Below are 72,089 nucleotides of genomic sequence, written 5' to 3'. Positions count from 1 at the left end.
TTAGATGAAGACACCTGCGAAGGGTTATACACAACGGAGGAAGGAAGGAGCCACCAGAGGCTAAGGGCTATATTTGAAGCCCCATCAGAGGAGGGACCATGGAAGGGATTCTCCTCGGGCACCCTAGATAGGGCTGGGGAACAACCTCCACACCACTCTACTGAGGTTGACCTGCCCCAAGAATTAAAGGGACGGTTCGGTACCTCTCAGCATAGAGACCCAGACCTATGGGATGCCTTGAGAAAGGTGAAGGTGATCGACGGGAGGAATGTTGGCAGATCATTTGACCCCTCTCTTCCCTACTATGCAATCAGGCGGGGCCTCTTGTACTGGGTCGTGCAACGAAGGGGGGGAAACAGGAATGACTAAATGGTGCCTAGACCTTTCGTGGACACTGTCCTACAGCTAGCCCATTCCCACGTCCTAGGAAGACACCTGGCACGGGACAAAATGATCGAAAGAATCATGCAGAGGTTCTATTGGCCCCGTGACACCCGAGAAGTGGCCAGGTATTGTAGGACGGGTGATCAATGTCAACATATGGCCACACGTGCGTAATCCTTTGATTCCTCTCCCCATTATAGAGACTCCTTTCGAATGCATGGCTATGGACCTCGTGGGACACCTCTCAAAATCCGCCAGAGGACACGAGTACATCCTGGTGGTCGTAGATTACGCTACCAAGTTCCCAGAGGCCAAACCCCTTCGCAAAATGTTGTCTAATGGAATCGCCAAGGAATTCTTCATGCTGTTCTCCTGGGTGGGCTTTCCCAAGGTGATCCTAACTGACCAGGGAACCCTGTTCATGTCCCAGTTGATGAAGGACTTGTGTCGGTTATACCATGTTCAACAGATACGCACAAGCATATTCCACCCGCAGACAAATGGTTTGTGCAAATGTCTGGTGTCCAGAGACAAGAAAAACTGGCACATGCTTCTGCCCCACTTAAAGTTTGCCCTGCATAGAAGTACCCCAGGCATCCACTGGGTTCTCCCCATTCGAACTGAGGGATCCTCGACAGAGCCAAGGAGATCTGGGAGGCACAACCATGCACGTTCCGGTTGACGATAGAACATGTTACCCTGATGAGGGACCGCCTGTCAGCAGTCTGGCCCATAGTAAATGAGTATATGGAGAAGGCGCAACGGACTCAAGGCCGGGCCTACGATAAGTCAGCGACACCCAGGGACTTCACCGTGGGAGAAGGGGAGGCCCTACGAGGTAACGGAAAGGGTCTCACTGGTCAGTTACCTCATCAAGCAACCGGACAGGAGAAAGAAGGTCCAACTCTATCACATCAACGTGCTGAAGAAGTACCATGGGAGCAAGGACAGTGTGGCTTTGATGGCCATGGAGGCAAAGGAAAAAGGAGATGCCCTGCTACAGGCGCGCCGTGGCCAAACTCTCCTGCCGGAGCAGTCGAGATAGCTAGACAAGCTGATTATGCAATTGAGCAGGGTATTCCCTTCTCAGGACAAACATCATATCCACACTGAACCAGGCAAGAAGGTGCATTACGGGATTCCCGAGACCTACCGAGTCATCGTAAAGGATGAGAAAAGGGAGATGCTAAGGATGAGGGTGGTCAAGCCATCTACGAGTGAGTGGTTCAGTCCCATAGTTCTGGTCCCCAAACCCGAAGGTAGTATGAGGCTCTGCAACAACTTTAGGTGTGTAATCGCCATCTCCACGTTCAACACGTATCCCGTGCCCCACATGGATGAACTCCTGCCTTAGGAAAGGCAAAGTTCATCACCACCCTGGATTTTACGAAGGGATATTTGCGAGTGCTGATGGCTCCGGAGGACCGCCCAAAGACTGCCTTCACCACACCAGAAGGGCTTTTTCAGTATGTGAGGATGCCCTTCGGACTGCATGGGGCTGCGGCAACTTTCCAACGTCGCATGGATGCCATTCTACGGCCCCATCAAGAGTATGTGGTGACGTACATAGACAATGTGGTCATCCACAGCGAGGATTGGGATAGCCACCTCCTGCAACTATGAGCGGTGCTTGTGAGCCTGGAGGGTACAGGGCTGATGGCCAATCCCCCAAAATGGTGCCTGCTGCCTGGGATACACCATGGGGAATGGAAAAATACACCCACAGGCAGAAAAGACCAGGGCCATTTGGGACTGGCCTCGGCCCCAGACGAAGCGGGACGTCCGGGCCTTCTTGGGGATAACGGGATATTATCGCCATTTCATCCCTGGATATGCAACAATTGCCAACCCCCTCACATGCCTCATCAAGAAAAACCTGCCAAACCGTGTAGCGTGGAAGGACAAGACGGAAGACGCCTTGCAGTTGCTACAAGATAGCCTTTGCTCAGATCCCATCCTGCAGGCTCCTGACTCTCCCAAGAGTTAATTGTGCAGGTAGACACCTCAGATACGGTGATCAGAGCCGTCCGAGCTCAGGGTGAAAGCGAAGCTGAGAGTTCTGTTCTCTTTATAAGTAGGAAGCTCAGTGATCGGGAACAGGGATATGCTGCCATTAAGTGGGCCCTCGATTATCTCCGTTACTATCTACTCGGGCGTAGGTTTGCCCTCGTTACTGACCATGCTCCCCTCACGTGGATGGCCAGTAAGAGAAACAATAACAACATAATATCCAGATTTCTTGCTTTACAACTGTTCTCTTTTCATATCATCCACAGGGCTGGATCGAGGAACGGGAATGCGAATGCGCTGTCCCGACGCGACCAAGACAACGCTTCTGGCGCCCAGCCCTCCGGGAGGGAGGTATGTGGAAGGACCACCAGAAGGCAGGCTGCTCCCACGGACAGTAGCCCAGCCCGGCATATGAGTCAAGGTGATCAGAGGCAATTAAGCACAGCTGACGGTACTAATGAGCTATTCTCTTTCCCCTACAAGAGAGAGGAGAGAACCGGCAGAGAAGGGAGAAGAGCGTTTGCTTCTCCAAGGGGGAGGACATATCATTCGGAAGGGAGACGAAGGGGACAAACTACCTCTGGGGAATGTCCACCACGGATCCGGATCACCACTCGAAGGAAACTCTACACGGGCGGATTGTTACGGTGGTGACACACCTGTGATTTGTGTTACAATTTAAATATACTCTTTATGTTCCTTGTTCTTGTAAAGAAGAAGATGTGTGTTTTCCTTTGGAGATAATCCTCAATTGTGTTGGAATGTTTAAGAAGAAAGAAATATCTCAATAGAGAACTTTGTTCAATTATGTTCACCTTAAATGACAGCCATAATGCAGCTAACTCGCCAACGGACAGATGGATTGACTATACATTCGAACCATCAAGCCTTAACAGACATAACAAAAATATATCTAGATTCTATTCCATCTTGATTCAAACAACGTTCCAATATTAAACTAAGGGAGGGCACAGCTAGCTATTAGCTCACGCAAAAAAATATTTTGGGAAAACAGAACATTGCTATTAAATTATAACAGTTTTAGACTGAAGGTTCGCAGAGACAGTTTACCTTTTCAAACCGATTCACGGGCTACAGATGCTAAATTTTTGCTCAAAATCCATCCATTTTCACAAAGCCTACTGACCGCAATTGCAGATCTTCGCTTCCATCACGAGAATGCCCGGACATGTGGAAAGCGCTATGTACCCCAATGGGCCTATGACAACCATTATTAGCCTATATAACATTTACTGTAACATCACTTTTACAAACTGTTATTGTTCAGTGACCCAAGATGCATTACAGTCTACAACAATATTTTGTTAATGGATAAACAGGGAATTACCGTGCGTTTTTTACTGTACAAACTACATACATTTGTTAGTGTGGGTTTTTTCACGCTCAACAGTTTCACGTGTGTATCAAGAATTGTCCACCACCCAAAGAACATCTAGACAACTTGATACATCTGTGGGAAGCATTGCAGTCAACATGAGCCAGCATCCCTGTCGAACGTTTTTTGACATCTTGTCGAGTCCATACTTCAATGAACTGCCTTGGCAAAATAGGGGGGATGCTATTCAACTCAGTATTAGGAAGGTGTTTGTAAGGTTTGGTATACTCTAGCCTATAAACATTCTAAGGAGGCTGTATTATGCTATCATAGGTACTCTACTGTAGTCATGGCTACATTGTTAGAATATTATAAAACTGCACTCTTGTGATTCATCTTCATGAAGCTCAGTTGTCTCAACAGTAGGAGGAGGAATAAAGAGGTGCACTGTAGGTGTAGGTGCTTACACACCTATGATTAAAAAGGCAGCTACTGTACCTGTCATAGACTGTCTAGAATTGGAATGACAGTACTGACAATTATCCAAGGACTTTACCCTGGCAATGCTTTCACACATCTGACATTGTGCACCTGCCACAGAGAGTCAGGTGTTTACCTGAATAACTGTAGAAGTGCTGTCTGTTACCCAGTTAACAAAACCTTGCTTTGTGTGTAGTTTCTAAAAGAAACAAGGTTGTGTTCAGTGTGAGAGATATTATTTTTGCTATCAAAGTTGTGCTGCATGTCCTTGATCAGCCCATGCTGTGGTCTCCCTATGGCTCTAAGGCCAGGCCTTAGTTGCCATGCATTTGAGCTTACAGTATTTTAGCTTACATTCATTCCATAGAGAGAGGATATTCCAATGCTGTTGTATATTTAAATCGGCACTTGGCAAATCAGAGAGGGGCTGAGGAATCAAACATCTTGGTAAGCTGCTTTCATCCCTTAGAACTTGATAGGAGAGTGAATTGAATTACCGTAAAGCTCATTCTGATTCTGTTTATGTGGGGGCGAATTGAAGCTACATTGTTTATCATAGAGCCAAATGTCCTACCCTGTGATTCAGCTAAAGCCGGTTTTGTGATAACAGCTTTGTGTCCATCATGTTTGGAGAGGAAGCCAGAAACCGACGTCTTAAAGGGACCTCTCCTATTTAAGGGATATATTTTTTGCGGAACACATTATGAAACATTGCTCAAAGTTTATGAATTTGAGAGTGGTTACATTTCCTCAGCCCCATCCCTCAGCTTAAGCAGGGTTACACATCTATGATCAAACAGGTAGCTAGCTACCTGTCACAGACTGTCTAGAATTGGAATGAGAGTACTGACAATTATCCCAAGAGTTTGGGATAATTGGAACGTTGTTTGAATCAAGATGGAATAGAATCTAGATATATTTTTGTCTGTTATGGCTTGATGGTTCGAATGTGTAATCAATCCATCTGCCCTTCCCCTGCCATTGCTTGCACACATCTGACACTAGCTGATAGCTATGCACCTGCCACAGAGTGGCAGGTGCAGTAGTGGTGTGTGGGTAAAATCATTGGGGAAGCCAATCCCCCCCCCCTAACAAAAGCCATATTACTATCTATGGCTTGCGACCGTGATATAGCTTTTAGGCCGAGAAAATAGCGGCAGAATCAACCACATGAAGCATATTGCATGTACAGTAACAGAAAGTTACATGACCTACAGCATGGTCAATCAAGATAATGTTTCCGACATTTTCGGACCACTAAACAACTTAATTTAGAACCACAGAGAGTTACCGCAAGTCACAAAGAAAACAGGAGCTGCCTCCACTATTCCAGCACCATTTCACCTTCAACATTTAAACATCAGCAAATCACCTCTGCTTAGTCTAATAAAGTGACAACTAAAAGATACCAAAAACAATTTAGTCCACTCAACGTAAGCTAAATATCATCTGGCTGTCCATGGTTCTGATATCTGTGTGCGTGTGTGTGTGTGTGTGTGTGTGTGTGTGTGCGTGTGTGTGTGTGCGCGTTCGTGCAAGTAGAAAAACACGTTCAGTCCCCCTACTTGTAGAGAAACGCCAATGCCATCCTCCTCTTTTTCATGTTGACGAAACGTCTATCACTCAGTCATACAGTACACGCTTACATTTTTTGTTGTCCAAGGCTACCTGGCTAAAATGCTTGCTCAAATGCCAAACATCCATTCATGGGCAACGTTTGCTAGTTAACATTAGCATTCTACATCTAGCTACATAATGAACTTATATCCACTCAGGCCAGAGGCACAACAATGTATGAATTAATGATTGGATCAGAATCGCTGTTATAATCATTATCCAGTACGGAGAATTAAGTAAAACCAGAAGTCCAAATCCCTATCTCCATCCATGGCTAATTAAGGAATGGGGCAATTATAGCTAGCTAGCTAGACACTGGAGGACAACAACACAAGGAGATGCAACAATTAAAGTTTTTCTGTCAATGACGTACAGTATGCTCTCAATGGGATTTTATAGGAGTGATGCCAAAATCCATGCTAACTTCCCTTGACACTTTTTTTTTTGGTGTGCCAGGACCATTCGCAGTTGTGCTAGCTCAGTTTAGCACAACACTGATTGGCACATTTTGTATACCCTTTTAATCAAGGCAAGCCAAATGCTCGCTGGCTTCCCTTGCCTTCTGTGCTACGGGCGGCAACAATGTCATACTCGTTTGGACCAGAACGCATCAGATAGATGTCCTCCACGTAGAGAGACAGAGGGGGCGCTGTTTTGCTGGTTTGGATGCTTTCTCCCGTGAGATATATTCAGCCTCTTGCAAATTGAAGGAGAATTATGAAACACAGAGAGACGAAAGATACATTATTTGATGTTATTTTAATTTTTTATTGGTCCATTTTTGGGGGGCAAACCTGGCTTCCCTCGGCATCTATGAATACATACTACTGGTCAGATGTTCACCTGAATAACTGTAGAAGTGTTGTCTGTTACCCTGTTACCAAAACCTTGCTTTAGTTTTTAAAATGCTAAAGGGACTCTTAAAGATTGTGTTCAGTGTGAGAGATATTATTTTTGATATCAAAGTTGTGCTGCATGTCCTTGATCAGCCCATGCTGGGGTCTCCCTATGGCTCTAAGGCCAGGCCTTAGTTGCCATACATTTGAGCTTACAGTATTTTAGCTTACATTCATTCCATAGAGAGGATATTCCAATGCTGTTGTGTATTTAAATCGGCACTTGGCAAATCAGAGAGGGGCTGAGGAATCAAACATCTTGGTAAGCTGCTTTCATCCCTTAGAACTTGATAGGAGAGTGAATTGAATTACCGTAAAAGCTCATTCTGATTCTTTTTATGTGGGGGTGAATTGAAGCCACATTGTTTACCATAGGGCCAAATGTCCTACCCTGTGATTCAGCTAAACCCTGTTTTGTGAAAACAGCTTTGTGTTCATCATGTTTGGAGAGGAAGCCAATGTCTAAAAGTGACCGCTCCTCTTTAAGGAATATATTTTGGAGGAACACATTGACATTATGAAATATTTTTTCCCAAGTCTATGAATTTGAGTGGTTACATTTTCCCAGCCCCATTTGTAACACTTGACATTAAGTTGCTGTTATACCTAGTAATGATGTAATAGCAACCGAACTGTAGTAAACTTGAATCCAACTAAGTTTAATTGAAGCCAAACCGTGCAATCTACATTTCCAAATATTACCTCAGTTCTGATTGGTCTATATGAATTAATATGAATTTAACTAAGATGTATCTTGATGTAAAATGATTTATATAATGTAATGTGAAAACTAAGACGGCTGGAAAAAAATGTATTCAACACTCCATAGCATATTGACAGTCTTGCACTGGTGAGCGCATTAAAGTGAGTTCTTATTTCATGCTCCATGGGCACCGCCAAGTCTCTAAACTGCAGCTGGGCTAAACATTGAGACATGGGCCAAAGCGTGCATTCCAACCCAGACCCAGTCCCTCTCTCAGGTTAGAGTGATTTATTTATTTTCTGAGACGGTCTCTTTCTTCTGATCTGCTTCCTTGCATCTCCATTCTACTTCCTGTCAGTTACTGCGGTGAGCAGCAAGTACAGTGTTCCGACCAGACAATAAAGTTCTGAACAATCAACGGTTAGTGTAGTTCATTTTCATGAAGTGCTATACATAATGACATGACAACTACTATAACCTTAGAACTTTAATTAATTACAGAATTATATACTAGCCATTAGGAATATTGTTGAAACAAAAGATAACATTATTAAACAGTTCAAGATATTCTAATAACGGTTCTGTTCCAGATTACTTTTGTTCCCGGTTCTGTTTCCGCTCCTCAAAAAACAGTTTGTTTTTGGTTCTGTTCCCTGAACCGGTTCCAACCTCTGCTACAAACAAAATGTTGTTTAGTATTATGAAGATGTCACCAGTGACCTCAAAATAAATGTTTGCTCTTGTAATTTAGTAGCGAGAAAATAAGTGGGAAACATGAATTTAGCCAATCATTGGAGGTCTGGCCAGTCTTCAAATAGAATGTGGGATCCCGGAGGATAAATGAAAAGTCCTCTGTTTGATGTATTGCATTGTTTTGGCCTGTTTGGCACATCCCACAGCACGTACACAGATATTGTCAAAACGGAGGGTTTCATTTAAAAAGCTAGTGGTTAGGACAGATTTAGGGCAGCTGGGTAGATACACGGTTGCATAGGAAGGTTTGGTGTCACTTGCATGTCAAGGTAACAATATATGTTCTGCATATACAGGCTCTAGATAAAACAGTTGTGATGGTGATGACATTGTAATCAATATTTAAAGACAATATTGTGATTTGAAGTGAGGAAAGTCAGGAAACACATTATAAAATACATTTTGACTATCTGCTTTGGATGAACATCTGCAATATCAATATATCACTGTTTTAGTGTAATTCAAGGTTTAAAATCAATGTAACTTTTGATATATTCTGTTTTAAAGAAGCAGTACAAATGCAATTAGGTATCAGATTCCCATTAAAAAAGTGGGGCAGCAAGATCTTCAGAAGGTACTTGACGCACCTTTTGAAAAGTGTAGTGGACTCTGTGTCCCTCACTCATTACCACACACAACAACTTCTAGCAGTGCCATTAAACTGAAGGAGACAGACTACATTCATTACGGGCCTGTCTCTTTGACAAACAATGATAGCATTTCGAATTCACTGCACTTTAGGAACGTAGGGAAACCTTCTCAAACCTTTTACAGGGCTGTGCGTTTTCTACCAGGAAGTGAATTCAAATAAAATAATAGGATGGGTATGAATACAGGACAGAGAAGGCTTCTTCTGACATTCTTCCCCAATTTTTTTTGTATTGCTTATTTTTGTTATCTAGAAAAGTTTTGTAGAAACGTTTGAGTCTCATTGCTGACTGTGAGGGAATCAAGGGTTAATACTTTTCTCTTTTGTGAAAAATGACAAGGGGTACGTTATGCTCCAACACAACTATTTTCACACCTCTAACGATCTGAGATTTGAAACTTTGTTTTCATGACAACAGACAAACAAGGAGATGCATATTCCAATAAAGCTAATCCACAGAAACTGTGGGAAAAAAGGGACACTGTTTACTGTTTATGTTCTGCTGAAGTGTTTATAGTTGGATGAATTAACAAAAAGACTGAGATGCATGTCTATGTCATTTCCTGTCCACATTATTCCAGGAGTATGCTTGATAGTGACATCTACATTCCTGCTGGGAAAACAAGAAAGACTAAAATAGGATTAGGGTTCTGAACAATATGCAAGGTTCTGAACCAAGGTTATTATAGTAAACTAATACTGAAACTAAAACAAAAACTAATTGTGAAAAACATTTTAGTGAACTGAAAATAAAAATAATCACAATCACGTTTGAAAAACTAAACTGAATGTATTATCTTTGACTCCAAAACTAAGGAACTGTTATGGAGATGACAATGTAATCAATATTTGAAGTCAATATTATGATTTGAAGTGAGGAAAGTCAGGAAACATACAGTATGTAAAGTATTATAAAATACATTTTGACTGTAGGCTTTGGATGAACAACTGTAATATCAATATACCACTGTTTTAGTGTAATTCAAGGTTTAAAATCAATGTAACGTTTGGTATATTCAATCTTAGAGAAGCAGTTGCTGTACGAATGCAATTAAGTATCAGATTCCCATTAAAAGTGTAGCAGCAAGATCTTCATGACGTGCATGACGCACCTTCTGATAAGTGTAGTGGACTCTGTGTCCCTCACTCATTACCACACAAAAAACTTCTAGCAGTGCCATTAAACCAGTGGTGGAAAAATTCTCCAACTGTCATACTTGAGTAAAAGTAAATATACCTTAATAAAAAATGACTAGAGGAAAAGTTCAAAGTCACCCAGTAAAATACTACTTGAGTAAAAGTATAAAAGTAGTTGGTTTTAAATATACTTCAGTGTCAAAAGTAAATGTAATTGCAAAAATATACTTAAGTATTAAAAGTATAAATAGTTTCAAATTCCTTATATTAAGCAAACCAGATGGGACCATTTTCTTGTTTAAAAAATAATAATTTACGGATAGCCATGGGCACACTAACACTCAGACATAATTTACGAACAAAGCATGTATTTAGTGAGTCGGCCAGATAAGAGGCAGTAGGGATGACCAGGGATGTTCTCTTGATACGTGTGTGAATTAGACAATTGTCCTGTCCTGCTACAGTAAGCATTCAAAATCTAACGAGTACTTTTGCGTGTTAGGGAAAATGTATGGAGTAAAAAGTACATCATTTTTTTAGGAATGTAGTGAGGTAATGTAATAGTTGTCAATAAAGTACAAATAACCCCCAAAACGACTTGAGTAGTACTTTCAAGTATTTTTTACTTAAGTACTTCACACCACTGTATTAAACTGAAGGAGACTACATTTAGAAAGGAATGATAAAAAAAAAAACATTTTGTAAACTGAAACAAAATAATTAACAAACCCTTTTGAAAAACGAAAACTATACTTAATAATGTATTTATTTTTGACTCCAAAGCGAATTAAAATAAAAAACAATGAATTATGTTCAGTTTTACTTTATTTTCGTAATGGGCACAAATCCTATGGGATTTTCGATGGGGATTTCAAGCTTTTTTCAAGTGAGGTTTTCAAGCTTCTGAATCTGGTGGGTCACATCGAGATTGACTTTAATTTAAAAGTAGACTCAGCGAGATGATGTTGCTGCAAGCAGCACTGTATATATTGGTCGTGTTCTCCTCCTCAGATGCCGATAACGTGGCATGCAACCATTGGTTGAAGCTTGCAACATCTGAGCAGTTGAATGTGAGCATGATGTGGTTAGCTGATAAGTAAAATACCTATCGAGGTGAGTGTGATACGAGACATTGCTCTCACACAGTCACACAGAGTAAATGCACGGGTGCGCTTCATGCTGCTACAAATGCCACGCTGCTACATAGGTAAGGGACCAAGACAATGTGGAAGTTTAGGCTCGCGCTTCAACTCTCCTGGTTGTTGAGGAAATTGACCCACTACTACTGTTTACTTGGTGCATCTTCGTCATCTCGCTGTGTCTACCTTTAAGCCTACCTAACCTATGATCTGACCTTATACTGCCAAAAAACCACACAAACTATACAACAAATAAACGGCTCCTAGCCTCCCACGCATAGGCTTTTGTTGTGTCTTTGGCTATGACGGATTAAGTGATATGACATGCTGTTCTATAAAATCATTTCTCTGTAGTTATTACCTGATTGAGCTAATCATGTAAATGAAATTAACTAGAAAATCAGGACACCACGAAAGAATGTTTATAGAGCTGTTATCTTCCGAATAAACTCTTAAAGACCTAGTAATCTTTTACATCAATAACGTTAGCAGTCAATATTTAATCTTCACCTTGTTTAGTCTCATCTGAAAGTTGTAAATTCTTGGTTATCTTCACGAACCCTGGCTAACAAGTTGAATGATTTATTTACTAAATACCTAAGTAATCACATAATCTGTAATCAATGCATGATCCATTCTATGTCATAAAGAAAATGTCCCTGGTGGACGGAACAGATACGACGGCTGGTTACACAAAGAGAGGGGGTTGGGTTTGAGTGAAAGAGCGGGAAGACTGAGTAAAAAGGGGAGAAGCTATGCTATCGTAAATACAGTATCTTATGCATTCTAAATTACCACCCATTTGAAAAAGGAGAATGCAATAAATATTTACTCTGAGCTGCGCTACGGTAGATTGGTCGTCAATGGAAGGCCTGTTTGTCCTTTATGGATCTCTGGTCCTCTGAAGAATATCTAGTGGTGAACTGTAGCGTGGTAGAATGGATACTCTGTCCGTCCTCTCCTAGCCCAAATTTAGCGACTGCTGATAACTCAACGGCTAGGAGGTATCACTTTCTGGAGTGAATAAGAGTTCAAAGTTCATACCAAGATGCCATACTTTTAAGCTCATGCTATATTCTGGCTGGTATAGTCGGAATTCATCCTTCCGGGATGTAGGTCGTCACCTTCACATTGAAATTCGATGCTAATTTCGTTAGATTCTTGCTGAGGTTGGCTTAGTTCTGTAGGTGGTCTTTGTCCTTTCAATGTGGGGACCTCAAGTCCACACGTCCGTGGAACAGCTTATTATCTGAACACTTTTAACATAAGACTGTCGCCCTAATGTCCTCGGAACAGAAAGTTACATTCTCGTCAAGGGCTTTATATAGGAGGGGAGAAAGGGGCGTGTTTCATAGTTTATAACCAATGTCTGTTCACATGGGCAGGGCCACGGAGTTGAGTATAGTTCACTCATGAAAACCCAATTCTCTAATTTGGAAGCTAAAATTACATTTAATCTTTTCACAAATAGTTTCATATTTAAACATTTCAATTTCACAACAATTCCATGTGAATCTGATAACTATAATGTGTAGACTATCCAAGATACAGTTTGTCATCCTATCCTTAGTAATACTGTCTCAGATGAGATGACAACTGATCTGTCATCATATTCTTTAAGTACCAACGCATATTTTCAGCTGGTTGGATTACCGGAATATGGTTCCTTTCCCCCCCACCTTTTTATGTTCCCAGACTATATATGTTTAACAAAGGCTTTTCAAGAGTCCTTCTGTAGAGTCAAGAGAGAGGAAAGGGAGAAATGTATTGTTACGATTTTCTTCTGGTGAAAGAGAGGAGGACCAAAATGCAGCGTGGTTATCTTTATACATCTTTAATAAAGATGATAAATGAACAATATACAAAACACAAGCACGGTGAAAACCCGAAACAGCCCTATCTGGTGCAACAAACACAGAGACAGGAACAATCACCCACGAAACACTCAAAGAATATGGCTGCCTAAATATGGTTCCCAATCAAAGACAACGATAAACACCTGCCTCTGATTGAGAACCACTCTAGGCAACCATAGACTTTCCTAGACAACTCCACTAACCACAATCCCATTACCTACAAAAAAAACCTAGACAAAACACACCACATAAATACCCATGTCACACCCTGGCCTGACCAAAATAATAAAGAAAACACAAAATACTACAGGTCACCCACAGGTCAACGTCATGACACTATTTCTGGTCCATAACACTAAAACTAAATAATATAAAAACTAAATAATGTCAACTAAATAAAAACTAGGAAATCAGACCTGAATTTCAAATAAAAATCTTAAATCTTATAGATATAAAAACACTAAATTATAACAACCTTGTTCGGATCTATATACTATCAATGAAAAACAAACAATGTTGGCATTTACATAAACTGGATGTGAATAACTTGCTGTCTAACACTCGCACTGCATATTGTATATCAATAACCACGTCAGAATATGTTTGTCCAGCAGAGAATTGTATCCCACCTGTTTCCTCAGTGGATGTGTAACTGACAGCAATCCTGTTCTCCTAGCTACACACAACATAGCCTCGGAAGCCCAGGCTTCTCATACTGAGTGAACATGATGGGATTTGGAAGGATGGCCACACGAGACTATACACAACCAGGCCTTAACTCTGTAGTGCTTTTCCAATATGAGGAAAGAGGAAAGTAAATCCGATAAATCCAAAACTGGACAGGCATTAATGCTGAGAATATCTTGAGAGCACTAAAGGGAGAATGAGACTGGTTTTCATGGTGCAGACAGGAAGGGAGCTCTAACACCATAAATGGCATCGCTGAGCAGCTTTGAAATATTTAAGGGAGAGAGGTGTATTCATTTATAGAGATGTAAATCGATAGCGCATGTACCTCGCATCCATTTGTTTCTCTACACTTCCCCAGGACAAAGCTGATATTATCAGCCAGGGAAAAACTGAGACTCTTTCTGCTTGTTTCTAAACAAACCCGATGCGTTTTTACACGTTCATGATGAAGCAAGTGCAAAGCATAGGACACCAATAGAGAAAAGGAGATGCATCGAACTGTGTGTGTGTGTGTGTTAGCGCACACGTGTTTATTTGGAAAGGGGTTGTTTGTGTGCCGAATCTGCTTGTGTGTGTAGCATATACACACGTGTGCACATGTATCCACGTGTATCCACGTGCGCAATCACGTTGTGTTTGTCAAAATACCTGTGTTAGCTCCTGAGAACTTCAAATGGAGTTCTAAATTAAATCCATTATGTGAATATGTGAATGAAGCAAACTTGAACAAGGATATGCAGATGATTGTAATCAGGCAATTAGGCCACATAGTGTTTGAAAGCAAATATACACATTTCCAATAGCCCTCATGTCCTTTCTGAATTTCAGAGCGTGGAAATACTTAACAGTATAACAATATTAGCTTGTCTCTCATCTACAGTGCACAGCAGGTGGATTTTTAAATATGCCCCAGTATAAAATGCAGTTGTTCAATATCCCAAGTAAGCAGTGCGCAGGTAAGGTTAGATATGTCCCTCATAAACGCACATTTTCTCTTTAGCTTTATGATTGAAAATGGTCACTGACAGCGACAATTTCAACCTTTCCTTAACCTGCAGACATTGTGATTAAACGTACGGAATATTCCATAGGTAATGATATCTTCGTTTCATATATTTTTTCAATGAGGGCAAAATCTTATCAAGACATGTTCAGGCCACTTGCCCACAGATGGAAACCATCTTTTTCCTATTAAAGGATGGAAACCAATCCAAAGGTAAACAAACCACCATATGCCTTTCCCACTAAAGGCCGCACACCCCCTCGTAGCCTCCAGGTTTGCAATACTAATTACATGTCATTTACACTGAGGTAATCAACTCCTCTTCTGTTATTAATGTTAGGTAGGAGATTGGTACCCAGAGGCTTTTCTGTTTGATCCAGAGCACCATCCAAGCATGTGCTTAAGAAGCCATTAACCTTGCCACCTGTCATCCCACTAGCCACGTTGCTCTGATGTTCATCAGTGCATGTTAACCCTGCCCCTGACACCACTGTGGGCCACTCGTTCTGTCAAATTTGACGTGGACTCGCACACAATTGGTTATGACAATGGAAGGGATTTGTTTAATTTAAATTTCTTTGAAACCATTTTGTGTTGACCTATTCTCTGCTAATGACTCTCCAACAGAGAGGTCTGTATCTTTACCATCTGTGTGTGTTGCACTACAGAGATAAAGGTGAGAACAAAAACGAACAGGACAGAGCTCACAGATTGGAGATTTGGTGTAGATAGGCTGTGGACACATTCAAAGTATTTTAGGCTCACACTAGTCATTGTTTCACTGAATAGGACAGAGGAGTATTATCATACAGTACCAGTCAAAAGTTTGAACATGGCAACTCATTCAAGGTTTTACTTTATTTGTACTATTTTCTACATTGTAGAATAACAGCGAAGACATCGAAACAATGACATAACACATATGGAATCATGTAGTAACCCAACAAGCGTTAAACAAATCAAAATATATTTTAGATTCTTCAAAGTAGCCACCCTTTGCCTTGATGACAGCTTTGCACACTCTTGGCATTCTCTAAATCACCTGGAATGCATTACCAACAGTCTTGAAGGAGTTCCCACATGTGCTGAGCACTTGTTGGCAGCTTTTCCTTCACTCTGCATGTCCAACTCATCCCAACCATCTCAATTGGGTTGAGGTTGGGTGATTGTGGAAGCCAGGTCATCTGATGCAGCACTCCATCACTGTCATTCATGGTCAAATAGCCCTTACAAAGCCTGGAGGTATGTTTTGGGTCATTGTCCGGTTGAAAAACAAATGATAGTCCCATTAAGTGCAACCCAGATGGGATGGTGTATCGCTGCAGAATGCTGTGATAACCATGCTGGGTAAGTGTGCCATAAATTCTAATAATTAACACCCCCACACTATCACACCTCCTCAATAACACCCCCACACCATCACACTGTGTCTTCTTTTCCTGTGGTGGTCCTCATGAGAGCCAGTTTCATCATAATGCTTGATGGTTTTTGTGACTGCACTTGAAGAGTTCTTGAAATTCTCTGCATTGACTGACCTTCGTGTCTTAAAGTAATGGTGGACTGTCATTTCTCTTTATTTATTTGAGCTGTTCTTGCCATAACATGGACTTGATATTTTACCAAATAAGGCTATCTCCTGTATACCCCCCTAATTTGTCACAACACTACTGATTTGCTCAAATGCACTAAGGAAAGAAATTCCACAAATTAACTTTTAACAAGGCACACCTGTTAATTGAAATGCATTCCATGTGACGACCTCATGAAGCTGTTTGAGAGAATGCCAAAGTGTGCAAAGCTGTCATCATGGCAAAGGATGGCTACTTTGAAGAATCTCAACTATAAAATATAATTTAATTTGTTTCAAACCTCTCTGGGATAGGGGGCAGTATTTTCACATCCGGATGAAAAGCGTGCCCAAAGTAAACTGCCTGCTACTCAGGCCCAGAAGCTAGGATATGCATTTAATGAGTAGATATGGATAGGAAACATGCTGGAGTTTCTAAAACTGTTAGCATAATGTCTGAATAATGTCTATAACAGAACTGATTTGGCAGGCGAAACCCCGAGCACAATCCATCCAGGGAAAAACATTTTTGAGGTCACTGTGTATTCCAATAATTTTCTATGGGAAATCTGATTTATTAGGGCCCAGATTGCAGTTCCTATGGCTTCCACTAGATGTCTTTAGAAATTGTTCAATGTTTGTCTTTTGAGAAATGAAGAAGTAGGGCTGTTCTTTGTAAGTGTCACTCTGAAGGGTTTTAGTCTTTTGTTACGAGTGAACTGGAGCGCGCTTCACATTGTTTTTATCCGGTATTAGAAACAGTTTAATCCGTCTTAAATTGTATCATTTATTTACATTTTAGGATTCCTGAGGTTGGATTAGGAACATTGTTTGAAATGTTTGGTCCAAGTTTACAGGTAACTTATTATGTAGTCATGTTGGAACCTGTGTATTTCTGAATCAAACGCTCCAAATAAATGGACATTTTGGGGATACAAAGAAGGAATTTATCGAACAAAACAACCATTCATTATGTCACTGAGACATTTGAGATCTTCAAAGGTAAGGCATTTATTATATGTCTATTTCTGACTTTTGTGTCGCACCTGCCTGGTTGAAATATGTTTTTCATGTGTTTGTATGCGGGGCACTGTCCTCAGATAATCGCATGGTTTGCTTTCACCGTAAAGCCTTTTTGACATCTGACACCGCGGCTGGATTAACAAGAAGTTAAGCTTTATTTTGATGTATTACACTTGTATTTTGGTGAAGGTTGAATACTGAAATTTCTGTAGTTTGAATTTGGTGTGCTACAATTTCACTGGATGTTGTCAAATCAATCCCAATAACGAGATTCGAGTGGGATTCGCACTCAAGGGATCCATAATAGGTTAACACTTTTTTGTCTACTACATGATTCCATATGTGTTATTTCATAGTTTTGATGTCTTCACTATTATTATACAATGTAGAAAATAGTAATAATGAAAAAAAATAACTTGAATTAGTAGGCGTGTCCAAACTTTTGACCGGTACTGTATTTCACCCCTATTGAATCTTGTTTCAGCCAGGAGGCAAGGAAGCAAGGACCATGTTTCTTTACAAACTGAACACCTGCAGATGGCCTCATGAGCATCCTGCAGTAAGTAGTAAAATCTTATACATGTTATATCTGCTTTTGCAGTAGATTAACACTTGTTATATGTTCTTGACATGGACATTCAAGCCAGAAGGCATACGATTAGTGGCAAAGTACCATGGCAGGACACAATTCACATGGGCACTAATGTCTTAGTAGGTTGTCCCACCTTTCAAACCAAAAGTGTTGGGAGTGCTCATACCCTTTTAAGGACTCACATTAGACACAGTGATTCTTGGCATGGACGATTCTGGGCCAAGTTAGTTGAATGATTTACATCCCAAATATCACTCAGTGATTATACTTTATAGGCACTTGTTCAAATAGAGTGTAGCATTTTAACTAGGATTGCCTCCATAGTGACAGATGGTAATGTTAATGACCTCCCAAACATGGCTGCCTTCAAGGGGTTGGGAACCAGTGACATACAGTGTGTAGCTCATAATGGTCGTTGTTTATGACTTGAAGTCATGACAAGCCTTAAGACTGCCTTTCGCTACGAAGTTCTACTAACAACCACTGTCATGTGATTCTTCACTGCAGTTATCGATTTCCCTGCAACCTATCAGCCTCGTCAGGTGTGCAGTCGTCTACTAGATATCTCCCGTTTCCGCCAGTATGAGTCAGGAAAACCAGTGGACAAATCCTCCAGCGGGTTTGTTTTACTTATCTCTCTCCTTAATACTGAACATCCTGAGAAGGGTCTATGCTTGCATCAGCAATGCATTGAATAATGATACATAAAACATATCTCCTTCACAGATGAATCATTTTAATTAAACTTTGCATTCTGCCCACACCATTATTAAGCACGATGTGATAGAATATAACCCTGACCAAGGCTCGCGAGAATCCTAAAATAAACCTAGAAATGTTCCCTCGCCATATTCCACAGCACCTGCTTAACGGAGCGGGCTTGCTTTTAACCTTGCGGATAAAAATAGCTGACAATATGCAGTGTAATTTGTCTGGAGTGTGCGTGAGAATTATACAGCAGTGGAGGGAGAGAGACATATGGAGGGAGAGCGAGATAATGGGAGAGAGAGAGAGGCACGCACCTATGTCCATGGGACCGTAATGAGTGTGGGAGGGGAGCGAGAGGAGGAAAAAGAGCAAAAACAAAACAACCATCCTCTTTGCATTTAGTTCTATTTGCCTTTGAGAGTTATGTCTCATGACAAAAACATCCACTATATTGTCTATGTACTGCCTGTCAGAAGATGGAATCAGATGACATTATACAGTACGTTAGAGTAGCAAACACAATACAAGATGATTGAGTGTGCAGAATACCGCCCTGGTTCTTTGTAATTCAATATCAGATGTGGCTTCTATTTTCTCTCATAGTTCTCATCAGTGGCCCATATTTTCATCTGAGGTGCTTGAACAGAGCGAACCAAGGGGACGGGGAGGAGGGGTGCCTGCAATCCCAGATTGGAATGGGGGCATTGCCTGCAATCCCAGATTGGTTTCTCCTTCCTGTCTCAGTGTTTCAGAGTGGAAGGTAAACAAGCTCCTCTGCTCTGGTGGAGGAGAAGAACCACACAATAATGTATTTCTCGGGAGTGAAAGCCTATCTAGTGAATGATGGCTGGGGCTTACTCTGGTGAAAGGGATACTATTCATCAAGACATTTGGCAACAACAGAACAAATACACTGTGACTCCTCAGAGGTACAGCAGTGTCTAAATCTACAAATTCAATATTTCAGTCTCAGTAAACATGCTACCCTCTCATCAAACGTTGGAAACAGTATACATTTTTAAAAATGGCAGCATCTGCATATTTTTTAAACCTTTATTTAACTAGGGAAGTCAGTTAAGAACAAATTCTTATTTTCAAGGACTGCCTAGGAACAGTGGGTTAACTGCCTTTTTCAGGGGCAGAATGACAGATTTTTACCTTGTCAGTTGGAGGGTTTGATCTTGCAACCTTTCAGTTACTAGTCCAACAGTCTAACCACTAGGCTACATGCCTCCCCATATGCTGAATGTGACCAAAGCAAGTGCTGAGTTCATACTGCTTTGTGGAAAAGCAGCATTGCAAACACAACTTTGAAACAAAACACAGATTCTGATATAGATTGATTAAACTAATAGCTGGTCACATAAAAGTTCCTATTGTTTTCAGTTTCATTTGGTGCTATGTGGCCGATACAAATATCCCACTTGAAAATAATTAACAATTGCTTTGTAGTCTGGCTATATCAAAACAAAATGCTTAGCTCCTGGCATAAAAATTCAAGAGGCTTCCTATACTAACCAATAACAACACCTGGCCCCCATGGCGTTTGAAGTTAGGCAGCTAGAAAACTATTCTTGAAATACCACTCAAAAAGATACAAATCTCTAAGTAGGCAGGGGGTCCAGAAACCAGGGCTAGATGTCAGAGTGGCTATAGTCTTCTCTGCCCCCTGTTATGGCAATGAGACAGACAGGTTTTATTAGGAAAATGGACTCCGTATAAAACAGATTCTTATTCTGGTAAGACCCCCACATGCCCCCCCCCCACCACCACACAACGCCCTGGTCTAACTGTTATTGAGGGTTTATCAGCATGTGTTTTTGGCTGACAGACATCTAACTATGTGCAATAAGAAATATGTCGGAAACATATTGATGTAATGTTACAGCACTGTATGCTTGACTTCGGAAGGCAGTTCACTATTTTATTTGCCTTGGTCAACAAAGCAGACCTGTCTTACTTTGATGACACAATCGTGCATTTGAAACTCCAGAGCCCCAGCGTTGCTTTTTCACGGATGCTAATGTTACACATACTGAGGACACGCGCAGTTTATTCTTTATATTACAAAGTGAACACAAAGAAGCCTCTTTGGCACGTAGATGTTTGAAATCTCAGGATTGTGTTTGACTCCTGTGTTCATCCTCATGAGTATGGGGCTCGTACAAAGAGGTAGGACCTATCGATAGTGATTGCACAAAGGTAAACAATATATCAATTGATGTCTCTGAGTGAGAAAATGGTGGGGCTTATTGCTTTTCACAGTGAAGCGCTGTGATTTCCCCTCGCACCCCAGTAGGTTTTGTGAAATGTTTGATCACCTTAATTTGGCTTTGGAGAGCTGTAAATAAATGGATACTATGTGTGTCAGATTGTCATGGTTTGATGCAGCTTCAGCCACCTACTTTATGTGATCCATCACAAAAAAATATTATAAAACAAACTGTTGCTAAGGAAGACGCTACTTTAATTTATGTTTAGAGTGCCAATGAGTTTTGTTAAGATTACGTTATCACGGGAACTCGGAAATCTCAGTTAATTAATACAATATGTGAATTAATAGAAGCAGACTGCGTGCCGACATCCTTTTTCATATCCAGGGTTATCATCTCAGTCACGGAGCCAGCATGGGTAATCTGTGGCCATGATACGGATGTAGCACGTACTACTGCGCTGCCTCCCTTTCCTCGAGGCTGGATCAGCAGCCACTCTCTTCATTTCTGTCACACATCTTCCCACAGGCCTGTCTGGCCAGAAACTGCTAGCTAACCCTGTCCATTCCCCCTCAAACTCATCTTCCTTTCTCTATGCCTTGCCCCTTTGAGGACAGTTCATGGACAATAAATAAAATAGAAAAAGCTGCTGATGACGCCAATTCATCCATTGACTGTCCCTGCTAGTGAGTTGTACTGTAATACAATAGCAATGTGATAGATGGACAATATCCTATTTTATTGCAATGACTGCTGTGCCTTCAAGATATTCAAACAGTTGGCTTGCTCGTAGACGCTGTGTGTTCAAAATGAAAATATATTATCGGGGCACTCAAACTTTGCACAAATGATCCTGTTACCTGGTGTTTAATCGATTTGCTGGGACTAGTAGTAAATTGCCACAATTTCTGACAAGAAATCTATCTCTGGAACACCAGTGTTGTGCTAAATTACTTTGAAGCCCTTTCGCTCTCTGAACCATTTTGATAGTGATGCACTCTAGTGACAAACAAACATTATATAAATCATGGATGACAAACATATTTACGTCAATACCAAGCCTCACATATTCTTTCAATTCTCTGGAAGTATGCCAAAGTTGTTTGAACCCAACCCACCCAATTTGGACAAAATGCACTTACACGACATGACCAAAGTATGTGGACACCGGTCCGTCGACCATCTCATTCCAAAATCATGGGCATTAATATGGAATTGGTCACCCCTTTGCTGCAGCAACAGCCTCCACTCTTCTAGGAAAGGCTTTCCACTAAATGTTAGAACATTGCTACAGGGACTTGCTTCCAGTCAGCCACAAGAACATTAGTGAGGTTGGGCACTGGGTGATTAGGCTTGGCTCGCAGTCAGCATTTCCAATTCATCTCAAAGGTGTTTGATGGGGTTGAGGTCAGGGCTCTGTGCAGGCCAGTCAAGTTCCTCTACACCGATCTCGACAAACCATTTCTGTTGACCTCATTTGTGCACGGGAGCATTGTCATGCTGAAACAATAAAGGGTCTTCCTCAAACTAGAATGTAATTGTATGCTGTAGCGTTAAGATTTTCTTTCACCGGATTTAAGGGGCCGAGCCCGAATCATGAAAAACAGACCTAGGCCATTATTCCTCATCCACCAAACTTTACAGTTGGCACTATGCATTGAGGCAGGTAGAGTTCTCCTGGCTTTCACCAAAACAAGATTTGTCCTCCCAGTTGGAACTCGGTAGTGAGTGTTGCAACCTAGGACAGACGCTATGCGCTTCAGCACTCTGCGGTTGTGTACTGTGAGCCTGTTTGGCCTATCACTTTGCGGCCTAGCCATTGTTGCTCCTTGATATTTCCACTTCACATTAACAGCACTTACAGTTGACCGGGGTAGCTCTAGCAGGGCAGACATTTGACAAACTGACTTGTTAGAAAGCTGGCATCCTGTGAAGCAAGGCCATTCTTCTGCCAATGTTTGTCTATTAAGATTGCATGACTGTGTGCTTGATTTTATACACCTGTCAGCAATGGGTGCGGCTGAAATAGCTGAATCCACTCATTTGAAGGAGAATACATATACTTTTGTATATATAGCGTATGTTGAGCTGTACAATCAACCTTACACCAATTATTAATATTATCATCAAATATATTCACCTTGGAAGATTGCCGCTAGCACATTGATATTTCTCCAATTGACACCTCATTCCCGTTCCCTCAGCATGGTTCAAACTTAGCCCAGATATGCAGCCTTGTGTGACAATGAGAGGTGAGGGAGCGGATATTAATGAAGCATCATTGATTAATCAGCACAAGAGTCTCCCTCAAGCCCCATCCGACACTCATCCTCTCTGCTAGGTTCACCGTCAACAGCATTGCTGTAAAGAGACTGTTCCAGGATGGGGCTTATGGGGCGACCTCTTCGCCTGATCCAACCTCTAGCGTCCTCCAATTTCCTTTGGCTGTCAACTCCATGTGGACAATTATGATGTAATTCACAGATCTTTAAGGCAACACTATGATGTTAATAAACATGTTGATGAGATTCTTTGAAGAAATAGACTTTTTGACCCTGAAAACAGTGTGAAGTTGATTGACTTTTTGTATATGACAATGAAATATTCATATAAAATGTGTAGGTACATTAAATTCTTGCACATTTTCTCAGAAAAAAAGTATATTTCAACACTGTCTGCACAGGCAAATTTGTGAACTGCTATACTTGGAAGCAATCAGAACTCTTGTGCATTCCCCTCCTGTGCATTCCCCCTATAAGATGTAAACACAGCCTCTGATATGCTGTGTCGTGACGTGACTCTCATTAATGTGATGAATGTTATCTTATCAACTCAATTGACTACGTTTAATTATTACGTTATTAAAATAATCATGTAACAATTAACTCATTAACAATCTTGGGGCACCACAGAAAAACCTTTTTGATGAGTTACTGTTTCCTGAATTAACTGAAGAATATCAGAATATATCGTTGTCATATTAGTCATCCATTAATTATCATTACCTCATATAAGTCTCATTCTGAACATCGTTGACTTCAAATCTGCACGAACCCTAATGTAAATGATGATTCAGTAATACACAAATTGGCTTAATTATTTATTTGCTATCTAACGAAATAATCACACAGAATTACATAAACACACACACAGGATAGATCATACATTCATTACTAACGTAATGCAATGAAAACTCCCTAGTGGACTAACCCGATATGACGACTTGTTACACAATGAAAGGTGTGGGGAAAGAAAGAGTGGAAGAAGGAGTGTCACGCCTGTTCCCACTCTCCCTCTCTGGCACTCGAGGGCGCCAGGCTGCCCTTCATTACTCACACCTGTCACCATCACTAGGTGCAGCTGCGCTCATTGGACTCACCTGGACTCCTTCCCTTTGTTGATTGCCCCGTCTAGAACTGTCTGTTCCCCCGCTTGCTCCCTGTGTCAGCATGAATGTCATTATGTGTTCATGTCCATATGCTGTCCTGTCCTGTTCCATGTCCGTTGATGAGTAAATGTTCACTCCCTGTACCTGCTTCTCATCTCTACCAGCGTCGATCCTTACAAGGAGAGACAAAGTAATTCAACTATTGTACATGCAGTTGAATAACACACTCATCGTAAATATGGATATTTAGCACCCTAACTATCGCTCATTCTGATTTAGAAATGCAATGTACATACAGTTGAAGTCGGAAGTTTACATACACTTAGGTTGAAGTCATTAAAAATGTTTTTTTAGCTACTCCACAAATTTCTTGTAAACAAACTACAGTTTTGCCAAGTCGGTTAGCACATCTACTTTGTGCATGACACAAGTCATTTTCCCAACAATTGTTTACAGACAGATGATTTCACTTATAGTTCGCTGTATCACAATTCCAGTGGGTCAGAAGTTTACATACACTAAGTTGACTGTGCCTTTAACTTCTTGCGTCGAGCCATCCCGGATCCGGGATCGTGAATACAGCCTCAAGCTCATTACCATAACGCAACGTTAACTATTCATGAAAATCGCAAATGAAATGAAATTAATCTATTTGCTCTCAAGCTTAGCCTTTTGTTAACAACATTGTCATCTCAGATTTTCAAAATATGCTTTTGAACCATAGCTAAACAAGCATTTGTGTAACAGTATTGATAGCCTAGCATAGTATTATGCCTCTCTTTCACCATGCAACATTTTCCACAAAAAACAGAAAATAATTCAAATAAAATAATTTACCTTTGAAGAACTTCAGATGTTTTCAATGAGGAGACTTTGTTAGATAGCAAATGTTCCGATTTTACAAAAAATATTATTTGTGTCGACTAATCGCTCCGTTTTGTTCATCACGTTTGGGTAAGGAAAAAAAAATATATATATTAAGTCATTAAAAGGCGAACTTTTTTCCAAATTAACTCCATAATATCGACAGAAACATGGCAAACCGATGTTTAGAATCAATCCTCAAGGTGTTTTTCATATATCTATCGACGATAAAATCCATCGTGGCAGTTTACTTTCTCTTCTGAAGAAATGGAACGCGCATGGACCTACAGATTACGCACACAGGACACCGGGCGGGACACCAGGTAAATGTAGTCTCTTATGGTCAATCTTCCAATGATATGCCTACAAACACGTCACAATGCTGCAGACACCTCGGGGAATAGACAGAAAGCGCAGGCTCATTCCTGGCGCATTCACAGCCATATAAGGAGACATTGGAACACAGCGCCTTGAGAATCTGGGGCATTTCCTGTATGAAACTTCATCTTGATTTCGCCTGTTGCATTAGTTCTGGGGCACTCACAGATAATATCTTTGCAGTTTTGGAGACGTCAGAGTTTTGTCTTTCCAAGGCTGTCAATTCCATGCATAGTCGAGCATCTTTTCGTGACAAAATATTGCGCTTAAAACGGGCACGTCTTTTTATCCAATAATGACATAGCGCCCCCATAGGTTGAAGAGGTTAAAGAGTTGTCATGTCATGGCTTTAGAAGCTTCTGATGGGCTAGTTGACATCATTTGAGTCAATTGGAGGTGTACCTGTGGATGTATTTCAATGCCAACCTTCAAACTCAGTGCCTCTTTGCTTGACATCATGGGAAAATCAAAAGAAATCATCCAAGACCTCCCCCCAAACAATTTTTGACCTCCACAAGTCTGTTCATCCTTGGGAGCAATTTCCAAACGCCTGAAGGTACAAACAATAGTATGCAAGTATAAACACCATGAGACCACGCAGCCGTCATACCGCTCAGGAAGGAGACACATTCTGTCTCTTAGAGATAAACGTACTTTGGTGCGAAAAGTGCAAATCAATCCCAAAACAACAGCAAAGGACCTTCTGAAGATTCTGGGGGAAAACGGTACAAAAGTATCTATATCCACAATAAAACGAGTCCTTTATCGACATAACCTGAAAGGCCGCTCAGCAAGGAAGAAGCCACTGCTCCAAAACCGCCATAAAAAAGCCAGAATACGGTTTGCAACTGAAAATGGGGACAAAGATCGGACTTTTTGGAGAAATGTCCTCTGGTCTGATGAAACAAAAATAGAACTGTTTGTCCATAATGACCATCGCTATGTTTGGAGGAAAAAGGGGGCGGCTAGCAAGCTGAAGAACACCATCCCAACCGTGATCCATGGGGGTGAAAAAATCATGTTGTGGGGGTGCTTTGCTGCTGGAGGGACTGGTGCACTTCACAAAATAGATGGCATCACGAGGTAGGAAAATTATGTGGATATATTAAAGCCACATCTCAAGACATCCGTCAGGAAGTTAAAGCTTGGTCGCAAATGGGTCTTCCAAATGGACAATGACCCCAAACATGCTTTAACCTCTTGCTTCTACTTGGGACGCTTGCGTCCCAACTAGAGCTCTGGAAATGCAAATGCGCTACGCTAAATGCTAATAGTATTAGTTAAAACTCAAAAGTTCATTAAAATACACATGCAGGGTATCAAATTAAAGCTACACTCGTTGTGAATCCAGGCAACAAGTCAGATTTTTAAAATGCTTTTCGGCGACAGCATGAGAAGCTATTATCTGATAGCATGCACCAATACACTACAACACAAAAGCACAGCAGGGGACGTAAACAAAATAATTAGCATTTCGGCGTTACACAAACCGCACAATAAAATAGAAAACAGTCATTACCTTTCACCATCTTCTTTGTTGGCACTCCTAGATGTCCCATAAACACTATTGGGTCTTTATTTCGATTAAATCGGGCCATATAAAGCCAAGATATCGTTATATGTAGACTGTGTGATAAACGAAAAAAACAGCGATTTCACAACGTAACGTCATTTTTTAAAATTCAAAAAGTAGACGATAAACTTTCACAAAACACTTCGAAATACGTTTGTAATGCTACTTTAGGTATTAGTAAACGTTAATAAGCGATAAAAATCATCCGTAGGCGATGTAAAAATCATTAGCTGTCGTCTTGGAAAAAATTTCTCGAGAGAGCTCTTCCGGAATGATCTGGGCGGAGACCGGAGGTAAGTGGTGCCCCTGTTTCGGTTCAACCAAGAATCAAAGATGATTCAATTCACAAGACTCTAGACAACATGGGGATGCTGTGGGAGTTGAATGCTCGGTCTTATCTAATTCGGCTCAATGTTAACAATTGCTGGAAGTGGCGCAAGGATATTTATTTCCATTTTCTGTGATCAGGTTTTCCTGCGCTTTCCGATGTAACGCACGTTATGTTATAGCCACAGTCGTGATTTAACCAGTTTTAAAAACGTCCGAGGGTTTCCTATCCACACATTCTAACCATATGAACGTACTATATTCCTGGCATGAGTAGCAGGGCGCTGAAATGTTGCGCGATTTTTAACAAAATGTTCAAAAAAGTAGAGGGTAGGAGCAACTAGTTAAGGACAACAAAGTCAAGGTATTGGAGTGGCCATCACAAAGCCCTGACCTCAAGCCTATATACAATTTGTGGGCAGAACTGAAAGAGCATGTGCAAGACAGGAGGCCTACAAACTTGACTCAGTTACACCAGCTCTGTCAGGAGGAATGGGCCAAAATTCACTCAACTTATTGTGGCAAGCTTGTGGAAGGCTACCCAAAACGTTTGACACAAGTTAAACAATTTAAAGGCAATGCTACCAAATACTAATTGAGTGTATGTAAACTTCTAACCCACTGGGAATGTGATGAAATAAATAAAAGCTGAAATAAACCATTCTCTCTCTATTATTCTGACATTTCACATTCTTAAAATAAAGTGGTGATCCTAACTGGCCTAAAACAAGGACTTTTTACTTGGATTAAATGTCAGGAATTGTGATAAACTGAGTTTAAATGTATTTGGCTAAGGTGTATGTACACTTCCGACTTCAACTGTATCTATGCTTGTTTGTCTTTGTCGTCTCTCTCCATGTTGAAATCGCCCTGTCCGTCTGTGAAGAATAGTTCGACAGAAAGTCTCTGGTTGTGCAAGCCTCTGGTTATCCACAAGAGGTCACAGGTCCTTAGTAGTTGTAGTAGTAGGCTTTCTTTGTCCTGGAAGTGTTCGTTAGAGCGGATACATCAGATGTTCCAATGGTTGTTTGATAAGTTCTTCCTTGTGTCTTTGGTCTAAGTTCTAGACTACTTAAAACATGTTAACTTCTTAGGGCTGCAATCTCATTAACGGGATGATATGACAACAGCCAGTGAAAGTGCAGGGCGCCAAATTCAAAACAACAGAAATCTCATACATAAAATTCCTCAAATATACATGTATCTTTTACCGTTTTAGCCTTTCTAGTGCAGGTGTTCCTCTAGTGGAACACCTCGACAACATTACGATGAAAAGGCAGCGCGCGAAATTCAAAACAATTTTTTTGAAAGATGTAACTTTCACACAAGTCTAATACAGCAAATGAAAGATAAACACCTTGTTAATCTACCCATCGTGTCCGATTTCAAAAATACTTTACAGCTAAAGCACAACATATGATTAAGTTCAGATCACCGCCAAGTCGAAAATACACCCATTTTTTCCAGCCAAAGATAGGAGTCACAAAAAGCAGAAATATGGATAAAATGAATCACTAACCTTTGACGATCTTCATCAGATGACACTCATAGAACATCATGTTACACAATACATGTATTTTTAGTTAAATAATAGATAATAGATAGATAATGTACATATTTATATACAAAAATCTCATTTTACATTGGCTCTTTATGTGCAGTAATGTTTCGATTCCAAAACATCCGGTGATTTTGCAGAAATACTAATAATAAACATTGATAAAATATACTAGTGTTATTCACAGAATTAAAGATAGACTTCTCCTTAATCGTATACGTTTTACAACATTTAGATGTTAACCTGTCCCCTTGAATGTGTACACTTCCAGAGATACCATTTTTTTGTTATACCGTCTATAATGATATCACAAAACAACAACTGACATGATTATAGTTTGGAGCCCCACCAACCAATTTCCCAAATTATTTATGAAGAAATATTGTTTCACTATCCACTTTTGGATGTTGGAGTTTTGGCTGCAGATTCTCTCTCTACACTCAAATCATTTTTGACTTCTCCATACTGCCGTGCACGAGAGAGAAAGTTTATGACTGGTCGTTATAGTTCTAGAACTGGCCCCACTCCCCACTTCCTCTAGTGGGAGACAGGGGGGGCTCTCTTTGATCCTCACCTAGGAGGGAAAGTCATGACAGCTGTCAGCGTGTTAAGAGGAACTAAAGTTAGCTCCCAAAGAATGAAATAAGATAAATATATATTTTTGAGTGCACTTGAAATATGCAACATACAATATGAATGGTCTTGGTCATATGGAGAGGTATTGTATTGAAAGCTAGCTAATGTTACAGTGGACTAGCCTAGCCAGCTACTGTACTACTGTAAACATCAAGGTGCCTGCTCTCTGTCAGTGAATTACATTTTGAATCATGTTCTGGCATTAGTGTCTCATGTTAAGTAACCAGCTGCAGGCTTAAATAAATAATTCTATCATTTGCATAGAAATGTGGTAGAATTTTTTATTTACCTTTATTTAACTAGGCAAGTCAGTTAAGAACAATTTCTTATTTTCAATGACGGCCTAGGAACAGTGGGTTAACTGCCTGTTCAGGGGCAGAACGACAGATTTGTATCTTGTCAGCTCGGGGGTTTGAACTTGCAATTTTCCGGTTACTAGTCCAACGCTCTAATCACTAGGCTACCCTCCCACCCCTGGAGGTTTAGAAACGACAGCTGTATATGCGTATTTGCCAAAACATATAGAATACCTCGAAATACAATCTTCTTTAAAGAACTGTTGTGCAATGTGCTCTACACTTGATTTCTAATCAAAATGAGTTCTCAAATAGCAGAAGCCAAATAGCATGGCGGGCATGCATCATTTGGGTGCATTGGAATTTAAGGTTTGGAGAATGATAAAGAACCTGTAGGATTATTTAAAAAGCAGTTGGAAAATGAATTGGGAAAAGCTAGACCGATTCAACACCAAGACTGGAGGAGGGGCGAGACCGAGTCTAGACTGAGGCCAGGAGGGGGACATGGGGTCCGAGACCGAGCCAAGACCAATACCAGAAAAATGTGATTCCAATTCAAGACCATGATTGTAATATTGTTAAATCACCACCATAATATAAGTTCAAAATGCATAGTATTTCTGTGTTTAAATTTCAGAAAACATATGAATTCTTTAGACATTAACCTCTTACGTCGACCCGACACGCATGCGTCCCATCTAGCCATCTGGAAATGCAAATGCGCTACGCTAAATGCTAATAGCACTCGTTAAAACTCCAACGTTCATTAAAACACACATGCAGGGTACTGAATTAAAGCTACACTCGTTGTGAATCCAGCCAACAAGTCAGATTTTTAAAATGCCTTTCGACGAAAACATGAGAAGCTATTATCTGATAGCATGCAACACCCCGAAATACCCGAAGGGGACGTAAACAAAATAATTAGCGTAGCCGGCGCTACACAAAACGCAGAAATAAAATATAAAACATTCATTACCTTTGACGATCTTCTTTGTTGGCACTCCTAGATGTCCCATAAACATCACTATTGGGTATTTTTTTCGATTAAATCGGTCCATATATACCCTAAATATCGATCTATGAAGACTGTCTGATCAAGGAAAAAACACAGTTTTAAAACGCAACGTAATTTTTTTAAATTAAAAAAGTCGACGATAAACTTTCACAAAACACTTCAAAATACTTTTGTAATCCAACTTTAGGTATTAGTAAACGTTAATAATCTATCAAATTGATCACGGGGCGATGTGTATTCAATAGCTCCACGTCTTGAAATCATGTTCAGAAATTTCTACTCCAAAACATCCTGTCGGAGACCGGAAGGAATGGGCTCTCTCTCGCTCGTTTGACCAAGAAACAAAGGCCAGACAATTGACAAGACTGGCGACATCGTGTGGAAGCTGTAGGACTTGCAATCTCAGTCCCATCTAATTTGCTTTCCAATAGGCAATACATGCAAGTGGGGCATTGATATATTTTCCAGTTTTCAGTGATCAGTTTTTCTTGCGGTTTTCGATGAAACACACGTTATGTTATAGTCACAGCCATGATTTAACCAGTTTTAGAAACGTCAGAGTGTTTTCTATCCACACATACTAATCATATGCATATACTATATTCCTGGCATGAGTAGCAGGACGCTGAAATGTTGCGCGATTTTTAACAGAATGTTCGAAAAAGTAGGGAGTAGGCTTAACAGGTTTTAATCAGAGAGACATCAAAGAGACCAAAGATAAGCTGAAAAGCTCCAAAGCGGAGATTGAAGTACTCCCAAACATTTGGAAGAAGGTACTCTGGTCAGATGAGACTAAAAGTGAGCTTTTTGGCCATCAAGGAAAATGCTATGTTTGGCGCAAACCCAACACCTCCCATCCCCCCCGAGAACACCATCCCCACAGTGAAGCATGGTAGTGGCAGGATCATCTTGTGGGGATTTTTTTCTTCGTCAGGGACTGGGATATGCCAAGCTTATAGAGACCTACCCAAAGAGACTTGCAGCTGTAATTGCTCCAAAAGGTGGCTCAACAAAGTATTGACTTTGGTGGGGTGAATAGTTATGCACGCTCAAGTTTTCAGTTTTTTTGTCTTATTTCTTGTTTGTTTCACAATAACAAATAGTTTGCATCATCATAGTGGTAGTCATGTTGTGGAAATCAAATTATACAAACTCCCCAGAAATCAATTTTAATTCCAGGTTGTAAGGCAACAAAATAGGAAAATTGCCGAGGGGGGTGAATAAGTCACCGTACGTTCTAAATAGGCATTCTAATCACACCAATTTGAGCATACACTGCAGGGACATTTACATTATAGGTAACGTTTACATTGTAGTCATTTAACAGACACTCTTAATTATCCAGAGCGACTTACAGTAGCGAGTGCATACATTTTCATACATTTTTCATACTCGTCTCTCTTGCGGGAATCAACCCTGGCGTTGCAAGCACCATGCTCTACCAAGTGAGCTGCACAGACCACTGTAGAATAATCACACCTGTGTTTTGGTACGTGTGAAAGGGTTTTAAGCATTGTTGTGGACTTAGACCATCACATTTCTTTATCATAATTTTTAAGTGTTATTTTGAGAGGAAAATTCTGACAAATCTATAGGAAAATGCATTTCACTCAGGGTGCCTTTCCTTCTACTTTTGGGAACTTTTGGGCAACATTAGAGTATACCCACTTCTCCAGGTATCACTACAACACTCCATAGTGCCAATGGAAAGACAGCAGTCACACACAGTATGATGTTAAAAGATAAGCAGTCCATAAACTCAGACATGACAAGCCAGTAGGTCCCAATCGTAAGAATACAAAAACTCAACACCACCACCCAATCGAAATGTACAACTATTACTTCGCATTGCAAAAAACATTTCACGATTAGCACACAAAGTAACCGGTGACCTAAAGTTTCAAGTGGAACTGACAGCGCTGTAACTACTTTGCGGATATGAAACAAACAGACAATCATAATATCAGTCAAAATGATCAAATTCCCAGTTTATGCTACAAAACCAACTTGATAAGAGGTTTTAAAAATAGATTCTATTTGACTGAACTTTCCATGACATACACTAAGGCATTTTTGGCAGAATAGATGGATGCAGTTCAATGAATGATTCATATAATTATATTCATACTTTCAATGATGTTCTGATTTAATCTCTTCAGTTTTTCAAGAGGATTTTTCTTTGCTGGTCTCTGAGGAGTCAACCTAGTCAGCCATAGGCCTCGAAGCCAGATAAAGACAGTGGAATCAACCAATCACATTTTGACTATGGAAACTTGTGCCTTCTTGAAGGTGTTGGCCTTCAAGTAAGCAAGCAAGGAAAAATCCTGATTAGATTTTTTTTTCAAATACTGAATAGATTAAATCAGAACATAATTGAAATAATAATATAAGATAATTATCATTATTATTATATTCATTATTTAATAAATTCTTAGCACTTCTCTAAAAGTGTGGAAGGCCCATTGTTCCCCACTGTGTTTGGGTTAGCAATACTTTGTAGAGTGGGTCTATTTTCCCTCAGCATGCATTTTTTCAATATTCTTAACCAGAAACTGTGGATGGATGGAGGCATTCGCATAAAACTGAAAGCGCGAACCACCACATTTAACCATGGAAAGAAGAGTGGCCGAATATATATGGCCGAATATAAACAGTTTAGTTATTCCCTCTGCTAGGCAATCAAACAAGGAAAAGGTCGGTATAGGGACAAAGTGGAGTCGCAATTCAATGGCTCAGACACAAGACGTATGTGGCCGGATCTACAGGAAATCATGGACTACAAAAAGAAAACCAGTCATCTTACAGACACTAACGTCTCGCTTTCAGACAAGCTAAACACCTTCTTTGCCTGCTTTGAGGATAAGACAGTGCCACCTAACAGGGATAGTGCTTCCCCCTCCTTCTCCATGGCCGATGTGAGTAAGATTTAAACGTGTTAACCCTCGCACGGCTGTTGGCCCAGACGGCATCCTTAGCCATGTCCTCAGAGTGTGCGCAGACCAGCTGGCTGGTGTGTTTACAGACATATTCAAATCGCTCCCTATCCCAGTCTGTTGTCCCCACATGCTTCAAGATGGCCACCATTGTTCCTGTACCAAAGAAGGCAAAATATAACTGACTTCTGTCATCATGAAGTGCTTTGAGAGACTAGTCAAGGATCATATCACCTCCACCTTACCTGCCACCCTAGACCCACTTCAGTTTGCATATCGCCCCAACAGGTCCACAAATTACACAATCGCCATAAGAATGCACACTGCCCTATCTCATCTGGACAAGAGGAATACCTATGTAAGAATGCTGTTGATTGAAAACAGCTCAACAGTCAACACCTTAGTGCCCTAAAAGCTCATCACTAAGCTAAGGACCCTGGGACTAAACACCTCCCTCTGCAACTGGATCCTGGACTTCCTCATGGGCCGCCCCCAGGTGGTAAAGTTATCAAGATAAAGGAGATGATTATGGACTAAAAGAAAAGGAAGACTGCGCATGACCACATTCTCATATTCCCCCTCAGGAGACTGAAAAGATGTTGCTTGGTTCCTCAGATCCTCAAAAGTTCTACAACTGCACCATCGAGAGCATCCTGAACGGTTGCATCACTGGCCGGTATGGCAACTGCTCGGCCTCCGACCGCAAGGCAATACAGAGGGTAGTGTGTACGGCCCAGTACATCACCGGGGTCAAGCCTCGTGCCATCCAGTACTTTTATACCAGGCAATGTCAGGAAGGCCCAAAACATTTTCAAAGATTCCAGCCACCCTAGTCATAGACTGTTCTCTCTGCTACCTCAAGGCAAGCGCTACCGGAGCACCAGGTCTAGGTCCAAAATCTCTTAAGTATCTGCCGCTTTTTTTCATATTTCGCCTAAAATGACACCCATATTTAACTGCCTGTAGCTCAGGACCTGAAGCAAGGATATGCATATTCTTGATACCATTTGAAAGGAAACACTTTGAAGTTTGTGGAAATGTGAAATTAATGTAGGAGATTATAACACATTAGATCTGGTAAAAGATAATTCAAAGATAAAATATTTTAAACACAAGAGAAAGGCCATAACATATTATTCTAGGCAAGGCACAATTTAGATTTTGGCCACTAGATGGCAGTGTACCCACAACGTTTTAGACTGATCCAATGAACAATCTGTTGAAAATGATGTATCAAGACTACCCAAATGTGCCTAAATAATTTATTAATACATTTTCAAGTTCATAATTGTGCACTCTCCTCAAACAATAGCATGGTTTTCATTCACTGTAATAGTTACTGTAAATTGGACAGTGCAGTTAGATTAACAAGATTTGAAGCTTTCTGTCTATATCAGTTATGTCTATGTCCTGGGAAATGTTCATGTTACTTACAACCTCATGCTAGTCACATTAGCCTACGTTAGCTCAACCATCCCGTGGGGGGGACACCGATCCTGTAGAGCAGGTATTCCCAAACTGGGGTACGCGCAATGCCATTGGGGTATTTCAAATAAAAATGAGATTCACATTATTTTTTCAAACAGTCCATTTGTATTTAGGTGAAATTTTCTCTCTCGCCTGAATAGCCTCGTTTCACTGCCCCAATTTTGTTTTTACCATCTAGTGTTCAGCGAAATAACAACACAATGTCAAATACAGGTAGCCTAGTCAAATAATTAACATCCAATCACAATAACCGTTACTCTCTCGTGGGAATTCCACTGACGGTTTGTATGTAGCCGAGCGTAGCTGCTGCTCATGTTGGTATCTATAATGATGGTGCAAAAGCAATGACAGGGAGACATAGTGGAGTGGTAACTTGGGTACAGTGTACTTGGGTACACTGCAGCATCCACCGAGAGGCTCTTGTTGCCAAGGGAATTTTACAATTTATTTGACCTTTATTTAACTAGGCAAGTCAGTTAAGAACAAATTCTTATTTTCAATGACGACCTAGGAACAGTGGGTTTAACTGCCTGTTCAGGGGCAGAACTGCCTGACAGCTTGAAATATGTTTTGGACACTACAGTGAAAATGGTTAACTTTGTTAAAGCAATGCCCCTGAACTCTCGTGTATTTTCTGCACTATGCAATGATATGGGCAGCAACAATGCAACACTTTTACAACATACAGAAGTACGCTGGTTATCAAGGGGCAAAGTATTGACACGTTGTTTTGAATTGAGAGACGAGCTTAAAGTTTTATTTACTGACCATAATTTTCACTTCTCTGACCGCTTGCATGATGATGAGTTTTTCACATGACTGGCCTATCTGGGTGATGGTTTTTTCTCGTCTGAATGATCTGAATCTAGGATTACAGGGACTCTCCGCAACTATATTCAATGTGCGGGACAAAATTGAGGCTATGATTAAGAAGTTGGAGCTATTCTTTGTCTGCATTAACAAGGAAAACACACAGGTCTTTTAATCATTGTATGATTTTTTTGTGTGCGAACAAACTCAAGCTTACAGACAATGTCAAATGTGATATAGCTAAGCACAGTAAATTGGGTGCGTAATTACGCAGGTCCTTCCCGAAATGGATGACACAAACAACTGGATTCGTTATCTCTTTCATGCCCTGCCTCCAGTCCACTTACCAATATCTAAGCAAGAGACCCTCATCGAATTTTCAACAAGCGGATCTGTAAAAATTGAATTCAACCTCTTAATCGGAAGCCACTGCCAGATTTCTGGATTGGCCTGCACACAGAGTATCCTGCCTTGGCAAATCACGCTATTAAGACACTGATGCCCTTTGCAACCACGTACCTATGTGAGAGTGGATTCTCGGCCCTCACTAGCATGAAGACTAAATACAGGCGCAGATTGTGTGTGGGAAATTATTTAAGACTGAGACTCTCTCTGACACAACCCAACATTGCAGAGTTACGTGCATCCTTTCAAGCACACCCTTCTCATTAACCTGTGGTGAGTTATTCACAATTTTTGATGAACAAATAAGGTTTTACATGTAAGATGGTTAAATAAAGAGCAAAATTATGTATTATTATTATAATATTATTATTTGCGCCCTGGTCCTATAAAAGCTCTTTGTCACTTCCCACAAGCCGGGTTGTGACAAAAACTCACACTCATTCGTATGTTTAATAAATGTATTGTATAGTGTCTGTGTGGCAGGCTTACAATGATGGCAAAAAAACAACATTTGAGAGTGTGCTGACCCTGGTGCTAGAGGGGGTACGCAGCTGGAGGTTGAATGTTTGAAGAGGTACGGGACTATAACAAGTTTGGGAACCACTGCTGTAGAGGTTATTAACAGCTTCTACCCCCAAGCCATGATCTGTCATTCTGCCCCTGAACAAGGCAGTTAGTAACCCACTGTTCCCTTGTTGGCCGTCATTGTAAATAAGAATTGGTTCTTTAACTGACTTGCTTAGTTAAATAATGATTACATATTAAAAAATAAAAAAAATAAGACTGGAACAGCTAATCAAATGGCTTCCTGGACTATTTGCAATGACCCCCCTATTTTACGCTGCTGGTACTCTCTGGTTATTATCTATGCATAGTCACTTTAACTCTACCTACATGTACATATCACATCAATTATCTTGACCAACCTGTACCCCTGCACATTGACTCTGTACCGGTACCTCCTGTACATAGCCTCGCTACTGTTATTTTACTGCTACTCTTTAATTATTTGTTATTTTAAATATTTACTTATCTATTTCTTACTCAACAATTATTTTTCTTAAAACTGCATTGTTGGTTAAGTACGCATTTCACTGTAAGGTATTTCACTGTTGTATTCGGCGCATGTGACAAATACAATTTGATTCGATGGAGACTGTAAAACGTCATCAACACATGCTTCAGTATTCCCTCTTCTCTCCAGGAGCATTTGTGAGCCCCCATTGGAGTATCGTAAGGGTCCCATCCTGGTGACCAATGTAGCTGACCATTGTGAAAGACAAGTGCCTTAGCAGAAGACAATCTAAAGCTTGTGTGGTCCAGAGACGAGAACTCTACCGTCTATGGCAATAGCCTGGACTCCTGACGGGGACAATATCAATTTCACCACTGCATGTTACAATAGTAAAGTCATCTGTTTGTCACCTGTTAAACTGATTCTGCATTGAATTTAGTCTTTGAGATGCTCAAACAAGCATGTATATCTGTAGTACTCTAAAATGCACTATACTGTATAAGACAAAGACCCACAAAGGAAAGACAACAGGCACAGGCATGTGTTCCCAATGTCTAAATTAGTGACAGCATGGCGAGTTCAAACTGCAGTAGAATGGTTCTCCTCACAGGTGAGGGCATCAGCTTATGCTTGGTGAATAGCACTTGGTTGATTTCTGGGAGCAGGACACAGGAGAGCTGAATAGATCATGTGAGACAAAAGTAAGAGACGTTAATGAATCAAAATAAATAATCACAGCAAAGGAATGTAGTTTGTGAGCTAGAAAATGAATACCCTGACAGTCTGAGGCAGGGAGCTCTGCAATCATCCTACTCCAACTATTGACAGGAATAATGTGGCATTTCACATGTTTCAGTAGGAAAGAAATTAGTGGGTATTGCCCTGATGGCTGTAATAGCTTTACACTACTTTAGATTTTTGTGGTCTTAAATTATTACTTGGAATAAACTGACGGCTAAAACACTCCCTGTACCGGAATGACATTCTGTCCAGTGATTTAAGCTATCTGCCCCTGCTAGCTAGCAACAGATCTACTTGTTGCAACTGTCTACCTATCTAGCAAGCTAGCTACATACACTAAGATTGCTGTTTTTTAAGTTGGGAGTTATTTTAGAGCTTGCACTGATGGTATCACATTTCTATAACTAAATGGTTAGATAAAAAATGACTTTACCTGATAGCAGTTTGCAGGATGGAGATCTCTCTCTCTCGAGCTGTCACCAGCTACAGATCACATGATTTGCAGACGTGATCAGCAGAGATAGTACGCGCGTTTTGATTGTTTTACAGTTTTGTACTTAGCGGTTTTTGCCTGTCCAGCTAGCGAACATAAACCTAAGTATTTTGAAAAATATTGCAAGAAATTGACATTGCAAACAAAGGAAATGTTCAGAAGAAATAAATATACACCACATGTAAAAATCAACCCCTCCCTCAACAGAGATCGATCAACTTCGTAAACTAAAGCAGAAAGCTTACTACAGCCCCCCACCTGACTGAGGAAATTGAGGGAATAGTTTTCCTTCAATAAACGTCCCATGGCAAAGCCTGCAGCTGATAAAGTTCTCTTGCCATTTTGATGCTTGCGTAGTTTGATTTCACAGCATAAAAGGCCATCTTGTCTTTCCATCTTGGTTTTAGCACTACCAAAATGTTACAGCTCATGACGACAGATGGACTACAGTAGGTGTGTAAACACAGGGAAACATTTAGGCTCTTGGTCATGCTTTCTCAGTTCAATGACAGGAGGGCACACAAACATTTCCACTTCCATTAGCTCACCGCTAAAGCTACAGTTTAACCATCATTTTTTTAGCTGAGGTCCACGTTTAACATTAGGCCTTAGAACACTTGGAGTTAAACAAATCAACAAATAAATGAACACAAGCTGTAAGGGCCCTCATCTATAATTGAACAGCCTTAGCATTTCAGTATAATTCTCTCAGTTCGTAATTAGCACCAAACATTAACATTCATGAGTTGGACAAAGTATTCTCTTTCTATCCTCTCCTTATGTTCCCCAAGGTATTATGTTTCAGAAATGATAGCAAAAACACCTTGAACATTCCGGATGACAGTAGCTACATTACAATAACAGTATATTTAAAGGACTCTCCCAGGGTTTGTTGTTCATTTTATTTTATTTTACTTTTTTGAAGAGAAAAACAGAAAAAAAGTTTTAAATAACAGGCACTGGTTTTTAAAGCCCCTGGTGACCAAATGTATGTTGTACTAGTGCAATTGAACACAATATAATTGATTGGCTGAGTGAATGATTGACTGAATTCTTCTTGTTCCATGACAAGTGTTTTTCCTCAATGTGTGCTTTTGTCATGGGGTTGCATGTTTGTTCTAACCTCCATATCTGCAATATGTATACAGTAGCAGCCTGTATTGTGCCTATCCTAGTCCTGGTTACCCCTAGGTCAGCTCTAATTTCCTTTAGATCACACATCAACACCCCTACTTGACCTCCGATATGCAGGGAAAAACAGTTGTTGTACAGCAAGGTACCTACAGGAAAACTACCAAAGCTGTATCCCAGAAGTACACCAACACCATCCCTTGTCCTGCACCATCCACTTTGGTAGCATTATTCAGACTGACAGCACCAAAAAGTCAACGTCAATAATGAATGCTATAAATAAAAAGGTCCCCTGGTGCAGAAACGTGGCTCTCATCATTCACACTTTTTTTTACCCTACTGAGGTGGAGGGGTAGTCAAGCTGAATGCTCCCCATAAACAACCTTTAAATCCTAGTTAGGATTCAACAGGCCCTCTGTACTGTGCAAGTGATCGCAGGACCACCCATGTCCACCAAAACAGCCGTAGAATGAAACCCTGGGCTGATCTTGTGATAATGTATTCGCACACAGCAGAAGCTTTTCCAGTCCTGGTTTCTAGTGTTTGTAGACTTGGATCTGTGTCTGCCAATATGAGGTATGGAGACATATTCAAGTATGGTGATATAGCTTTAGAGCTTAGAATCCAATTGCTGCTACAGGGGATGTCAAGTCCGTTGATGACATATTCCTCTGTGTGAAGGTGATGGATGTCTGGTCAGTGGGAGGGATCAACGGGTGGGTGTCTGGATGACACATAAGGAAGAAACATCTTAATAGGAAAAAAATGGATTCATTCTTCAGCCCAAGTTTCTGTTGTCAATCTCTATTTGCCCACAATTGAACACCTGCAGTGAGTCATTCCTCATTCTCTGACTGGACACTGAAACATGTCAGTTGTGAAACATATCCTGCATTGTGAAAACACCTTAGGCCATGCTAATACACATTACTCAACCTAAAGCTGCAGTGTATTCTGCAGAAATCCACCTCACTTTGACATTGATGACTCTAATACACTGTCAGTGATGTGAAGGCTAATCTCATTATTGGGCTTATCCCATTATTGAAGTTAATAGGTCCTGACAGGGAAAACAACTGTCTCTTACTGTGAGAGAAAAAGGTAAATGTAAACTTGCTGAATAGGAAATAAGCTTCACTATATGTATCCAGGGCACTATGCAAATAATGTACAATCGAACACCATGGTGAACATTCCCTTAATTATTTTTTTCAAGTTCTAGAGTATAGGCCAATCAATCCCTCCTGCCAATCAACCTCGCTCCGCAATCCCCCGTTCGAAAGGTGTGCACTGAGACAAATGGCAAGGCAGACACTTGTAAAGCATCGGGAACGCCTAGAGAGGCCTTTAAATGAGTCATATCTCCTAAAGAGAAATATCTTCAGAGCTAAGACATTGCGTCCCGTGTTACTTCGCTACCTCTTCCCTTTTGAGTCTGCTGCAAGCGCTTCACCTGATTACGCAACCTGTATATAGACCCCGAGAGAGACCTCACCACCTTTACATAAGAGGACCTGAGCACAGACTTGCACTGTCTTTGTCAACAGAATCCTTTCTGATACCAACATCGACTTGTTTTGCACTGTGCCCTCTTACTGTAACATCGCTGTTACATTACTGTGACGCCGTTTCTGGATTTGTGTCGAATACAATATCCACATAAGCTCGTCAATGTGGATACGCGTCGAATACAATATCCACACACGTAAGCTCATCAATAAACATGACATTAAAACAATGAAGGATGTCAGCGTCCCGATTAAGTGGACTGAGAGCAGGTGTCTGTGTTCCCATTTCCATTTCCACACCGAATATATTTTCATGCTTTGCTGTGTGGGGGCCGGCTCTTTCTATTCTACCATACAGCTGTCTCATCCTTGATCCTTAACCATGCTCTCTCTGCCCTGCTAGCTGATGGTATTTTGGGCAGCGCCCACCTCATCTCTAGAATGGTCACCTTCCAAATGGAGAATATGTTGGCCATATGTAAGACGCTGACTCATTGAAAGCCCTCCCCTAAAGCAGGATCCATCCATTATTCATCTGTGAAATATGGCATGCTGTCCCTGGTACATGGCAGATGCACAGATACACTATGGCCTCCCAGTCTGCATGCTAATGATCTCATGCAAATTAGCAGTGGAGACAAGGGCGGTTAAGCAATGAGTGCTGGAACATGGGAGAAATCCGAGACGAACCAAACAGAGCCACTCTGAGCAATGAAAGGGCTGGCTACCACTGGGACAGTGGGATGACAGGATGTAGAGATGGGGAGAAAGAGAGAGAATTTGCATTTAGATCTTGTCCGTGTGTGTGTGTGTGTGTGTGTGTGTGTGTGTGTGTGTGTGTGTGTGTGTGCACGCATGTGTGTGCATGTTTGTGTCTGTGTATATGTGTGTGCGCAAGTCCACACATGCATTAACATAATCAGCAAAATGGCTTCAAAGTCTATTACAGATTCCGAATTGTTTCCATGAAAGTATGACCGACAGTGAAGTCTGCACAAATTATCCTCACAAGTGAGTGCTGCTGACATACTTGTGGAACAAAGTTCCTAATCTTCATCATTGTAGGACAAAACAATGTATAACAGTGTGTAAAGTGTCAGTTGTCACAAGCTTAGAATTCTGCATGACTGTGTGTGATAATGATATGCTGTTTCTGTTTTCCCTCACTGCATGATCGCCTTTTGAATGTAATGCTTTTATTCTGCCAGGGCTTTATTAAATCACCACTGACAAGGCAGGGCGTGAAAAATATTTTGCATTCCTAAGCATGGCGTCACTAATGTGCTGATACTGTGTGTGTGTGTGTGTGTGGGGGGGGGTGTACTGTATATGTTCCTTTCCCCCCTCTTTTGTTTATCTATTTCTCTTACTAGACCTCTCTTCACATGGATGGGATCAAGTATGAAGTAAAGTCCTGGCTATCTAGACTACACATTATCCAAGTAGCATGTGTCACGCCCTAGGGTGGGAAATCTAGTTTTCCTATTTCTTTGTTTGGCCTGGTATGGTTCCCAATCAGAGGCAGCTGTCTATCGTTGTCTCTGATTGGGGATCATACTTAGGCAGCCTTTTTCCCACCTTAGTTTGTGGGTTCTTGATTTTGTATAGTTGCTGTGTAGCATACGGAACTTTACGTTCGTTTTGTATTTTGTTGTTTTTCGGTGTTCATTATAATGAAAGTAAGACGTTCGCCTTCCATGCTGCACCTTAGTCTCCTCATTCAAACGACGAGCGTAACAGCATGTTCATAGAGAGCCTGCATCTGTTATTGTTTGGCCTGGAAATGATTTCACAAGTGTGCCATTGTCCTCTGTTTATATGACATAATGTTTTTAACATTTGAGTTATTGCGTAATCCTTAGAGACCTAAAGATTTGCAAACTGGCTGTACAGAATGCTGCTTGAAATGTTCCATAACAATGGCTCCACAGAAACATAGTCCCAATTTCTGTGGTGCCACACACAGATGCACGCACACACACAGAGACTGCAAGAGCAAACCAGATCAGACCCAGTTAATGAGTATGACAGAAAGAGCAGAGGGAATTAAGTCAGACTTATGATTAGTGTATCACCAAACCAAGGAATCAATTCAGCTGTGAATTGTGGGCATTTCCAGTTCACAGCATCTGGAATAGCCTGCTAGAGAACCGGAGGGAGGCCAAAACTGTGGACTTATTGAAAAGAGATCGTAAAAAAACACATTTTAAGCATTGCTTTTCCTTAGGGTGCTTTGTAAGCCTTTCAGTTACTGTTATTCTTGAGTTTTTTTTTATCCTCTTATGTTTTCCGTGTAGTAAATATTTGTTTATTTTCATCGTTTTTTTTAAACCTATTTTTAATCCTGTGAGTGCATTGCGTTGCATTCAGGTCTGAAATGTGCTATATGAATAAAGCGTGATTTGATTGGACTATAATCAAAAGAGACGTAGGACAGCAGCAGGGCGTGACTAATACACCACTACCAATGCTAGCCTGTCTGTTTTCCCTCTCTCCATTCACGTTGACGCCAAGATTGCAGCGATGTAATAACGCGTGTTTGCAGTGTGTTCACTCTTCTAAAAGGAACAAGTCATTGTTTTTTGTAGCTATGGTATTTCAGGTTTGCACTGAACTTAATCAGTATCAAACAATCCGCTTGGAAGGCTGGTCGTTGCGAAGCAAACCAGCCTGAGAGGATATGATTTGTGGTTATATACATTCACATTGTAATGTTAGTGCAATCGAGTGCAGGCTTAACTGGATACAATATGGAATTTTATGGAATAGTTTGGGATAGGCCTTGTCTCCAAGGAATGCTCCTCAGAACCAGATGCTGATGACAGGTTGCCGTACGCTGGGCAGCTGGCATTTGGAAGACTGTTGCTGCAAGTGGGAGACAAGGTTTAAGTTGAGATATCAATACTCCCCGAAATTCATGCCCATTGGGTGAAAGAAAGGGACTATTTCACGATTGAGCCCATTGGTCTGCCCATGCTCACAGGCTGATGATAATACTTGAATGACATTGCACATACTTGCTAATCGCAACGGAGGAGGAGAGACGTGACACTAAGCTGATGAGGTAACGTTATGACATTGCCCTATAAACACCTGCATTACTGACGTGGTAGCATTATAGACACCACCATAGATACCTGGTATGCTTATGAGGAGACGCTATAATCAGTGCCATATCGATACGCTGATGCGGCGACATTCTAAACGCTACCATATGAGCTGCTTTGCTAGTGAGGTGACATTATAAACACGGCCTTATAAATATCGGCTATGCTGATGAGGTATCATTATAACCACTACCATATCAATACCTGCTATGCTTATGAGTGAGATGGGATGCCATGTGAATGATATGAGTTGACGAGATATCAATACCTGCTGTATTCGGTGCACGTGACAAATAAACTTTGATTTTGATTTGATTTCGATGAAGGAAAAGTGGCGATCTAGTCAGACCAGCCTTACCGACTGAACCTTTGGTAAACAACATTTTGCACTGTAGCTCATCACTATCACACACGGCAGACATTGTTACGTTCTCCATCTACATGCCATTAGATCTAAATCACAAGTTATAGTTAGCTAAAAATAGAGTTACATTCAGCTGTCAGTCCCGACACACTGTGTGATGCTGTAATACTGCATGTTTGGGTGGTTGTTCCCCCTTATCATCAGTGCCATCAGTTCCACACACCCTGCCTGCATTATTCCGTGCTCATTCATTCTACCTAGTTACTAGACATCACTCTCCGCATGCTCGGCTAATTATCCACATTAGTGCTGTCCGATGTCAGTCAAGGACACCTTCATTGGGCAGCAGCGCCCCGTCATCATTGCCGACCCAGCGTCATCACCAAGCTGCTTTCTCCCTGAAGGGGCCGTAACGCTGCAAATCTGATGACTCAGGCCTTTCTCAGCTTAGATGAAAGACACAGGGGTGATTCCACTCGTATTAGCAGCCGTCTGAAGTCTGTCTCATTCAGTGTGGTGTCGTAAAAATAAAATGTAGTCGGTAATGACAAGGTCTTGACAGCATAATGACCTAGTTTCAGTGTCAAGCCGTGTCACTTCAATCTGTGAACATGACTTGAAACAGTTTTACAACTACATGCCAATGCGTCCATTTACGGTTACTATAAACAGGCGTAGTGACTCGCACAGCAGAGAGAACAAGAACGGACAAACTGGACACTCCTACACCATCACCGCCATTGGAAGACACTGTTTTGTAAAACTCCACGATGACACCGATGGTTAAGTGCTCAGGAAGGGGATCCTTTCGAAGAAGAGTAAAAGAAAAGAGTGACGAAGGGAACTTTAAAAAGTCACAACAGTCACATTTTGTTTCTCGATGCCATAAACGATGCAGCAGTGGGCTCGTGTATTTCTCTGTGCCGTGACGCTGAGCCAGGCTTCTCTAGTGGGGTTGGACACATTGGGGTTTCCAGGGCAGCCCCAGATAACAAAGCCTGCCTCCTTTGTAAAAGTGCTGCGTTGGCGCACCCATGCCCTTACTATGTTAGACCTGCGGTGATGACTGCCTTGCCACCCACATGCTCACCCAATTCTGTACACATTCATTCTTGAAACAGTTGGTCAGATTAAAGAATAAAATGAATACAGGATTGGGTATGCATGTGGGAGGCTATAGAGTATTATTGATAGAAAAAGGATGAGAGCTGGTGTCTGCTTTGATGAACTCCATATTTGTCTGTGTGGGCTGGAATGAAAACCAACATGATTTGTTAGATCACATGTAAGAGTGTGTTTGTCTCTAAGAGAAGCGGCAAAATAATTCACCAACATCCAAAAGAAGATAAACGATACCAACATGATAAATTGAGCCGTTTGAGAGATGCACTTTCTGTCTTTTTGTCAAAAAGAACAAGAATGAAGTGGGTGAAAAATAATGGTTTGGAGAGACAATGGTTTGTTGATGGCACATCCATCATTCACCTTGGCATAGAAAACTACATCTCCCAGACACCTCTGCAAAGATAATTGTAGTTTCCATATTGTGCTCCAAAAGGCTCTCTAAAACTACCAGGCTTATGTCACTTTATTCTACTTGGATGGAGTTTTTGTTCTCTTTGTGCATACATTTAAGGACAATGTGTGTCTGTGTCTGTGTCTGTCTGTGACTGTGTCCGTGACCGTATTACCGCCACACCAATGAGTCACGAAGGCCGTCAAATTCCACATGACCGTTTAGTCACGGTAATTAGGCTTCTCCAAGCTCTGATGCTGCTAGTAATTAGTGGCCTACAAAACTTGATAACTGCCTGGTTCTCAGCATAGTATTGTGCCTCTAATCCCTCTCACATCAATGCAAATGTATCGGAAATCTAATCAAACAATTCATTAACTAATGTTGCGCAACATTTCTATAGGCTATGCAATTGTGGGAGAAAACAGAGTGATGGACGCTAATAAAAGGAGTAGGATCCAATCAGATTTCTGTAAGCTAGGCCTATGTACTTGCAGTTTAAATGAGATACTGAATTGCACCTTCTCAAAATAGACATAAGAGCAGTTATTGACAAATTCAAGGCAATCCAGGTACTTGGAATCAATGTGCTTTGCCTCGCGTGTTTTTTCCCCCCATTCCATATACATGTGTGGGCTTCTGACGGTATAAATACATAGATGTATTTATTTTCCTCGTTGTGTTGTCTGTCTTACTGTTGTCAGCCAAGGTCTATGAGCAGAAACCCATTGGCAGAAGAATCTGTTTTCTTACTCTTGTGGCGGAAATGGACTGTCTCTGACTGCTGTTGGCTTCTATTTCATGCTTGATTGTTTTAAATTGTTTCTTCAGAAAGCAATTCTGCTTTGGGGTAAGGAAAGGATGAATGGCATGTGGTAGACAGTATGTCCTGTGGGCAAGGAATGCATCCTCCAGGAGGTGGACATTTTCAGCTCCGCTTTGCGTTGGTTTGTTTTTCCCTGTGTATGTTTCTCTCATACATACATATATTCCCTACTTACAGGGAAATGAGGACACATAAGGTAGCTGAGCTATTTGATATGTTCATTCGTGTAGTTCTTGCTTACTGCATCATTTTTAGATGTATTATTTGATTTATCAGGATCCCCATTAGCCGACGCCGATGGCGACAGCTAGTCTTCAAATACTGGGGTCCGATACAAGTCAATGGTTCAAAATACATTTCAGGAGAAAATACTCCTCACGTCTGTACAGGTAGCCTACACCGTGTACTCCATGCGTGTGTGCGTGTGTGTGTGTGGTGTGTGTGTTCGAACGCTCCTGTCTGCCTGCCTGTGTGTGTGGTGTGTGTGTGTGTGTGTGTGTGTGTGTGTGTGTGTGTGTGTGTGTGTGTGTGTGTGTGTGTGTGTGTGTGTGTGTGTGTACGTGTGTGTGTGTGTATGTGTGTGTACTTGTGAATGCTCCTGTGTGTGTGTTTGTGTTTATCTATTGTAGAGGGCAATTCAGTCTGGAGGTCTTTGGCTTTGAAGGTCAGGCAGACTCAATGGAGTGCTGATAAATAGCCTCTACCGACACCAACAGCCTAATTACTGCTACTGCTGCTGCCGTTGAGCTGTCCGCCCTGGAGAGTGTAGAACACTGTTCACCGCCTTATTTCCTGGGTTTTCATTTTTCTATTGATTTCTCTGGGTGGTTGGAAAATGTTAGTCTGAATGTGTGAGTTTTTAAATGTGTAGGTGTTTTTCCTCCACTTTGAGTTCAGTTAAAGCTATTCAGTGCTCTGATAGAAGATCGTGGCTTTCAAAGGGTACGTTAGGTTAGGGTCAAGAATGAACTGGAAAGTGTTTTCTATACCAGTAGTGTTTTGCAGCTCCATATTTCTTCCCTCAACATGTTTATCAATCTATAGCACACACAGGCGGAAATAGAAAAAATGAGAAAACTGAGGAAACATTGCATTTTCCAACTTTACTTTTTTCTCATTACTTAGTCACCACAGTATAAAACCGTTTTCTCTGTCATTCCCCGGGGATCTTAACTTCAGTGGAACAGGTGCAGACCTAGCTGTGACTGAAGTGAGAGTGTAAAGAGAATTTCTACTTCATAAATTACCTCCTGCTGTCAGTCATAATGTTAAAGCTTTGTAGCCATGCTGAAGGGAGAGAGAGGTCCAGGGACCAGAGCACTCCCAGCTTTCTTAACACCACCAAAACCAAATGCTGCAATTCTATCCTTTAAGAATAGAGATCAATCATATCAGTCGTAAGGTAGTTTTGCTCGAGGTAAATTCTCTGTCATTATCCGAACGGATTCTGTTTATACCTGTATATTATTAACCACGTTTCCATCCACAATTTTTATGCGAGTAAAGTCATATCACGACAGCTGTGATGGAAACAGGAAGTAATTGTATCAATTCTGACAGATAATTTGTTTGTTCGACATGGTGGTGGTAAAATTAATGATGTGAGAAATGGTGGGGGAAAGGCCTTTATGCTCACATATTGATATAATACTTGTCATATTGAAGTAAATTTGGAGTCACACGATATATATAGTGTGTGGTCCTCCCACTACGACTTGGGAAAGCATGCAGTTTAATAGGCTACATATGAAATAACTTATGATGAACTTTACAGGGTGGTGAAAGTGCCTGTGATCTTGATGCTTCTTTCCAATAAACACCGAAGGTCTGATTCTGGTGTCATGATGATTGATGCAAGAATGCTGCTTGACAAATAAAAATATTCTCGCTTTTATCCCTAATAATCTTATCATGGAGACTAGCCTACCCGCAATGTATCTGCAGGTAGGCAGTCACAGTTTTTGTGACAAAACTATCAGTAGAGTTGAAAATGCGATGGAAACACATTGAACGTACGTTTTGTCGTAACACGAGATGGTCACGGTTGTTTATACAGTTATCCTTGGTTTATCTGGAGTGGTCTATTGCCACACAGTAGCCTGTGTTGTGATGGGTTAATAAACTGGGAATTTTTAAACTCAATCCTCAGTCTGGACATTTGTTCATTTATGATCTAGCCAGGTCATTACAATATTTACAATTTGAGATTCTTCACAGTAACCACCCTTTGCCTTGATGACAGCTTTGCACACTCTTAGCATTTTCTTAATCAGCTTCATGAGGTAGTCACCTGGAATGCATTTCAATCAACAGGTGTGCCTTGTTACAAGTCATTTCGTGGAATTTGTTTCCTTCTTATTGCGTTTGAGCCAATCGGTAGTGTTGTGACAAGGTATGGGTGGTATACAGAAGATAGCCCTATTTTGCAAAAGACCAAGTCCATATTATGGCAAGAACAGCTCAAATAAGCAAAGAGAAACGACAGTCCATCATTACTTTAAGACATGAAGGTCAGTCAATGTGGAACATTTTAAGAACTTTCAACATTTCTTCAAGTGCAGTCGCAAAAACCATCAAGCGCTATGACGATCCTGGCTCTCATGAGTACCGCCACAGGAAAGGAAGACCCAGAGTTACTTTTGCTGCAGAGGATAAGTTCATTACAGTTGCCTGCCTCAGAAATTGCAGCCCAAATAAATTCTTCACAGAGTTCAAGTAACAGGCGTTAGGCGTTCATGGTTGAAAAGAAACCACTACTATCGGACATCAATAAGAAGAAGAGACTTGCTTGGTCCAAGAAACATGAGCAATGGACATTAGACCGGTGGAAATTTGTCCTTTAGTCTGATGAGTCCAAATGTGAAATTTTTTGTTCTAACCGCCGTGTCTTTGTGAGATGCAGAGTAGGTGAACGGATGATTTCTGCATGTGTGGTTCCCACCGTGAAGCATGGAGGAGGAGGTGTGATGGTCTGAGGACAGTGAAAATACCCCTGGAGGCATGTCTGGTGGGGTAAGTGTGTGTGTCAGAGATGTGTCTAATTTGACTATGGAAACTATTTGGGATTTTCAACACATTGTTTCTTATAAAAAAGAAGTGATGCAGTCAGTCTCTCATCAACTCTTAGCCAAGAGAGACTGGCAGGCTATGCATTTATATCAGCCCTCTGATTACAATGAAGAGCAAAAGGTGCAGCTCTGTTCTTGGCCGGCTGCAGCTTAACTATGTCTTTCCTTGCAGCACTCGACCACACGAATGGACAATGTTCAAGATAAGACAAAATGAGAGAGACTTGCTTTTTGGAATGTGGTGTCAAAAAAGTAGACAGACCTCTCCCCATCTTTACAACCATTGAATCTGTATGTTTCTACCATGACAGTTTACAATCTACGGTAACAACAATTTATTTAGTCTCCTCAACTTGTTCAACAGCCACACCATTCATTACCAGATTCAGCTGAGGTCTAGAACTTAGGGAATGATTTGTACCAAATACAATGCTCTTATAGTTTTAACAATGTTCAGGACCAGTTTACTGCTGGACACCCATTCCAAAACAGTGTGCAACTTTTTGCTAAGGGTTTCGGTGACTTCATTAGCTGTGGTTGCTGATGCGTATATGGTTGAATCATCAGCATACATGGACACACATGCTTGCCAGTGGCAGGTCATTGGTAAAAATAGAAAAGAGTAGAGGGCCCAGAGAGCTGCCAGGCGGTACATCACACGTTACATGTTTGATATTAGAGAAGCTTCCTTTAAAGGAAACCCTCTGAGTTCGATTAGATAGATATAGTTGCTCTGAATCCACAATATGGCATACGTTTTTTCAACAACAGGTTATGGTCAATAATAAAAAAGGCTGCACTTAAATCTAACAGTACAGCTCCCAATAGTTTTCTTGTTATCAATTTCTTTCAAGCAATCATCAATAATTTGTGTCAGTGCAGTACATGTTGAGTGCCCTTCTCTATAAGCATGCTGAAAGTCTGTTGTTACTTTGTTTACAGAGAAATAGCATTGTGTTTGGACAAACACAATTCTTTCGAACAGTTTGCTAACGTATAGGTCTGCTGTTAGAGCCAGTAAAGGCCACTTTGCCACTCTTGGATAGCGGAATTACTTTAGCTTCCTTCCAGGCCCGAGGAAAAATACTTTCCTCTAGGCTCAGATTAAAGATATGACAGATATTAGTGGCTATAGACTCAGATACTATCCTCAGTAGCTTGTCAATGCCAAGAGGTTGATTGTTAATGTCATTATTGATTGTTAACAATAATTTTTCCACCTCTCCCACACTAACTTTACAAAATTCCAACTTGCAATGCTTTTCTTTCATTATTTGTTATTTTATGCATGAGTACGATGGCTCACTGTTCATTGTTGAACTTCCCTGCCTAAGTTTGTCCACTTTGCCAATTAAGTAATCATTCAAATGGTTTTGTGATGAGCCAAATGATTCTATAAATGACGGAGCTGAATTTGTCTTTCTGCCCATAATTTCATTTAAAGTACTTTAAAGAAGTGTTTTTTCTTTATATCATTGTTCTTGGGTTCATAATACAGCTTCTTCTTCTTCATTTTTCTTCTTTTTTTCTCAATTTCCAGTAAGTCAGCCAGTAAGATGTGCTGCCAGACTTATTAGCCACTTCTTTTGGCCCCATCTATTTCAACCAAATTCCTCATCAATCCATGGAGACTTAACAGTTCTAACAGTCAGTTTCTGAACAGGTGCATGTTTATCAATAATTAGCAATTTCATGAATTCATCAAGTGCAGCGTCTGGATGCTCCTTATTAATCACATCAGACCAACAAGTATGTGCAACATCATCCACATAACAGTCACAGCTAAATCTTTTGTATGATCTCTTATAATATGGTACTATTTTAGGCCCAGCTTTTTGGAACTTTGGTTTTCCTAGATATAGCCACAACATTGCATCCAATGTATATGGATACAGCTTTACAACAAAGTTCTTCAGAATTAGTAAAAATGTGATCGATACATGTGGATGATCTTGTCCCTGTAGTGTTTGTAAACACACTGGTAGATTGATTAATTAGCTGAACCAGTTTACAGGCACTGGTTGCAGTGAGAAGCTTCCTCTTGATTGGACAGCTTGATGAAAACCAGTCAATATTCAGGTCCCCAAGAAAGTAGATCTATCTGTTTACATCACATAATGTACACTATCAAGCATTTCACACACATTATTCTGATACTGACTGTTAGCACTTGGTGGTCTATAGCAACACCCCAAAAGAAAAGGATTTAGATGTGCTAAGTGAACCTGCAACTACAACAATATAATAACACTTGACATAAGATATGCTCTAAGCATTACAGAGATATGGCTCTGAAAATATAAAACAACACCTCCTCATAAGCATTTCTGAAACTTCTATCGATGTTATATCCTTGTGAGTCTCAGAAATGGCGAATATATGAATGTTATCTGATTTTAGCAAGTAATTGATTTCATGAACCTTGTTTCTAATGCTACGTATATTAATATGGGCTATTTTCAGCACTTTCCTGGGCAGCTTATCAGAGATAGACATAATATGGAAACGAGCAAACAAACCAATCATTTTTTTTACAGTACCTGTTTTTCATTATTTTTACTATTTTCTGTAGAATAATAGTGAATACATCAAATTATATGAAATAACACATATGGAATCATGTAGTAAGCAACAGTCTTGAAGCAGTCTTGAAGGAGTTCCCACATATGCTGGGCACTTGTTGGCTGCTTTTCCTTCACTCTGCGGTCCAGCTCATCCCACACCATCTCAATTGGGTTGAGGTCACGTGATTGTGGAAGCCAGGTCATCTGATGCAGCACTCCATCACCCTCCTTCTTGGTCAAATAGCCCTTACACAGCCTGGAGGTGTGTTGGGTCATAATAACTCTACCTACATGTATATATTACCTCAACTAGCCGGTGGTCCCGCACATTGACTCCGCACCGGTACCCCCTGTATATACACTCGCAATTGTTATTTTACAGCTGCTCTTTAATTAGTGGTTACATTAATTTCTTAATTGTTATCAGTTGTTTTTACTGCATTTTTGGTTAGGGGCTCTTAACTAAGCGTTTCACTGTAAGGTCTACACATGATTTGATTTGAGGAGCTTTTTATAATATATTTATTTATTTCCACCGGCCAAACCCTCCCCTAACGCTTGGCCAATTGTGTGCCGCCCTATGGGACTCCCGATCATGGCCGGTTGTGATACAGCCCAGGATCTAATCAGGTTCTGTAGTGACGCCTCTAGCACTGCGATGCAGTGCCTTAGATCTCTGCGCCACTCGGGAGCCATGTATTGTTTTCTCCTTCTTGCCCTTGTACCGTTGTCTGTGCCCAATAATGTTTGTACCATGTTTTGTGCTGTTGCCATGTTGTGTTTCTACCGTGTTGTTGTCATGTGTTGCTGCCATGCTGTGTTGTGGTCTTAGGTCTCTCTTTATGTAGTGTAGTGGTGTTTCATTTGTAGTGATGCGTGTTTTGTCCCTCGTCCCCGCAGGAGGCCTTTTGCTTTTTGGTAGGCCGTCATTGTAAATAAGAATTTGTTCGTAACTGACTTGCATAGTTAAATAAAGAGTAAATATATATATATTTAAATCATGCAAAGTGTCATAGTGTCCATGATTGAGTCTTGAGATGGAGATAAAACTGTCCAGTTTGAGTGTTTTTTCCAGCTAGTTCCAGTCGCTTGCTGCAGTGAACTAAAAAAAGGAGCGTCCCAGGTATGTGTGTGTTTTGGGGCCCTTTAACAGAATGTGACAGGCAGAACGAGTGTTGTATGTGGAGGATGAGGGCTGCAGTAGGTCCCTCAGATAGGGGGGAATGAGGGATTTATAAATAAGCTTCAACCCTGTGGGTCTTGCCACGGGTATACAGAGATGACCAGTTTACAGAAGAGTATAGAGTGCAGTCATGTGTCATATAAGGAGCATTGGTGGCAAATCTGATGGCTGAATGATAAAGAACATTTAGCCCCTCGAGAGCAACTTTAAATAACATAAATTACATCTCCATAATCTAGCATGAGTAGGATGCTCATCTGAATCAGAGTTAGTTTGTCAGCTGGGGTGAAAAGGGAGAGATTACAATAAAGGAAAGCAAGTTTAGATTTAGCCTGCAGCTTGGATATGTGCTGAAAGAAGGACAGTGCACCATCTAGCCATTCCCCCAAGTACCTGTATGAGGTGACTACCTCAAGTTCTAAACCCACAGAGGTAGTAATCACACCAGAGGGGAGAAGGGCATTCTTCTTACTGAACGGCATGAACTTTGTTTTGGAGGTGTTCAGAACAAAGTTAACCTTTTCACATTGAGTTCCAATTATCTCGAATGGTCGCCCCAACGTGAGTTTTTTTATGCACGTGGTGTCAGAATGCACTAACTGTTACGCAACAGGACAGTTCATTCGCTCTACCATCAAACCAAGGCATGCTGGCTGATTTTATTTATAGGCTGTTTCAATTTGTACATGTCAAATGAATATCGGAAGTTTTATTTTCTAAACAGCAGTTTGAATAGAGGTGTGTTCCGCCTCCTCATTAATTCACACAATATTAGGCCATTTCACTTTTGTGGACTTACACAAGTATTCTTTTGGCATTACTCAGCCGGACAAACTTCCCCCAAGCACTTCCCCATTGTTTCCGCAGCTCAAGTATGCAGACATTTGCGCTTCTCCAGTCAGAACAGGACCTGCACAAACTTTTTCAAATTTTCTGGCTGGTGCCCATATCGCATTCGTTGTTGTTTTCAATACTACATGATAATAACTTTGGACATGTGTGCGTTTCTAGCAAAGTAAGTGCCTTATTACTTTATAATAGTTTCTGTATGTCGTGTTATGTCGTTTCTACCGTAGTTCACTGTGTGTATGGAGCATAATATATTTGTGTGTAACGTTATTCCTTATATCAAGGGACACGCGAGTGGAGTTATACTCAATTGTGCTTATGTAGCTAGCTACATTCTTCTATTTGCTCTGTAAAACAACGCTAATTGCTTCACAAGCTAATCAGCTTGTGCTTTTGAAGCTACCCTGGCCTTGTGACCACAGTTTGTTTCATTTGGCCTATTTAGCATAGCTCTGTTCTGCCTTGTCCTGTCCCCTTATGGATCTCAACAGTTGCTGTTTCTTGCTGATATATGTCATATTTGTGATTTTTGTCAATGCAATTTATTATTTTTATAGCAGTGTTATTATGCTACTTCTTTGAAATACTGTTTTATTGCTATATCCTGGTATTGTATACTAAATTCTAATAATTCCTATCAGAACTCAGGATATCACCCAGATGCAGACAGCTAGAGTCACAGATTTTTATTGACCCAAACAGAGGGCAGGCAAAAGACAGGTCAAAGGCAGGCAGAGATCCGTAATCCAGTGCACAGTCAATAAGGTACAGAACAGCAGGCTGGGTCAGAACAGGCAGAGGTTCTTAAACGGGTCAGAGTCAGGCAGGTACAGACCACTGGCAGGCTCGGGGTCAGGGCAGGCAGATTGGTCAGAACCGGGGAAACTAGGGAATAGAACTTGAGAAAGCAGGGAGAAGGGAAAACACGCTGGTAAGACAAGACAAACTGGCAACAGACAAACAGAGAACATAGGTATAAATACACTGGGATAATGAGGAAGAGGGGCGACACCTGGAGGGGGGTGGAGACAAGCACAAAGACAGGTGAAACAGATCAAGATGTGACAATTCCTCTTTATTCTGTACTTTCAGAAACCACACACACAAACACGACTGAACATTATTTGCCAAATATCATAACTGGAGCTGGACATACTTCGAGCTGAAGATTGAGGTCAGCTTTTGTATGCTATCAAACCCTCAACAGTTTACCTGGATGAAAACCCTGTAATAAAACAGGGCTACAGGGCTACAGTTGAAGGCGGAAGTGTACATACAATTTAGCCAAATACATTTTAACTTAGTTTTTCACAATTCCTGACATTTAATCCTAGTGACAATTCCCTGTTTTAGGTCAGTTCGGATCACCACTTTCTTTTAAGAATGTGAAATGTGAGAATAATAGTATAGAGAATGATTTATTTCAGCTTTTATTTCTTTCATCACATTCCCAGTGGGTCAGAAGTTTACATACACTCAATTAGTATTTGGTAGCATTGCCTTTAAATTGTTTAACTTTCGTCAAACGTTTCGGGCAACCTTCCACAAGCTTCCCACAATTGGGTGAATTTTGGCCCATTCCTCCTGACAGAGCTGGTGTAACTGAATCAGGTTTGTGGGCCTCCTTGCTCGCACACGCTTTTTCAGTTCTGCCCACAAATTTTCTATATGATTGAGGCCAGGGCTTTGTGATGGCCACTCCCCCTTTTTTCCTCCAAACATAACGATGGTCATTATGGCCAAAAAGTTCTATTTTTGTTTCATCAGACCAGAGGACATTTCTCCAAAAAGTACAATCTTTGTCCCCATGTGCAGTTGCAACCCGTACTCTGGCTTTTTTATGGAGGTTTTGGAGCAGTGGCTTCTTCCTTGCTGAGCGGCCTTTCAGGTTATATCCATATAGGACTCATTTTACTGTGGATATAGATACTTTTCTACCTGTTTCCTCCAGCATCTTCACAAGGGCTTCACAATTAGTCGTTAGAGCGTTGGACTAGCAACCGAAAGGTTGCAAGATCAAATCCCCGAGCTGGCAAGGTACAAATCTGTCATTCTGCCCCTGAACAAGGCAGTTAACCCACTGTTCCAAGGCCATCATTGAAAATAAGAATTTGTTCTTAACTGACTTGCCTAGTAAAATTAAAGTAAGGGCCTTTGCTGTTGTTCTGGGATTGATTTACACTTTTCACACCAAAGTACGTTCATCTCTAGGAGACAGAACGCGTCTCCTTCCTGAGCGGTATGACGGCTGCGTGGTCCCATGGTGTTTATAATTGCATACTATTGTTTGTAGAGATGAACGTGGTACCTTCACGTGTTTGGAAATTGGTTTTGGCTGACTTCTTTTGATTTTCCCATGATGTCAAGCAGAGGCACTTAGTTTGAAGGTAGACCTTGAAATACATCCACAGGTACACCTCCAATTGACTCAAATTATGTCAATTAGCCTATCAGAAGCTTCTAAAGCCATGACATAATTTTCTGGAATTTTCCAAACGGCACAGTCAACTTAGTGTATGTACATTCCTGACCCACTGGAATTGTGATTAAGTGAAATAATCTGTCTGCAAACAATTGTTGGAAAAATTACTTGTGTCATGCACAAAGTTAATGTCCTAACCGACTTGCCAAAACTATAGTTTGTTAATATAAAATTTGTGGAGTGGTTGAAAAACGAGTTTTAATGACTCAAACCTAAGTGTATGTAAACTTCCAACTTAAACTGTATATGCAATAGTTGTCTATTTTATTGAACTATTGGTCATGGTTGAACAACAACAAAAACTTGTTTTAGTAGAGGAAATAAAACTGCAAGAAAAGACTGACAATTTATGAATATGCATAACCCATATTTTCATACAGTGATTGAAGAACAACTGCATATCCACCCAGTGCAGTAAGGTGTACGTCTCCCACCAGCTCCTCTGTCAGAAACAGCTTGAGGCACTATGCCTCATAGGGAAATGCCAATAGGAGTTCACTACAGACTGGAACTCATAAAAGAAAACAGCAAGGCCAGGAGGGGAGAAATGGCTGGGGGCCTTCCAGCTACCACAGACCTTCTGTATTTCATCCACTGTCAGTCTGCCTCCATCACCACCAGCATCTCCAAAGGGACCCGGGACTTCGTCTGTGGGCAAGGGGTCCACAGATTCAGGGTTCTCAATGGCTACAATGGATATAAAAATCTCCAGAATTCCCACATTTGTGATTTGTCTCCTTTTGTAAGACATTACTAATGCTACAGCTCATCCCACTAGCTACATACATAAACAACAACACTGAATGGCTCAGAGTGGGAGTGAGAGGTTACGTGATTGAATGCCAGCACACGCCACTTATATCAATAAATCACTATCGTTTTGTGTGGTAATTATATATTTATTTACTGTTTTATTCACTTGTTTTCAAGTACTGGTGACAAATCATGCAATCTGATTCTTGCATAGATTGTAAGAACACTTATTACGTGTGTAAAAAAACTTGTTTGAAGGTTGTACTGATTATGATGAGCTAAGCTAATTCCAGCTATGTGTGGAGCCATGTTTATTGACATACAAATCATTCTGTGTATCACGTAAGTCGAACCAAAGATGTTATAATAGAATGAGGTGAGGGAGGGTTCACCCATTTCTCGAGTAAACTTCCGGAAGTGAATAATGGGATGTGAACAATGGTAGATGACCTTCAACATGCATACTGCAAACAGACCAAACTCATCTTGTCTCCTCTTATTATCTTTGGTTGATATGAAAAAAAACATGGAGGCGTGCAGAAACTACCCATCGTCAGATTACTTTAGATTTCTAGAAAGTGTTTTACTCAATTATTTAGCTCAATGAGGAGCTCACCTATGATGTGTTGAATTATAAATAGTAATTGCTAATAGCTCATTTATATTGTGGTTTCTGTCAGCTGAGATTTATCTAAATATGACCGCTTGTGTTACAGCAATCTTTCCTCAGTTAGCGCTAGGACAACTGTAGCCTACATTTTCCGGTTTGGATGATTGTGTTATGCTGTAGCTACTTCTGTGAATGCCTAAACATTGCATCCACAAATAAACTGGTCACATTCAGGACAACTTTGTAAGGACTGTGTTTGTGCAATATGTTTCTGTGGAAAAAAAACTGTGTTGCAGCTCAAATGCTGACTCGTGTGTCAGTCGAAACTGGACGTCCTAAATAAGCATTCTAATCACACTGGTTTCAGAGACAACCAAATCGCATTAGCCGGCCCACAAGAATGGAATGGTCTACCGTATCAAAAGCTTTGGCCAAGTCAATAAAAATAGCCACACAACATTGCTTAGATTTGGTTGCTGTGCCAGGCCTGGGACACGCCCTCTGGAACAGCAGCTCTATGTGAGCCGGGCTCTGCTCCTGCATGGACATCAATGGAGCCAAGCTCAAATTCAAGGTACAGTACAGTTTTGGGTGCATCTCAATAGTCTGAAGTGGCTTATAGTCTGTTCTCGGCTAATGCTGATTTGAATGAACTGGACGGGTGAAAACAAATACCATAATGCTTTCACCTATCTGCTGTTCAGATCAGTGCAAATGAAAGAAAGAAGATAAAGGAAGCCACTCTAGACTATTGAGGTGCACCCGTACAATAGGATTTGCCTGCCTTGTTAAGAGTCCAGTGTAGGACACAGGGAAGGGTGTGTGTTCAGTGTTTCTTTCCCTCAGGATGACGAGACCAAGGAGTTGCTATCACGGATGACTCCACTGTCTGATGAAGAAACGGAGCCGATTAATGACAGATTGGATCTTCCTCAAGAGGTCATAGGCCAGACTGTACCCTCTCAGGCAGTACCATCCCAGGCTGCTTCAGTGGCCCAGAAATCAGGAGCTGACCTAGACTCAGAGCTGGATAGGTTAGCGATAGCATTATCATAATCAAACCAATAACACTCTGTAATACCTCTTGTTATACACTACATTTATTAGCATAGTGTTGTCTGAGACTTTTTTAATGTTTTATATTAAAATCATTTGAACTTAATTAATCTTCCCACGGGCAGTTAAGAAGGCATGGTATAGAGCTCGCCTTCTTGTAGTCCTTAAAAACTGAAATGAGTTACCTATGGTCCATTCAGCCATTCCTATGGGGAAAGAATATGGTTTTGGGATAAACCCAGAAAATAAGTCCTGAGGTTAATACAAGCTTAGCAGATCTTATATGTTTTGTTCTATGAGATAATATCAGTCAGTTAACATGACCTATATGAATTATGAAGCCTTTGTGCTTTTTATGATTAGATAAATGCTTCAAAATTCACAAAAAAGCGATGTTGGCTGATGAAGATTATCTCATAGAACAAAACATAACATAAAAAATACAAAATCAACATTCATTTCCCAATAGGCTTTGTCTAATAAACCATGGTGGAGTTAGTGCCTACAAAAAGACGCCATTTCTATTTCTCTCTACAGTAGTGTTGTAATAACTAGGCTCTACTGTATGTCCCTGTCCTGTGTTTGTATGAACCAGTGATGATTCACTCACCCACTACTGACCAGGAGATAAGCCAAGCCGCCCTGCCTTTCTACCTCCAAAACTGTCTGGAGGGCGGCTTGGGGGCATGAGTACTTTTGCAAGGCACTGTGTATACTCAGAAATTATGGAATGGTGCTAAATACAGGACAATTCTTGAGGGGAAACCTGTTTCAGTCTTCCAGAGACTGGGACAGAGGTTCACCTTCCAGCAGGCCAATGACCCTAAGCATACTGCTAAAGCAACCCTTGAGTGGTTTAAGGGGACACATTTAAATGTCTTGCAATGGCCTAGTCAAAGCCCAGACCTCAATCCAATTGAGAATCTGTGGTATGACTTGAAGATTGCTGTACACCAGCGGAACCTATCCAACTTGACGGAGCTGGAGCAGTTTTGCCTTGAAGAATGGGCAAGAATCCCAGTGGTTAGATGTGCCAAGCTCATAGAGAAATACCCCAAGAGACTTGTAGCTGTAATTGCTCCAAAAGGTGGCTCTACAAAGTATTGACTTTGGTGGGGTGAATAGTTATGCACGCTCAAGTTTTCAGTTTTTTTTGTCTTATTTTTTGTTTGTTTCACAATAACAAATAGTTTGCATCATCATAGTGGTAGGCATGTTGTGGAAATGAAATAATACAAACCCCCCCCAGAAATCCATTTTAATTACAGGTTGTAAGGCAACAAAATAGGAAAATTGCAGAGGGGGGTGAATACTTTTGCAATTCACCATACGTTCTAAATAAGCATTCTAATCACACCAATTTGAGCATACACTGCAGGGACATTTACATTATAGGTAACGTTTACATTGTAGTCATTTAGCAGACACTCTTAATTATCCAGAGCGACTTAAAGTAGTGAGTGCATACATTTTCATACATTTTTCATACTCGTCTCTCTTGCGGGAATCAGCCCTGGCGTTGCAAGCACCATGCTCTACCAACTGAGCTGCACAGACCACTGTATAATGATCACACCTGTGTTTTGGTACGTGTGAAAGTGTTTTAAGCATTGTTGTGGACTTAGACCATCACATTTCTTTAAAAAAAAAACTTTTGTTTTTTTTTGTCTCATTTCTTGTTTGTTCAATGTGGTAGGCATGTTGTGGAAATCAAATGATACAAACCTCACCAAAAAACTATTTTCATTCCAGGTTGTAAAGGCAACAAAATAGGAAAAATGTCAAGGGGGTGAATACTTTCGCAAACCACTGTAGGTCTTTCCATGGGTGGGAGATGGACATTTGCTCTTATCTTACTGACTTGTTGAAAGATGTATTCATTCATCCTTCCTTCCCTACATCTATCCCCAGCCTTCATCTCCTTTGAGGACCAAGTGAGGGTGGATCTCAGTCAGAGAGCTGTTGAGGGACTGGTGAGGACAAACACTACTGCCAGTGAGGTGAGATGTCACACATGGTTTAGATGGTAAATATTTATTACCATAGCAGTCCATCTCATAAGCAAAGGGGAATAAGTTCAATCATCAATGTTAATTTACCTTAGTGCAAATTGTCCACCATATTCAAGTAATTTCTCACCCCTTTTGGCTGTATGGAAGTTAATTTACCCTCAGGCACAAACATTTGTTCTTTCTTATTATGAAAGTAATTTGGGTAGAATGTACATTTCTTCACTCATTCATCACGTCTTTACATTAAACTTATGCATATTTGTTTGCCTGATTGCGTCCAGACTGTCAAATTCCGAACACGATGCCCATCCTGAGAGATCTGAACCTAATGTGAGCACAGTGTAACTTGCTTGGAGTCATCGAATGACAGAAGTTGCATTTAAGTGCCATGTGTAACCGAGGCTATAGATGCTACATATCCATTACATTGAGTGTTTTATATAACATAACTGAATGTTTCTTTCTGTGTTAGCGGGGCAGTCAAGAAATGGAACAGAAGAAGCAATAAAACTGGCCTTCTTTAGACTAGTTGAGTATCTGGAGCATCAGCATTTGTGGGTTTGATTACAGGCTCAAAATGCATACTACTCCTCTCACAGAACAGCGCAAACTGGCCCTAACCAGAATAGAAAGAGGAGTAGGAGGCCCCGGTAAACAACTGACCAAGAGGACAAGTACATTAGAGTGTCTAGTTTGAGAAACAGACACCTCACAAGTCCTCAACTGGCAGCTTCATTAAATAGTACCTGCAAAACACCAATCTCAACGTCAACAGTGAAGAGGCGACTCTCAGTGAAGAGAGTTTCTCTGTCCAGTGTCTGTTATTTTGCCCATCTTAATCTTTTCCTTTTATTGGTCAGTCTGAGATATGGCTTATTCTTTGCAACTCTGCCTAGAAGGCCAGCATCCCAGAGTCATACTCAGTTGGCTCAGTAGTTGCTGTCTGATTCATCGTCCTGCTCCATTCTCACACATCAACTGTCACCATGTCTCAATCTATCCCCAGAAACCCTGCATATCTCTTAACTGTCACCCAAATGTCATCTAAATGCTAATCCCCTCCTTCTTTTCCTCAGCAATGGCTGCAGCTTGACGTAAAGATGGCTGATGTCAGTGCTATGATATTTGGACCAGTAAAGAGTTCCTTTCAAAATAATATTTCTTGTCTCACACTTGTCTTTTTAAATAGCTTTGAAGTTTCCCACCACTCTTCACTTCTTTCCACATCGCCCTCTAATCCATTTATGAGACTAAGACTCCACTGTAGCAATTCAGGTGAAGCTTCCTCATTTAGAAGCTTCCACAGCCCCTGCCTGCTCTGGGTAACCGATCTTCTCAGCTTCCCATGCAAATGATCCCCGACTTTAAACGGAGCATGATATTTAAATGAGCACGGTGCATAAGGGGAGAAAGAAATGCAGCTGGCTTAGAGCAGAAATGGAGCAGAGAAACAAACACTTCTCATCATCCCAGACTTCTGAAGGGAGAGGGGAGGAAAACCCATTACTTCAGGGCGTTCTCAACATACTCTTCTGGTAGAGAGAATGATACATGCTCTCAGCCAATGACTTTGGTGTTCTCCAGCACAGGACTCGATTCATTACATTTTCATTCTTTCATGAGTCTTTCATTACTATTTGCACATTCTCCCCAAGTGTTCAGGCTTCCCTACTGGGATGAGTTGGTGAAAGTAACGAATCAACCACCAACACTTCTATGCTTCTTGTTGGAAACACTTGGGACTACGTACATCCTTGACTTTGGTTTATTTACTCCTGAATATTCCAATAACCTACTGCAGGATTTGAACCTCATGGGAAAGCTCCTAAAGTGTAATTGTGTCAAGCAGAAGTAATGGGCACAACAAGTGGTTATGTGGTCACAACAACCATTATTGAATAACTATCTTCAAAGTAATGACTCGGGACGTCGTGTTGTGAAGTGAAAGCTTATTTGAGTAATAATACTCGTTCATGTTACATTTAACAATTAGATTCTACAAACAATAAAATCTAATTGCTAGCGAAAAGTCAGGAATATCACTTGTACACTTGTACTGCCGCGTTCTTTCTTTCTACTACCTGTCGCAAGGCATTCTGGTACTTGCAGTCAACAGCGTAATCCAATAACCAATAACCAATAACCAATACAACATAAATATGTATGTAGTTCTCTCTCCATCACACTAATTCTAATACAATTACATATGTAAATAACTGTAAAGAAAATATTTTTAGAGCTCAAGGAATTAACTAAACATTAACTCTGTAACCCATTAAAAGTTACATCATCCTCCCCCCGATGAACAACTGTGTTCATCTAAATCTCTAAGCAGTATATCAACAGAATAGGTCTTCTCAACAAAGTCCCCGAAGCAGTACAAACTGAACATGACCTAACTTGGACATCTCTGCCTGGAAACAGTTCCTCAATCTTTCCTAGTTTCCAGGTTTGTCTGGGTGCAGCACATGGCATGTTGGGCCTTTTTGTTTTCATTTCATTGGAGGAGCATGACTTGTTCCATGGTTCTCTCTCTTTCTGTTGGTTGCATGATCTTGTCATTTGTAGTGCTCTCTCCCTGCTCTGAACCTCCTTCTGTAGGAAACTGACGATCTCAGACACTTTCCATTCATCTACTCCCCACTGACGACTATAGTCATGAGCTCTGTCCTCTGGAATCATCTACAGTAAGATTATGCATAGTAGGCTTCCATAGGTTTCTGTACACCCAGTGATTTCAAGCTCCTAATCTGAATTTCACATTCATCATATAGCTGCCTCGATGCATTTAGGTCACAGGATTTCTTCACAGGAGTGAGATTCAGCAGCTTTGACATGTGAGCACTAATCACAAGATTTTTCCTTCCAAATCTGCTCTTGAGCAGAGCAATTGCATCATCATAGTTAGTGTCTGTTAACATCAGTCCTGCTACTGCCTTTGCAGCTGGTCCATTGGGATACGTTTTCAGATAGGTAAACTTCTCTTTATGACACAGTGAATCATTGTTGTGAACAGCAGTCTCATACTGGCTCCAACTCCTGCCACATACTGAGATCTCCATAGAATTGTTCAATAATCAACTTTGGTAGCCTTACTGACTGTCTCTGTGATCTGTTTGAGTTAGCATCATTCACATGTGCTGGTAGTGGATTGAGGTCTTGTTTTCTCTTTATCACTCGTTGTGCACGGCTCTTCAGCATGATTAACGCTCTCTTTGTAATCCTCTGCGCATGCAATCTCCGCCTCCAATCCGTCCAACGGCGTTAACTGTTCAATTCCACGAACAAGATCAAGCAAGCTGTCCTCCTTAGCTGACAGCAATTCCAACAATGTACTCAAGTGATCGGTATCTGGATTTGACTGGGTTATTTCCACGTCAATCTGATTCAAAATCCGTGTTGAATGATGCCCCGCTTTCGTCTCATTATTTCTGCTTCATGCCGACGTTCCTCCTCAGCCATTTCAGCCACTTCATCCCTATGATCGTTTGGCACCAAAAATATTGAATAACTATCGTCAAAGTAAAGACTCGGGACGTCGGGTTGTGGAGTACGAGCTTCTTTTAGTAATAATACTTGTTCACGTTACTTTTAACAACTTCAGATTCAAAGTCAGAATAATCATTTGTACATAACTGGCGTGTTCTCCTTTTTTTCTACTTCCTGTCGTTAGGGCATTCTGGTACTTGCAGTCAATAGCGTAATCCAACACAACATAAATATGTATGTAGTTCCCTCAATCTCCATCACACACATTCTAATACAATTACATATGTGAAGAAAATATCCCTAGATACAGCTCAACAAATTAACTGAACATTAACTCGATAACCCATTTAAAAGTTGCAATAAACCCTGATGTATTTCCCATGTAATATTTGAATTATGTAAACTAAATAAACATATGTCTGTAGAGGTCCAAAAGGACCGTCTGAAGGTGTGGCATACACTAAAATGTGTGTATTGTACACTGCAGATAGGAGGGTTTAGTTTTGCTGACTTGTCATTGTTAAAAAGCTAGATATCCAGAACATTGAGTACAATCAGTATAAAGAGGTCTCCGGAGGATGCTTCTGTTCAAGTAGTATAGTCATCCGTCGAGGAACAGTCGCTGCCTACTGCCTGTTTCCTTCCTCATGTCTCTGTCGCCCTTCCCCACTATCTCAGGGGACGACAAAGCTGGACCAGCCAAAGCGCAGCCAAGCGTCCTCAGTTAAGTGCTGTTAGTGCTGTCAGTGTACCACCACAATACATCACAGACCATGGATTTTTTTTGTTGTTGTTATGGAACACAAATAAATAAGAAGTTATTTTTAAGATTGGATGTTTTGATGATCTTGCTAGATATCATGGCCAATTGTACGAATGTCATTTTTTAAGAACTCACCAACATCGTCTCCAGTCACATCCTTGAACACTCATTTTATATAGATCTGTGCCCTGACAATACCTTTGACTTCTGACTTCTAGTTCTGGCCTGATTTTGTAGCTTGATCAAGTTTCCAATCCCCCATGACTCATTTCACCCCCAAGACACAATATTCTGTTCCTCACTAAAAAGGTCCAGTAGCTTCAATCTATCACTGTTGCAAAGACCCTGATATTACCTGCATTTAAACACACATGTAGGAATACTGACACAATGATTGATGATGGTGGAAGCAAAACCATATATCTTGACTTTTCTCCCCCTGACTACAGATATATGCAAACTTGTTGTGGTATCTATACTATTTAGTGATACTTGTCATTTCCCAGGTAACTGATCTCTGAAAAGTATGTTTGTGCATAGTTGTGTAAAGTATGTGTTAGCTATAATCCTATGTCAAGGGAGTTTGAATCCAAATGACACCACCATTTGGAAAGAAACATTAGAAAATAAGTATTTAAAAATACATGTTGTAGTGTTACTTTGTCTGACATTATATTCATTCTAACCTTTTCAGAGTTGATTTTAAAACCTGTCTGAGATTTGAGGACACAGGGAAACGTTCATTTATTCTGGGGGCAGCACATGGGCGTCAAAAGCGTCCGTTTCAGCTTTTCTGAGGGAGTGTTGTTGGCCCAGACAGAATGTTGTTTACATGGTTATACCTCTGCCATCTGCTGAGTCGACAAACACAATGCAGCGAGAGAGAGCTTTGTTCTTCCATTCCATCAACTGCAGCCTCTAAACCTCAAGAACCTTTGGATACCTGACAAAGTACAAAAAACATGGCGGTAGAGGGGCTCTTTGGAAAGAGTGGGCCTGTGAATGCAATCATTCATCAATCAGTTATTAAGACTGGCTCTAAAAGGTATCACAAAGACACCGACAATATGGTTCCAACAGTTCAGCAAAACAATATTCTGTAGCCTAACCATACGTTTTAGAGGCCACATTTCTTAAAAACGTCCTTTTATATTACACTTCTTGGAACCTCAGCAAGCACAGGGCCCAAACTGAAGTCCAAGTTACAGTTTATTAAGTCCCTGTTTCCTACTTTGTGAGTGTGCGTGTCTCCCAAGGGATTTGAGCATCTCCTAGCAACAGGCACGCAACATGACAGTGCAAGTGTATGCGCTATAGCTAGGGGAAATTCTCTGACACTGTTAGGGAAGCAACGACAGTTTTCAGGGTTGGATAAATATAGTCCGGCATCTTCACCAAATAATGAAATGTTCATTTTAAGCAGGTCTGCACTGTATCTGAAAGCAACAGACCTTTTATAACCTCTTAACAATTAAAGTAGTCCCTGGAAATGTTTCTAGCTAAATATTGAAGCACTGTTATGTGGTTTCCCACACTGAGCATTGACGTATTACCTATTCATTAATTAGAGAAAGGATGAGACAGCAGAGAAAGAGGGATTATCTCTTCTTTGAGATTTAATTTCAAGATAAGAAGTAGATCATGCTTAAAATGTGAATGGTGTGTGGTCGCGCGAGCTTCGTGAAATGAACTTCTGCCCTGGTATAGTCTGCTGCAGAGGTGGTGGTGAAAAGACAAAAAAAATGGATGCCAACAAATGAAATGAGTTGCACTGTCGCCTTGAAATCAGGTACAACATTTTGAACTCCACCAGAATGCAATTATGTTTGATCAATGATAGTGTTTTGTTACTACATTTCATGTGCACATGAAATACAATCTGTTCACACAAGATTTTCAGGACTTCAGTTAGTGGATGGGGGGAACCAATCCACACATGAAGGGGAGTATGTGGTCTGTTTTGACAGATATGACTAAGGAAGGTGGGTCTGTGGCTGTGGGATTAGGTATTCAGTACTCCTATTGCAGACTCATGACCCTTTGCTTCCTCATTTGGATCTCATTCTGAGAAGTTACAATAGCTATTAGTCTTCTATTTCTGTGGCCAACTGTCTCTGAAGATAATGGCATGCATCACATGAAGTGTTACCTTTGGCTAAAGCTTCAGCCAAGCTCTGGATTTCTATTCAAAAGGCAACAAAATTATTCCATTCTCCTCAAATCAACAAATGACAAAGGGGCAGGATACAAGACCAAATTAGTCTAGTTGTAGGCTCATTACAGGATCATGAAAGGGGATAACATAACCAAAAGTACAGTTTTTTTCATGTCACGATGTATGCTTTCTTGTAGCAGTAACATATTATGTTGTCAAGGTGTATGTGCTTGTATGCTAATAACTTATGTACCTCATATTCATTTTCAACCAAAAGCTACCGGAATCAACAAAACCACACTTCACATGTTAGGGTTGGTAGTTGTTTTGTGCCTGCTTGGTGCCTTTCTCCTCCTTCTATTCCCCAGAGGTAAAGAACAGTCATTACTGAGTCCAATCATATCTCAGCTGCTCCCCATTATTACTGCCAAGACACAAGCACCTATTTATTTATGAGGCGTGAAGCACTTGCATGATGGGAATCAGGCATCACCGTTCAAAATGATACTCGTCAGCAAGGCCGTAGCAGTAGCCATTACTCATACGTATGTACCATGCACAGAGCCTCCTCGGGTGCTTTACGACATGCCCCTAAGGCAAGATCCCCATCAGTGATCTGTAAGAACAGCCAAAGTAAAGAGCATAGAGTTGCATTAAATCTCACTTCGAAGGATCAAAAGGAACCCTGGATAGGCTCTAATTGGTCCTCCACTTAACTATCTGTAGTGGATTTTTAAGGAGATGAAAAGAATGTGAGGGCCAGAGCCAAACATCCCATGGCTCAGTTTTCTGAGATCTTAATCATAATCGTTGACCATGAGCTGTGCAGTTTCGTTGAATGGTTTGAGCAATATGTGGGGTCCTGTACCACCCATATAGCATCCTTTTTTTGCTAGATATGAAGTTGATGAGTCTTTGCTTATTTGAGAAAACCCTACGTCACTTTTCACATTGTTTTTTTTTGAAGAGGAGATGTGGACTTTGAAAGTCGTCTATCTTGGCCTGAATTAGAATTTTGCTGCTCTTCTTAGGACGTTTAACGAAGGACAGCAGCCACCTCCCTCCAGTCATGTGGAGTGGATCCAGATCGCCTTCCTCAAAGATAAATGGAGGTCAAAAAGAAGGGGAGGGCAAAACAAATTGACACACATGAAAAACATAGCCTTGGAAATGAAGCTTCTGAAGTTATTTGATCCTATTCTTACTCTGGGCAAAATTCTAACTTTCAGTTCATAATTTATTCATTATAATTAGCCTAATTGTCTTGGGTGACCTTGATGATGTGCCAGTCGATAACAATGCTCTCTAATCACATTCATTTGCAACTAGTGGGGATTACGTATAAATATCCATTGTTTTGCATAGCTCACATCACTTACATAATGTAGGTATAACCTCAAGCTGTAGACATTTTAACTTTCGGCCTCCATTATATAATACCTCCTTTCCTGCTAGATACAGTATGTGCCATTTTGTTTTTGTTATGACAAAAAGTTTCTGCTGAATCAATCCATCATCTGGGGCCCAGGGCTACAGCCTACACACTGCAGTACTTAATTGAAAGCTATTGAAGAAGCTTCTCAGTATTTAGACCAAACCAATGTGCTGTGAAGATCAGTACAAGTCAAGAAAAGAGAGTCCTAGTTCTTATATTCCCTGTTTTAGGTCAGTTAGGATCACCACTTAACTTTAATAATGAGAAATGTCAGAATAAAAGTAGAGAGAATGATTTATTTAGGCTTTCGTCACATTCCTAGTGGGTCAGAAGTTTACATATACTCAATTAGTATTTGATAGCATTGCCTTAAAATTGTTTAATGTGGGCCAAACATGTCGGGTAACCTTCCACAAGCTTCCCACAATAAGTTGGGTGAATTTTGGCCCATTCCTCCTGACAGAGCTGGTGTAACTGAATCAGGTTTGTAGGCCTCCTTGCTCGCACATGCTTTTTCAGTTCTGCCCACAAATGTTATATAGGATTGAGGTCAGGGCTTTGTGATGGCCAATACCTTGACTTTGTTGTCCTTAAGCCATTTTGCCACAACTTTGTAAGTATGCTTGGGGTCATTGTCCATTTGGAAGACCAATTTGCGACCAAGCTTTAACTTCCTGACTGATGTTTTGGAATGTTGCTTCAATATATCCACATAATTTTCCTCATGATGATGCCATCTATTTTGTGAAGTGCACTGAACTGAACTGTCTGTAAACAATTGCTGGAAAAATGCGTCATGCACAATGTAGATGTCCTAACCAACTTGCCAAAATATAATTTGTTAACAACAAATTTGTGGAGTGGTTGAAGAACGAGTTTTAATGACTCCAAGTGTTTTTAAACTTCCAACTTCAACTGTATATGTTATAGTGGAGATTATGATTTCAACCCCCATTACTGAGGTGTCTAGCTACTGCGTGGTTTTGGGATACTTTTCCATATTTCATCTCATTTAAGCCCGTATAATATGATTGTCCCTGAACCATTTTCATTTACTGCCTCACAACTGATTTCTTATTTCTTGGAATTTCCTTAGACAATCATTATTTCTTTAGACAATGAATTATATAGTGAATTGCTGGTTAAGACACACAAACCCTAGGCTAAACCAGTTTGTCAACAACAACAGCAAGAGTAACAAGTATGTTAAATTCCAATATGAGACTGCCTGGGAGTGCAACCTATTGCAGTGGATCCCCTCGGTCTTCCACTTTGTCCTACATTTCTCGGAATGCAGAGTATCCTGTGCTGTTACCCCCCTGGAAGAGAGAGAGAGAGCTCCATTGTGAGGCTAGACATGCCAATAGACTGACTGCATAACACACACAGACAATAATGAAACACCAGCTACTTGGAGAAATTACGGGCAAATCAGTGTTTAATTCAAGGATTGATAAATAAGGTTTGCGCAGCAAGCTTGGAATTAGAGTGGCATATAAATGAGCTTCTAAATAACCTTCTTAGTTCTTACCGGCACTTCTTTTGTCAGTCGGCATAACAATCAGGAGAAAAACTCACCAGAAAATGACATGAAGGCTGTGAGCCCTGGAATACCAATGTAAATGATGCAGACAGATAAACATCACCCTGAGACTCAATTATCATGCAATGTGGCCTATGTTATACCCATTTGGTAGGGATACACACCAATATTACTATTCTGTCTCTGAGCTATAGGACTGTCAATGCTATGTCTGTACTTCTTTGTCACTGCTGGATTTGCTCTGTCCCACCTCTGTGTGTGTGTGTGTGTGTGTGTGTGTGTGTGCGCGCGCATACGTCTCTGTGGTCTGTAGTGGCTTGCTGAAATTTAAAGGGACAGTTCACCCAAATTACAACATTACACATTTGTTTCCTTACCCAGTCTATTGCCAAGGTATGACAGCAATCCTTGATTTGGTTTAGTTTCACTTTCAACGTTTCCACATGCTAACGTTTAAGCATCTGTGGCACAAATCCCATAGGCCCGAAATTAGTATTTTTCACACAGAATTTCCAAATCATCCAAAAGTATCTAAAATTGATTGTGAAGCTCAACAGAGTCACGCATAGATTATTTTTACATAATTTGAACATGGGATTTGTGCTACAAATGATAAAATGTTAGCATGTGGAAACCAAAGGATGGATTGCTGTCATACCTCGTCCTTAGACTTCTTACAGAGTAAGGAAACCTATTTGCAATTATTCAATTTGGGTGAACAACCCTTTTAAGGAGGGGTGAAAGAGACAGTTGGCACTCCTATTGCCCTACTTGTGCTAGCCCTCCATTTAATTATTCTTTAATCAAATGCAAAGAAGATAATTGAATCAATCCGTCAAAACCACATCGCTTCACCGCGCCTAATCACGCGGATCCTTAGACCAAACCCAAAACGTCCTAGGATGGAGGAGCAGCCTGAAGAACCATTCTTTTCCAAAGGACCTATAATGTTTCCAGTCTGATTTCAGGAATACACAGTGAGAGCCAATTCAATCC

This window comes from Oncorhynchus nerka, linkage group LG14, assembly GCF_034236695.1.
Source record: "Oncorhynchus nerka isolate Pitt River linkage group LG14, Oner_Uvic_2.0, whole genome shotgun sequence".
Lineage (NCBI taxonomy): Eukaryota > Metazoa > Chordata > Actinopteri > Salmoniformes > Salmonidae > Oncorhynchus > Oncorhynchus nerka.
The sequence above is the reverse complement of the archived record's forward strand: the minus strand, read 5'-3'. Positions refer to the sequence as shown.